The sequence below is a fragment of the Camellia sinensis genome, chromosome 1 (genome assembly GCF_055761805.1).
Source record: "Camellia sinensis isolate YWXY chromosome 1, ASM5576180v1, whole genome shotgun sequence".
In the NCBI taxonomy this organism is placed as follows: domain Eukaryota; kingdom Viridiplantae; phylum Streptophyta; class Magnoliopsida; order Ericales; family Theaceae; genus Camellia; species Camellia sinensis.
Window position 1 is genome coordinate 54743678 of NC_138961.1, and position 72089 is coordinate 54815766.

At 34.5% G+C, this 72089-nt stretch overlaps 3 protein-coding genes, 1 long non-coding RNA gene and 1 pseudogene across 7 annotated transcripts in view; 3 read left to right on the forward strand and 2 right to left on the reverse strand.

Moving 5' to 3' along the window:
- The first annotated feature begins 4503 nt into the window (after positions 1 to 4503).
- Positions 4504 to 14193, forward strand: LOC114321426 (tryptophan--tRNA ligase, cytoplasmic). Its single transcript, XM_028268591.2, has 12 exons — positions 4504 to 4870; positions 4945 to 5064; positions 6259 to 6444; positions 7007 to 7058; positions 7691 to 7756; positions 8931 to 9017; positions 9597 to 9689; positions 10548 to 10628; positions 11009 to 11080; positions 11665 to 11733; positions 11877 to 11987; positions 13706 to 14193. The coding sequence occupies exons 1-12, from the start codon at positions 4629 to 4631 to the stop codon at positions 13754 to 13756; spliced, it is 1230 nt and encodes a 409-aa protein (XP_028124392.2). The 5' UTR covers positions 4504 to 4628; the 3' UTR covers positions 13757 to 14193.
- A 174-nt stretch (positions 14194 to 14367) lies between these two features.
- LOC145794979 (uncharacterized) lies at positions 14368 to 16164 on the forward strand. Its single transcript, XR_014335012.1, has 2 exons — positions 14368 to 15444; positions 16034 to 16164. It is a non-coding gene; the product is annotated as an uncharacterized LOC145794979 (long non-coding RNA).
- A 660-nt stretch (positions 16165 to 16824) lies between these two features.
- On the reverse strand, positions 16825 to 26142 carry LOC114323396 (S-adenosyl-L-methionine-dependent methyltransferases superfamily protein). 4 transcript variants are annotated; one of them, XM_028270999.2, is made up of 9 exons: positions 25965 to 26142; positions 25440 to 25541; positions 23930 to 24056; positions 23768 to 23829; positions 22686 to 22844; positions 22407 to 22551; positions 18458 to 18529; positions 18189 to 18297; positions 16825 to 17195 (listed from the first exon to the last, which is right to left on the reverse strand). In XM_028270999.2, exons 2-9 carry the CDS (start codon positions 25531 to 25533, stop codon positions 17094 to 17096), a joined length of 870 nt encoding a protein of 289 aa, XP_028126800.2. In that variant the 5' UTR covers positions 25534 to 25541; positions 25965 to 26142; the 3' UTR covers positions 16825 to 17093. The 4 variants fall into 4 exon arrangements, with proteins under 4 accessions (XP_028126800.2, XP_028126801.2, XP_028126803.2 ...); XM_028271000.2 differs by having other exon boundaries at positions 25440 to 25560; positions 25965 to 26137; XM_028271002.2 differs by having other exon boundaries at positions 25902 to 26120.
- Positions 26143 to 48387: 22245 nt separating this feature from the next.
- LOC114321425 (vacuolar protein sorting-associated protein 53 A) overlaps positions 48388 to 72089 on the reverse strand; it is a 28052-nt gene continuing 4350 nt past the window's right edge. Inside the window, exons 4-25 of the mRNA XM_028268590.2 lie at positions 70509 to 70565; positions 70182 to 70332; positions 63789 to 63859; positions 62165 to 62289; positions 60927 to 61087; positions 60667 to 60808; positions 59874 to 59937; positions 57780 to 57965; positions 57628 to 57666; positions 56907 to 57011; positions 56756 to 56815; positions 56174 to 56251; positions 53091 to 53198; positions 52919 to 52984; positions 52014 to 52091; positions 51803 to 51936; positions 51624 to 51717; positions 51220 to 51297; positions 50213 to 50275; positions 49555 to 49623; positions 49378 to 49473; positions 48388 to 48974 (exon numbers count right to left, since the gene is read on the reverse strand). Coding sequence (XP_028124391.2) covers positions 48669 to 48974; positions 49378 to 49473; positions 49555 to 49623; positions 50213 to 50275; positions 51220 to 51297; positions 51624 to 51717; positions 51803 to 51936; positions 52014 to 52091; positions 52919 to 52984; positions 53091 to 53198; positions 56174 to 56251; positions 56756 to 56815; positions 56907 to 57011; positions 57628 to 57666; positions 57780 to 57965; positions 59874 to 59937; positions 60667 to 60808; positions 60927 to 61087; positions 62165 to 62289; positions 63789 to 63859; positions 70182 to 70332; positions 70509 to 70565 — 2331 coding nt within the window. The 3' untranslated portion in view covers positions 48388 to 48668. The remainder of the gene's footprint in view (positions 48975 to 49377; positions 49474 to 49554; positions 49624 to 50212; positions 50276 to 51219; positions 51298 to 51623; positions 51718 to 51802; positions 51937 to 52013; positions 52092 to 52918; positions 52985 to 53090; positions 53199 to 56173; positions 56252 to 56755; positions 56816 to 56906; positions 57012 to 57627; positions 57667 to 57779; positions 57966 to 59873; positions 59938 to 60666; positions 60809 to 60926; positions 61088 to 62164; positions 62290 to 63788; positions 63860 to 70181; positions 70333 to 70508; positions 70566 to 72089) is intronic.
- Positions 65013 to 65857, forward strand: LOC114300673 (protein RER1A pseudogene; annotated as a pseudogene).

Genomic DNA, 72089 nt, shown 5'->3' on the forward strand with positions numbered 1-72089 from the left:
AACGGTTGAGTTTTCAGAATGGAGTATGTGCGGGAGAAATGGAAGGATGGTATTTTGGTATTACTACACTGAATGGAAGCTAATGAAATAATCAAAAATGATTTGGGTTTTATGGTATAAAAGTCTTAAAAATAGGATTTCTGAATAAAGCTCTCTACATAAAATGCCTAAAATATCATTTTAATTAAGTGTAATGACTAAAATATTTATTTATTTTTATCAATTTTTAATCAACGGAAATAGACAAATAGTTTATATTAAAAACAAAAAAAAAAGATTTAAATTAATAAAATTCAATAGGGTAAATTACAAATACAACCTTCAAGGTTTGCTTAAAATACAGATTGCCCTTGTAATTTGAAAAATTATAAATACCCCCTTATCAAAAAATTTATTTAATAGAATTAACTAAAAAAATAAAATTCATAATTGCTCTCCTATATAATAATAAAATTACTTAAATTATTAATTGAAACATATTTCTAATATTAATCAAAATTATTAATTGACTTGATGATTTATTAATAAAATTGGCGATTTGTTAGAAATTTCAAGGGGTGAAATGTAATTTCCAGAACCACAGGGGACGATTCATATTTAAATCAAACCTCAGGAAGTGTATTTGTAATTTACCCATTAATAAAATATGTTTATATGAAATAATATAAATAGTTAGATTGTTGTATGTGAATTATGAACATAAAAAATATATATATTGAAACTTACAATTTAAGTTTTACAATTTTGTCACAATTTATGTATCAATTTTTAATTTGTCACAACTTCAATAATGTAACTTTCAACCCCCTTGCTAAAGTTGTAAATTTGGGCGAGTTGAACCCAAACAACTTGAGTCAAACCTGTAAATTTTTTAAGATTGTACTACATAAATTTTAATTCATTGAAAACCTATGTAAAATTCAAAATTTCGAATAAATTTGAATGGACTCGGATAGAGATACCAAATAAAATTATTTTTTGAATAATAAATATGATTAATTAAAATTTTAATATTAATGAACAAAAGCAAATACATCTTTTAGAAACGAATCATCGAATAAGTTGATATTAAAAATATATATATTATAATCGCATAAAATATTTAAATATAATAAAATTAAATTTCTACAAAATAAAAGTATCTGTGTAAAAAATAAATCAAAAAAAGAGTAAGGAGAAAATTTAGAATGATGTTCTCATTTGATCTGAAAATAATTATAGATGACTAATAAATTATCACATATAACCCTCATTTTTTTTAGATAAAAAAGATATTTCACAAACCATTACTTTTATTAGAAAAATAACATTTATTTCTATTTAGCAAAACTCACTTTTTAGCAATTTGAGTCAAAAAAAAATTATTTTTTTATTTTAGTTTGTTTAATTGACAGTTGAGATTAAAAAAAAATTAACACGATCCACTGTATTTCGCAAGTGCTAAAAAATTCTATATGAATAATAAGAAAATGTTTGAGACCCACAAAAAAACACCCACGATTGTATCCACAGTGATGTGGATAATATGTGTCAACTCTTGATTTGCTATACATTCAATGATATGGGACTCAACTCCTTTGTCACATCATTGTGTGTGAAAGTGTGGGTCTATAACATTGTTAGAACAATAAATTATCACATGTAACTCTCATTTTCTTTTTTTTATTATATAAAAAAATAAGTTTCACCAACTATCACTTTTAATTAGGAAAAAAAATGTTTATTTCTATTTGATTTTAAAAAAAGCCACTTCTTAACTATTTAAGCCAAATATATATATATATATATATATATATATTTTAATATGCTTAATTGACAATTGAGATAAAACAAAGAATCCATCATATTTGGCAACTGTTAAAAAAAATCATTCGTTTTCTTAATGTTTTTGTATTTTGTTAAAAAAAAATTGTATTAAAAAAATTATTGTTTGTATTTTGCTTAAGGTACAGATTGCCTCCTGTGATTTGAAAAATTACAAATATCTCCTTATTATAATTTTTTATTTAACGAAATTAACTACAAAAATAAAATTCATAATTACTCTTATGCACAATAAATTATTATTTGAAATATATTTCTAATATCATTAAAAACTGTTAATTGACTCAATAATTTATTAATAAAATGAGTGATTTATTATGAAATTTGAAATCTCAAGAGGTAGAATGTAATTTCCAAAATCGCATAAGGCAATTTGTATTTTAAGTAAAGTTCAGGGGTGTATTTGTAATTTATCCTAAAATTTAAAACAAAAAATAACAAAAAAATAATAATTTTTTTTAATAGTGATTAATAATTTGAACACGTGTATTTAATAACATATTATGTTCAGATCAATAATATTATGGGTAAACTTCACTTTACCCCCTATGGTTTGGGTCTGGTGCGGATTACCCCCTTGACGTTCGAATATCACCACATAATCCCTTGTGGTTAATGAGGTGATGGGCGCAGTTAGCTTTTCCATCTATTCTAACAAGCTGTGTAGTACACGCGAGTAATGTGCAATTGCGCATGGAAAAATGATTTTTCATCCGAATTAAATGACAAAAATGTCCTCATCTTCTTTACCAATTTCCAAAGCAGCCTTTCTTCTTTATTTTTCAAAACACAACACGTCTCTTTTTATTTCTTCAATCATATACATAAAGTCATATACGTATACATACATATATATATATATATATTTGTAATCTTCATATTTGAGCTGAAATGGAGAAAAATAAAAACCCCCAAAAACCCAAAACAAAAACCTAAATTAATTTAAACAACATTATTTCTATAAAAAATTAATGTATATATATGTATATATATAATCTGTAGCTATATATATGTATATATATGTTGGGAATATGGTACAAGAATAAAACTGTAGCTATATGTATATAATCTGTAGCTATATATATGTACATATATAATCTTCTTTGATTTCAATGAAGATCCAGATGAAGATAAAACTGACATTTCGTTTGAAAACCCATTCTCACAAATTCCAAGACTCCATTCTCTGAATGAACATCATTAAAAACCACAAATTAGAAAATAAATTTCTTTGCCAAATCCACCGGAAGCAGTATTTCTGGGCTCTCTCTCTCTGTCTACAGTATTTCCACACACTCTCTCTCTCTGTATATATATCTTCCATGATGGCGGCTGCAACCCATGGTGTGTGTGCCTGCAACCGGCATTTGAATTTGAATCAATAGGTAAGGTAGACTAGAGAGAGAAAGTAAGAAGAAAAAAAATTCTTAGATTTGCATTTTTTTTTTCTTGAGCTTATTCTTAAATTGGGTCACAAGTGTTCAATGTAAAACCTCTTAAAGACTCGCTCTGATTTATTGTATCAACCTTTTTGGTATGAATTGAATGAATATGTTCGTCATTGATTCTGATGTCCACCATTGATTCTTTTCTCTCTTGTGCTTCTCAAATGTACACCTGTTGAATGAGAAATGTTAAACAAAAGTTATATATACAAAGGCAAAATAATCTATTTACTTCTGATGTTAACGGTGTTAACTGTGTACATTACCCCATTAACCACATGGGGTTATGTGATGATATTCAAACGTCAGGGGGTAATCCGCACCCAACCCAAACCATAGGGGTAAAGTGAAGTTTGCCCTAATATTATGGATACATCATTATGACACATATGAATATTGATCTTATTTTAATTGTAGTAACATAATTTTAAAAAGAATTTAAATTTAAAATTTTATTTTATAATTTAATAAAAGATGTATAAATTAAAGAATGAATATTGATTTTATTCTGATAACATAATTTAAGGAAGAATCTAAGTTGAAAATTTTATTTTAAGAATATAAAATTAATTTATAAACCAATCATATTGTGACACATATTAACAAAAAATTGCAACTTTAGATTTTAATAAGATGATAACGTTTTTCAATTATAATAGTATATAGATTTTGTATGAGATTTTGAAACTCTCATAATATATCTTCTTAAAAGCATCCTTTTATAAAATATACAAATAATCTCAACGTTACTATTATTATTCATAAATATAAAAAATTATAAGTTAATTATGATAATTTAAAATTTTTATTCAAAACTTATAAATCATAGGATAGATCATTATAATTTTAAATTTATATTGTGCCAATTTTAAATTTAAATTAATAGATTGTTTTCTATATATTTAGTAACTCTTAAATTTAAATTTTGAAATGGATTAATATATATTTTTTATTTATTTTCTATTTAAAAGCCATAAATTAAGAGATATTAATATTTATTTATTTATTTGTTTTTACTTAAAAAAGAGTTAGACAATTGAAGATTTTTAAAAATTTTAAAAATAAAAAAAAATTATAAAATTTAGATTGAAAATTTGAAACTCCTATAAAATTTGTGAATTAAAAACTCCAATTTTTTTCTTACACAATATGCATAGATAGATTCAAGATTATTTTATTTTTATTTTTGTAATTTCTTCAAATAAAAAAATAAAAAATTTACAAACTTTACCAAATGAAACCTAAACGAGGTGAACTCGGAACTCAGTTTTTACAGTCCATCGTCATCCCTAGACTAGACTGTACTGAGCCAGAGCCTACCACACCCGAAGAGCGAGAGAGAGAGAGAGAGAGAGAGAGATGTCGGCGAAGGATGGAGGAGTAGAAGAAGAGCAACAGCAAGAGCAAGAGCAAGTGCAAGAAGAGCAGGTGGTGAATCCGTGGGAGGTATCGGCAAAACAAGGAGGTAAGATCGATTACGACAAGCTCATCGACCAATTTGGCTGTCAAAGGCTCGATAAATCCATAGTAGATCGTGTTCACCGCCTCACTTCTCGCCCTCCTCATATCTTCCTCCGCCGAGGCGTTTTCTTCGCTCACCGGTACTCTCTCTCTCTCTCTCTCTCTCTCTCTCTCTCTCTCTTGAATTGTTTTACATTTGTGTGTGTTTTGACAGGGATTTAAATGAGATTCTCGATGCCTATGAGAGAGGAGAGAAGTTCTATCTTTATACAGGCAGAGGAGCCTCTTCGGAAGCTTTGCATGTGGGCCATCTCGTGCCTTTCATGTTCACCAAGTATGCTCTGCTCTCCCCTCCATTTCTATAATACCTAATTGTCCTCTACTTCTGTGTATGTGAGAGATTTAACCTCAAGTTGCAACTTCTAGGGCTTGTATTTATGTTACTATTGCTAAAATAGAATGAACGAATGAATTTTGTGAATGGATACAACTCTGGCACGGCCATTCTCAATTACAATTACTCCCTAAAGCATCATAGATTGTATAAAATGCTCTGTTTTTATGTCGTTTGTTTGGCTTAGAAATTTGCTTGTTAGTTAGTTTTGTGCTTGCGGGTTATCACTTCAAGGGCTTCGGATTGCTTGCTAGCGTTGAGTTTGGTTGCCTTTGCAAACGTCACGATGTGTTTTGGCAGACTAGTTTGAGTGCTGAACTACTGCCACACTGGACCGTTGCTCATTCTGCAAAGCTGGCATGTGATGGTTGGTATGTTCTCTCTAGGTTGAGTTTGTTTGGGAGGTAAGGGGTGGAAATTGAAGCATAAAGAATCAAAAAATGAAACTTCTTGTGAGTTTGTTTAGCATCAAACTGATGGAAACTACAAGGAAAGTTAAAATTTGTAATCTTTTTTCTTGCAAAATTTTTATCCTAATCAAATGCTTGCAAGAAAATATATTTTTAATTATCACTTCACTTCCTTTCATTTTTACTTCCTTTTTTTTTTCTTTCTATTCAAACAGAGCCCTCGTGATTTTTGACAAATAAATGTTGTACTTGTATTTTATGTATATAGTATATATGGCATGCTTCATTCTATGTATTAAAGTGCTGCACTGCACTTTTCCAGAATACTTATTACCTTTAAAGTGCTAGTTACTATTGTGCATAATTTAATTTCTGAGTCTCTGTATGTTTGTCTGCTGTCTTTCTTGATCAAGTAGCGTTTTCAAGTGGCAATCTTTCAGGTATATCAGCTAGTGCTTAGGTCAACTTTTTCTTGCAGGAAATTTTCTACGGTAATGCCCATTAGTTTTGTCTTTAGTGTGATCAATTTGAGTGGTTTTGGAACCTGTTGGAAAATAGCCTTTGTAGTCTGTATTGACTGCCTCTAGTGGTCAGATTATGTTAGGAATTTGTACGCATTAGACATTAATTTATGATTAGTGTGGGTGGGTTTGCTGTTTTCTTCTTTTTTGAATCAATTCATTTTCATCTGGTTCATCTTACAAATAGCGTAACATTGCTGCAGATATTTGCAAGATGCTTTTAAGGTTCCTCTTGTTATACAGTTGACGGATGATGAGAAATGCATGTGGAAAAATTTATCAGTGGAGGAGAGCAAGAGACTTGCCCGTGAGAACGCTAAAGATATCATAGCTTGTGGCTTTGACATTTCAAAAACATTCATCTTCTCAGATTTCAATTATGTTGGTGGGTAAGTATTACACATTTGTTTCTTGACGATGCATGTTTAGTTAATTTTCAGTCTTTTAATATTAATTTTTATTTGTTACTTAGCCTAGAAAATTGTTTAAGAAAAATCTTCTTTATTTATCACTCATTTTGAAAAATGAAGATATTTTTTCAATTAAATTCAGACCAATTTTGAATTTTGTTTGTGAGATACAGTTTTATATGTTTTATATTTTTTAGATCTTTAAACATTTTTTGTGTTCTTTTGTCTCTTCTTTTCTTTTATTTTTTTTCTTTTTTAAGGGGTGGGGGGTGGGGTTGCTGTCATATTGTAATTATAATCCAATTCTAATGCTTGCTGGCATTAGTATTGAAAGTGGAGCCCCACATTTTAATTCCAATTCTGTGAACCAATCAGGCCCTAAGTGTATTTCTGCTTTAAATTTGATTTATTTTTTCTTTTTACAAAATGTGACTATCAAGTTAGTTTACCAACTTATGTGGGGTTCAGTCTTGCATGTTCTGAATTGCACTAGGCTTATTGCATTTCCCCTACTGCTCTCACACAGAAATTTTGTTTGCAGTACCTTTTATGAGAACATGGTGAGGATCAACAAATGTGTTACATATAATAAGGTGATATTTTGTAGTGAATTTTTGTTTCTTGAAATTATGATATGTCTTCATTGTTGCTGTTAGACCATCTCCAACGGTTCACCAAACCTGGCATCAAATTTGAAATTTGGTGAAAAAGGCACTTTTTGAAGCTCCAACGGTTTCACCAAACTGGTATCAAATTGAGAATTGAACAAAAAAAATCATTAAACTGAGAATAGGATACAGATTTCAGCAAATTACTGTTTGTAACCGTTGGAGGAGAGGAATCGGTCAAACAGCCGGTTGACCAACCGGCCGACCACTAAAAGGTTCAAACAGTTCAAATGGGTAGGTTCAAACAATTCAAAAAAAAAAATTTTTTTTGTGTTACCGGTCGACCGGCCGGTCACTAAAAGGTTCAAACAATTCAAATAGGTAGGTTCAAACAATTCAAAAAAAAATTTTGCCTTACCGGTCGACCAACCGGCTGTCCTTGGAGCAGATTTGATGAAAATCAACTATTGGAGCATTTTGTATCAGATTGAGAAAATGGTCATTTTTTTACTCAGATTTGGTGAAAAATTAGGTGAACCGTTGGAGATGCTCTTAGTAATCTTTTATTCATATCTGTTCTCAAACACCTGACAGAGTTGTGCTGGTATTGTCTGCAGGCTGTAGGTATTTTTGGTTTCACTGGTGAAGATCATATTGGAAAGATAAGTTTCCCTGCTGTACAGGTATTAACCTTTGTACAAACACATTTTTTTTTTTTTAATAAACACATGTTTGTACGCAGTCAAGGTTTGTACAAACACATGCTCTTTTTTTTTTGATAAATACAAATTTTTGCTAGCTAGATAAACCTTTGTTGCTAGCTAAGAAGAACCAACACAGCCCCTAGTGGGACATACATATGTCCAGCGCATATTGGACACAAACATGTGTTTGACCGTGTCCCCAATTATAAATATATATGGAGAGAGAGAGAGAGACCTGGTCTCTAGTTGCTGACAAGTCTTCTGGCACCAAATTTCCTCTACTCCCTCTGTCAGCCTGCTATCAACAAAGGCAACGTACCAACTGTTGCTTTGTTGCACTCCTTCCTCAAATACAATTATCTTTAGGAATGCTCTTTGTGCTTGTTGTTTTGGTGGGCTGTTGTCTCATTTGGACATGATCAACCAGATGTGAGTGAATCCCATTTGTATATATATGAAGGAAAAATTGAACAAACCAAAAAAAGAATGTAAAAGACGTGTCCCTGCTGTGTCTTGTCCGAATTCTTTTGAAAATTGCCATGTTAGTGTGTCAGTGATGTGTCATATCCGTGCTTCATAGGTTGGCAGCTTCAGTGTGAGATGTTCTTAATATTTACAAGGTTATGGTTTTGTCTTCCTATTGGATGATTTAATTGACCAATCCATATGGTCATGGCAAAGATTTTTTTTGGGTAAAAGTTCGGCAAAGATTCTTCTTGCTCTTCATTAGTATCTTATGATTATATCCCACCTTATGTTCTCTTTCCCCATTCTTAACATGAAGCAATGAAAAGGTAGTTTGAATTTTCTCTTGTTTTTTTGAATTAATGACGCCTATTCTTTTATGCACCTTTTTCTTTTGGAGTATCACTTTTTCTCTGCCTGGTATCTTTTGTCTCTTTGTAAAGTTATTGTGGGAGCAAAAATGAACATTGTTATAGTACTGCTAATCGTCATCATCATTGTCATTTCTTCTGTGTGTAACATTTGGATTTGACCGTGATAGAGTAGAAAGTGGTGGAAATGGTGCACACAACACATGTTCTTGGTTTATTTCTCTTTCTTTCTTCGTTTTTTTTTGTTTTAAATTTAATTATGTTTTCCCAGTATTATGGACGACTGTTTCAACATGTTAAACTTGCATTAACTGCAGGCTGCTCCATCCTTTCCCAGTTCATTTCCGCACCTCTTTTCTGGCAAACATAATCTCCGCTGCTTGATTCCATGTGCAATTGATCAGGTTGGTTCTTCTAGTTTTTATCATATTATTGGTTATTGCATGATACATCTAGTTTTTATATATGAGCATTATGACTTATAAGTTGATCAACTTAAGAGGCGGGATTATGTTTCTAAGATTGGTTTGACAATTGTATCCGAATTGAATTTGATAGCTAATAAATAATGAAGCATGCAATTTTGGTATGGTAGTCACGTATACGATTCAAATGTATTGTAGATGTTCAGAACTGTAAGTATTGAGATTTAAGTTAGTTCCTTTCTTTCTTTTTATTCTTATTTATTTATTTTTTACAGTTGCACCTGTAGTGTCCACATTGGCTTTGCTTCAAATTCATAATTATGATCACCTAAATATGGCATCTTTTCTTTCCACCCGCATCACATTTATTGATTCATCATATAACATGGGGAAGATTGCCTTCCAAGGGTATTTGGGTATTGTGCTCATATCATTTAAATATAGTGTCATTGTTATTCTTTCTTTACCATAATTCATTCTTTGGGCAAAAATATATCTCATCGATATACTTGGTTTTCTTTTTCTTATGTTGAATTTTTTATTCACAATTTTCCCCAGGATCCTTATTTCCGAATGACACGAGATGTTGCTCCTCGAATAGGGTTTCACAAACCTGCTTTGATTGAGTCATCATTCTTTCCTGCCCTCCAGGTTTGCTTTTAATGGGTTTGCAAACAATTGTTGCTTCTCAAAAAGTATAAATAATTGGTTGTATAATTGTATCTTTCTTCTTAGTATGGCCAATGTTTTAGTGATGTTAATAAGGAACTATATCTATTTCAATAATTGTTTTTTTTCTGGCTCTTGAGGGTGCTCTTTTTGAAGCAATTTAGGCCATAATATTGGACTTTTTCCTTTTTGCATCTTTTGCTTCCTGATTATATGTTTATGAAATTTATTGGGATTATGTGGCACTTATTTTTCTGCAATTACTAAATTCGTCTTCCAAAATTCGTAGTCTTTGTCATGACTGTTATGGATTTCTCATCGTCACAATCTTTATAGACTTCGAATTTGTACTCGTTGTAACCATAGTAGACTTCTCCATTGGTATGGGTATCAATGTTTTGTTTTTTTATTTTTACTTCTTATTTTATTTTATAAGTTGACACAATATTTGGAGGGACTATGGGTGGAGATTCATTACTTGGCTTCATTTTGGGTTTCAATATCTCTTTCTTTTAAGATTCCTTTTTTTCTCTGTACAAATTGGAGGGGCGATAGTAGTTTGTGATATCTTTTGTAGTTTGCTTTGTTTTTGGGGACCGCTTGTCCCCGTTGTTTCTTTCTTGTCGTTGTATACTTTGTTTTCATCTTTTTTATTTTCTTTGTTGCTGATAAAAAAATGAAAAAGAAAAAAGAGTTATGTCCCGTGTTGAAGGTTTCTGCTTCTGTAGTTGCTTCACACTGTTATTCAATATACTAATATTTTTTTTTAAAAGTTCAATTGATTGTATTCCTTGATGTTAATCCTAGCTCTTAACTTTTTCCTTATTATGGATATTGCAGGGAGAGACGGGGAAAATGTCTGCTAGTGATCCAAATTCTGCTATATATGTGACTGATTCTTCAAAGGACATTAAAAACAAGGTCTGTCTTGAAATCTTTTATGAGTGACTAATGGATTGACAACCATTGAAATGGAAATTAATTTTACCAACTTTTATTTTTTGTGAGATAGTTTATCCTAGAGTTTGTCTGAGGGTTGTAGCTTTGAATTGAGTCAACTAGACAAAACAATTCATGTTGCCTTAACCCCCGAGTGATTGGGAGTATGGATTATTAGGCATATCCATGAGTTCATCCTATACTGAAAATAAAGGTGCATACAACATGGTGGTTTTCTGTTTCTTGTTCTTTTTTCTTTTTTTGACACTGATAAAAAATGTGCCCATATTTTGAACTAGGTATGATAATTATAACTTAACAGTGTATTTTTATTTTTTATTTTATATTTTTTTTTGGTACAGATAAACAAATACGCATTCTCTGGTGGGCAAGATTCTATAGAGAATCAAAGAAAGTACGGAGCGAATCTTGAGGTACTAAAATTATTGTTGTTTGAATTTAACCAAGGGGTTGTAGCTTGTGTGGCTAGCCCTTTTGCCACCAAGTCTTTCCTAAGAGGAGGTCTTGGGTTCCACTCTTAAGAGTGGAATAAGGGCCAAGACTTATAATTGCTTGCAAGGAAAAGGTGGGAGTTCAATTCCTCCAAGGTGCTAATCTAACAACTAACTACTTACTTTCGCCGATCAAAAAAAAATAAAATAAAATAATTTGTTGCTTGAATTTGCAAATGTATATGATGAAGAATGATGTCCCCTTGAAATGGCACGGTATCTAGACATCTCATATTGGGATGTTCTATATTCTGGATGTGAGATATTTCTTGCTCATAGTTGTTAAAAGGTTGCCAGGCCCATAACAAGCTCAAAGCCTATGCTTCTGCTTATCTTTGCATTTTGATATTCAAGGAGCCAGAATTCATTTATTTATAGCATATACATCATATTATAAGGGGAGGTCTTTGCCAATTCACAGCTTGACGCCATTTAGGAAGCAGTTTTTTAATGGAAGCATACTCATCTTTCTCTCCTTTTGTAAGTTTTTTCTTTTACACATGCAGGTAGACATACCAATTAAATATCTTGGTTTTTTCCTAGAGGATGATGCTGAACTTGACTACATAAGAAAGGTCAATGGACTAAATTTTGTCATTGGTGAAAATATGTACTGTTTTGAATGTACTTCTTACGTGTTCCAAATCATTTTACGAAATACAAACTATGGCTGTTGCTATTTTGTCTTTCTAAAGAATGTCATGTTATGTTGTTTCAGGAATATGGTGCAGGACGTATGCTAACAGGTGAAGTGAAAATGCGACTTATTGAACTTTTAACGGAATTGGTGGAAAGACATCGTAGGGCTCGGGCTGCAGTCACTGATGAGGTAATTACTTTCATCCTTGATGGATTGTTGCTTTTAAGGGTGAACATTGCTAATGTAATAAATAGATAAGCTTCTAATTGCAAATTCTGTAAATGCATCTGGATTGTTAGAATTTTAAATTGTTAATTGCATTGTTCAACATATTTTTAATAATCTGATTATGCTATCAATTTGGCTTAGAAGCTATTGAGTAAAATACCCAGGGAAAATAAATATGTATTTAAGTTGGGGCCATATAACAATTTGATGTCAAACCATTTTAATTTTTATCACTTCATGCTTCTTTTTTTTTTTATGTATTGGAAGATACTGCATGACATAATTATCCCAATTTGTCCCTTCAATGTTGTTCAATTCCATTTCCCTTATACGTTGTGGTGATCCTTGAGGTTTGGTTCCTTTGTTTCGGGCTCCTCTACCTCATAGGTTGAAATGGGATAGTCTACACAATTTACTTTTAAAATGGGAGTCTGTTTCAACTGAAAATGGATGTTGACATTGAGCAGATCAACCGTGTGAATGGGTAGCAAGTTTAAGAAAATTTACTATAATTATGGTTTCTTTCTCTTCAATGAAAGAATATCTTCAATTAGAAAGTATTTAGAGAGGGAAATAGAAGTATTGAGAGAGCATAGATTGAAGTTTCACTAGAAACAAACTCATCTAGATGGAGATGGAGAGGAGTGAAAAAACAAAGCTTTGGATCCTATGCAGAAAACACAAACTTGGAAAACAAAAAATGAGCTGCCTAGAGAAACCAGCACTTCTGAATCCTTCTTGATAATCTCTCCCTTGAGAGAGAGAGAGAGGATATGGCTTTTTTATATTCTGTCCTTAGAAGATATGGCTTGCAAGCATCATATTGCATTTTAGTCAATTGAGGATGAAGATACGGCTGCTTCTTATTATTAGTTTTTATAATTTTACGACCCCATATAGTCCTCTTTGGATAAGATGAGTGTTACTGAGATAAGGATGTTAAGGCGGATGTGTAGCAAGATTAGAAAAGACAGAGTTAAGAATGAGTATATTCAAGAACGGATAAGAGTAGTAGTAATAGAAGATAAGTTGAGAGAGAATAGATTGAGATGGTTTGGTCATATATAATGGAGACCAACAGAGGCAGTAGTGAAGAGATATGATCCAGTGATGGTAGGTGGAAATGTTAGGAGAAGGAGTAGACCTAGATTGACGTTAGCTAGTGTAGTAAATAGAGATAAACTCCTTAATTTGACTAACGATGTGATCTTGGATAGAGTCGAATGGAGAAGAAGAATTCATGTAGCTAACCCTATTTGATGAGACTTAAGGCTTGGTTTGGTTTATAATTTTACGACCCCATATGGTCCTCTTTGGATGGAAATGAATGGTGGTTCTTTTTTTCTTTTTCTTTTTCTTTTTTTTCCCCAATTGACATATTCGTTATGGAGCTTTGCAATATGTAAATTTGTCCATGGGTTTTCGAAATTGAGTAATTTCGTGGTTCTTTTGACGTTGGAACATTGTTTAGTTTTATATTATGTGGGCTTGTGTTTGATTGGGGTAAAGTTGAGAGAGCATTCACCATGGTTATGCATTCTCTGGGGCTACACACTGGGGTTTACACATGGAAATGCATTCAGCAAGGACTTAAAACTAATTTTAATATTGTTTTGCCAGATGAGGACTGATAATTATAATGGATTATTTGTAATATTCTGTGTTTTTTTCTGTTTCAGATGGTGGATGCGTTCATGGCAGTCAGGCCCCTTCCTAACATGTTCGCCTAAACTGGGAAAAAAAAAGAAAGAAAAAGGAATATGTTTGAATTGTTCTGGAAGATGAACTCATAAGGACCTTTTTCCATTATAATTTAAATGCAATATTTAAAAAAAAAAAAAAATTTCTTATTTTCAGTGGCACTTTTGGGTCAAAAGGAATATATATATATATGCAATATTTTTTAAAAAAAGTTGAGTCATTAACAACTTTGAACAGGCCTTTTGTGATATCTTGGTTTACAAAACAAGCTATAGGGGACAATACACGTCATCCTCATTTTGCTATGAACCGACTCAAGTTTTGTAATTTTTGGCTGGTATTTTTAACTCTCTAAATATATATATATATATATGGTCAAATCTCAATATGTTCTTTGTTTTGTATGACACTCTTGCGCTATAGATATAAATTGTTCTAATGATAATTAAGACTTTTATTTTGGGCATCTTTATAAATATATTAGTTAATAACTAAACTGTAGTAACTTTTGTAGTAACTTTTGAGTCGCTCTTGCATGGTAAATTTTGAATGAAAAATGCTTGGAAGCACTAATTAGTGATCCCACTAATTAGGTGGCAGTGGGTCCCGTCATTAATGATGTGATGTTTTGGTCTTGGAGTTGTATTTTTTTTTTTTTTTTTTACTTTTTTAATGCATTAGTGCTATTAGTGGTGATGTTTTTAGTGGGATGAATCATTGTTGATTTTGAATATCTATAACCATTTGCAAGTCACAAATGTTAAGGTAGGTCGTAAACTTTAAATATTTCTTCTAAATATTTGTAAGTATTTGAAATTTATGGTTGGTGGTTGGTCTTGGGACACATTTGTAAATGTTTCTTTTAAAAATTATAGGCAACAAATTTGTAAATTTATCTATTAAATTTGTTAAATTATATCTGTCAAATTAATTTGCATATAAACATGTTTCTTTTGAGTGAATGGTGCTGTTTGGTGTAGCTTGTTGTAAGTTAAAAGTTGATAATCAAAAGGTAGAAACCAAAAGTATCTCTTTCTTAGCTTCTAAATAATCAGTTTTTCTCAGTTTATTTAAGCTATGTTTGTCTAAAAAGCTATTAGTAGAAATTGTACTAAATAATCTGACATAGATTTTTAGATTAAAATAAGTTATAATCACCTTCTATAATCCACACCATTACTTCTTCTAAAATATAAGATTTTAAATGGGTTAATGACACTATAAAAATAAAAATAAAAATAAAAATAAAAATCCCATTACCTCTTGTTTACACAGTAATTTTGTAAAATTATGATAGTGTATTTTGCACCTTATAATTTTATAACTTTTGCATTTTGCGGTATTGTCTTTCACCATGTATGTCAATAATTTTTAAATAATTAAGAGTGTAAAGTGTAATTTATACAAATTTATAGAATGCAAAGTAAAATATTTTACTGTAATTTTTTATATTTGCTAATTGGCCCCTAGGGTTTTATTCATTTTTTCCTCTCCTTCGGCTGCTTCGAACGCAAAGCAGCCTCTTTTTTTCGCTCGTTAGTCGGAGGCAAGTTTTGCTGCTCCCCTGATTTATACGTCTCTCTCTCTCTCCACTAGTTGTTGAAATGGCGGAGGCTATATAGCTCAAGGCAGTGGTGGTGGAGACAGTAACGATCAACCAAACCAGCCTCGTGGTGACGTGAAGCTTTTCAACTGATGGTCCTTCAATGATGTTTAGGTTCTCTCTCTCTCTCTCACTTTTGCGTTTCAGAGTTCATTATGTACAACATCTATCTTTGCTCTGATGATTAATCTATGATCTCTCTCTGATTTATTTGAAATTGAAAATCAGTTTTTAAAGTGAATAAGGAAGTTCAGTTGGTGAATGAGTTTTTAAAATTTTGAAATTAAAGTAAACCAGAAGGTATTATGAAATAACAAAAGCAAAGCAAATTTTTTTTTTTTAGATAGTAGAAAGCAAAGATTAGAAACTGTGAAACATTTTAAGTTAACAAAATAAGAGAGAAAAATAGATGAAACACCCTCAAATAGTTAGTTACATGTTATTGTTTTTATGGTTACATTATTACTATTTTTTTTTGAATTCTAAAATATAGAAGAGTTCATTATATCTTGGAATGGATTGTGATTTTGTATTCATCATATTCTAAAGATTAACCCTTCAGTTGTAGCTTAAATTGCTCATCTTGGACCATGTATTGAGAAAAAATCTAGCTTAATTCAATTTCTCGCATAATTTTTTTTTACAGACAGTAATGGATATTGATATTTGAACAATTTATGTATCCTCTGCTTTGCTTGTTTAGGCGTCCGATAGAAGAATGTAAATTGTAGTCTCGTTGTGAAGAGATTACCTTAGCCGCCTTTATTCATAAGGATACAAATAAGTGTTGGTGCCAAAAATGATTAATAGTAATAAGAGTTGTGTTATCTTCCTATCAATTCAATGTCTACTTCGAAAAAAAAAAGAAAAAAGAAAAAGTGCCGTCATTGCTATTCATTTTTAATAAAGTTAATAAATGAACACTTTTATTAATTGTTTCCGAATCTCCTTTACCCCATAGTTACTGGTGCGGTCTGGACATGGGAGCACAGGCAATGCCACAGGAATGCAAATGCCATCCTCGTCCTCCAAATCAACACATCTGCGAATGCCACACTTTCTGTGGCTTTCACTACCCACCTTCACCTTCAACCTTTCCCTTGACCAATGAAATGAAACCATAATTGATGTTCAAAGAAACAAATTTAGTAAATTAATTACAATGCCTCTCAACAAAAAAGATTGGCAATGATTCAAGCTTATTTGTAGTTTTTATCACCTGGATTTCTATTGTTTTTCTCTAATAACTTCAACATATACTGAGACGGTTGAACGAATTGACAAATTGTCCTAGAGATCGACAGCGAGCAAGCAATTCTCTCCTATATATATACATGGTAGAGGAAAAAAAACATAGGGAATCACAGAGAACAGCGAGAGATGTTGAGGAAAAAGACTTTTAGGAGTGACTTCTCTAATTTTTATATTTCTAAAAGGATAATTTCGTAATATTAATGACACAATGTCAATCATCCTACAAAATTGGCCAGTTGCTTTGGCCCAAACGGCATCACGCAAATTCTCTTTTTATTTTTCTTAATGCTGTACATGAGAATGTGTTTTTCAAATAACATATTTTATTATATATAAAGCAAAATCAAAAGAGAAAATGAATCAAACATTGGAACAAAACTACTTTTAAATAATAATAAAAAATCACCCATCAGAATGGATTGACAAAATTTTTTGAAGCTAATTACCGACTTCAGGTGTTAGGAACAAGAAGAAATTGACAAGACTGAAAGTACTTCATGATGATGCTTCTAAAACTTCAATCCAGAATGGATCGCCACTACTCCCCCAACAAGATTTTCATATTCAACTTTTTGAAATCCAGCATCTGCAATCATTGAAGCAAATTTCTCCTGCAATCATCAACGTAGAAATTATAAAATGGGTACATTTAGAATTAGACAAACAAATGGAAAATAAAAATCAATTGTTTCTGCCAATGATCAGTAGAACATGCCAGCCAGATTCTACAACCTGTGGTAGCAGGCTGTGCTTTTTATTAGCTCATTCATTGATATCTATCCAAATCTCCCAAGCAACACCAAATCCATGTTCCACCCAATAGTAGTTTTTCTTACCTTTTATTTTGTTAGATAGATGTTGTTTTAGGGTCACCCTCAATAGCCGTATCCTGTTTCCCCCTTTTCTCTCATTCTTCTCTCGTATTGTCTCACTCTTAACGTGATATCAAAGTTTTACCCTCCTTGTATTGTAGAAAAGGGTTTCTCGTTCTTACTCTTTGTTTTCTAGTCATCTTTTTCGTCATCGATATGTAAAAAAATATAGTACCATAATCAGTATGCTCAACTTGAAGAGAGGTAGTTACTGCTAATTTTTCCCAAAGTTTCTAGTTCATTTGATATGGTTTTTCAATTTTTTATTTTTCAAAAAAAAAAAATGATCTATTTATTTGAGATCTTCGATCAGGCTTTGTTTTTCACACCAGTGCTCAGAACATCTCTTGTGGGTGCCAAATGTTAATACCTCATTACAATTGAGGATCAAAATCTGGGTGCAACACTGACTAGGGCTTTTGGAGGATAACCCATACTTGTTTTTCAAGTTTGGATGAGTTTTTGGCTTCTCAAAGGTTCGGCTGGGAGTGTTTCTGATATATAGTACCCTTTTTTTTTCCTTCATGGATTTCTCAAGTTACAAGCCTATTTGTGTTGCTTTATGATCCAGTAAGCCATTTTTGGTTATTCTTGTCTGCTTTTGTGAGGCTTTTATGCCAGTGGTAGGCATGAGTATTATGACTATAAGATGAAGGGTTCAGCCCCAGCAATTCTCAATATCAATGATATAAAGATACAACAATATTATAAAGCGATTCTAAGAATCATAACCTGAGGGGGAAAGCGACGAATGCTCTCAACTAAGTATTGATAAGACTCCCGATCACCTGCAACTAGCTCTCCAAGGGCTGGAATGACTGAGAATGAGTAGTAATCATACCTGCAGAAAGATATGCAGCAGCCCACTATTATGGCTAAAGCAAACTTAAGAAGCTGGAAAATAAATAGAAAGAAAAAAAAAAATGCTCAATCACCTAAAATTTGAAAAACATATGTTCCATCATGAAGGAGCTTACAAGCTAAGTCTTGAAGATACTTACAACTGCTTAAATCCTGGAACTTCTACATGGCTCAGTTCAAGGCATAGGAATCTTCCTCCAGATTTAAGTACCCTAGCAAATGGACCAAAAGCAGTCAATTCAGCATGTTAACATACATTTTAGAGCAAAAAAATTCCAGAAGCGAAGATACAAATCATGGAATAAGCAAATTGACCTTATATATGTACGTATGAAGTACAACACTAATGTCCCCTGAGGTGTACCATTAGCATTGTTCCCAAATTTTATGTGGACCAAAATGCTATGCAAGGAATAGTACAATAAAAATGGGCATTTGGGACAATTCCAATCTTTTACCTTAGTTGTATTTTAGGTCTTCTCCTTTCCGCTTATAGAAAGCGACCAAGGGATGCCAGTAGTGGCCTTCTCTCTCTCTCTCTCTCTCTCTCTCTCTCTCTCTCTCACACACACACACACACACACCCCACTATGATGACCACCATCTAAGAAGCACGAACACTTCTAAAAAGGTGACGTATCCGTATCATGTCCGTGTCGGACACCGACACTCCTTGGACACTCTTAGGACACGTGTCCGACACTCTTCAAAACGTGTCCTATTTTATTAATTTTTTTAAAGATCCGGACAATCTTTGGACACTTGAAGGACACACGTGTCAATCATTTAAACACACATGCCTATCTATTAGACACATGTGAAACTAATTATAAGTTTGAACAAAACAATTTAAGATACAATAATAAAACAAAAATCATATAAATTTATAGGAATTAGTGTTGTATTGCATTTTTTTATTATCTTTGAATGACATATTCATATATATAACATATAATAAATATATAAAATTATATATTTCTTGTGTGTCCCCCATGTGTCGTGTCCTACATTGTTTGAAAATTAACGTGTCGGCGCGTCCGTATCGTATCCGTGTCGTGTCACGTGTCCATGTCCATGCTTTTTAGACCACCATTTATGCTGAAATCAACCTATCAGCACTCCTATCGGTGCTAACGGAACCATCTTTCACATGACAACCAAATATCCAAAATCAATTACACCCAGAACCCACTTCAATCATTTGCAAGTGTAATTGGCAATGAGCCAACACCATGTTCATCATGTCATAGAGACATGATTTGCGTATGGATCAATTGAATTTCAAGTAAACACACCACCGTCATATGGGTAGGCTTATTGACGTACATGGATTGCATAGTCCATGGTTTGAGGCTAATCCCTGGCTACGTTACACGGACTCGGGTGCGGGTATCGGGTACGGGTGTGTATCTAAGGGTCGGACACTTTAAAATTAAAAATTAAGGATACGTGGATACGGATCCAAATTAGGATACAGGTACGGGGATACGTTAAATAGTTATTTTTAAAATATATTTATTATATGAAGATGAGTTTAAAAAGTTTAAGGAATAACAAATTTTATTAAAAAAAATAACAGATAAATAATAAATAAAATCATAAATATTATTTGACATAAAATAAATTATATTATATATGATAAAATAAATTATTTTAATTTTAGACATAAAAGTTATGTTATTTATGATATATTATATTATATAATATTTTTTTGAATAAATAATATTATATAATATGTATGTGAATAATATTATATTAATATAGTTTATATTATATATAATTCAAATTATATTAAAAAGAAAAGTCGAAGACAGAATGATCAAAAAAAGAAGAGAGAGAGAGAGAGAGAGAGAGAGAGTGACGAAGAGACTTCGCAGATCAGGCGACAAAGAGAGTCCGAGATCGAGATAAAGGGAAAGATGACGGAACGCAGTACATCGACTTCGCAGATCGATCAACTTCATAGATCAAGCTTCGCAGATCGATCGATGCTTTGCAACCGATTGAAGTCGAAGGCCAGGTTCTCTCCTTGATCTCTCCTCTTTCGATTCTTCTGCCGTATCCGTTTCCAAGGAGCCGTATCCCGCACCCGTACCCGTGTCATGTCATGTCGTGTCGTGTCGACACGGATACCTTCGAAATTCCAAAGAGTTCGTGTAACATAGATCCCTGGGCACATGAGAACATGAGGTTCAGTGCCCCTGCACTTACCAAGATAACATCCCTAAGGTGGCCCCCAAAAGGAGGGATTTGTACCTCATAACTATTTTAACCATAGGTCTTAATTATGGTGAGCAATGAAACCAATGTAGCTTAGCTTCAATGATTGTAACAATTAGTATCATAAAATACTTCTTCAAATACCAAAAAATATGTGACTTGGTGCTTTCAGGCCAATTCTTGATAGTTTCCTAATTGATTCTTAGTGTATCTAATATTTTCCAAATGAGCACAGTGATTCTCCGGAAAATGAAATACATCTTACAAACAAACTCATGCACAAGCTGGCAAATTTGTGCAAGTTTTTTGTTTGGTCTGCTGAGAGCATGCACCAACATAATTTAAAGCCATCTTCTAATGCGCCTCCCATGGGATAAGCAATATGATTTTGTGCAAAACCACTACAAGAAGGAGATATTAGAACACAAGTCACCTGGATGTCTATCTTGTGTGACCATAAAATATATGTAGCCAACAAATTTATATAAATACACCCTCTACAGTTGCTTTGGGCCTAATAGTAATATCATTTTTAAATGTGTCTCTTTTGTGCTCTTGGTCCCACTCTTGCATTCACTCATACAATTTATTATTTATTTTTTGGGGTATGTTGGAGGTGCATGGGGGAGGGGGAATCTTTCCAATGGCAATACTTGAACCCTCCTCGACCCTAGTGAGTTGCAAAGGCTCTGGCCAACTAGATACAGTTTACTTATTTAAATGTAAATATGACACATATAACCCACATTCCAAGTATGGAAAAACATAACCAAAACATTCAACCAATGAAGCATGGACACGGCAAAATCGGCGCCGTGGCGGTGTCAGATACGGGGACACGCCGGGGACACGTACAGGTTTAATTTAATTATTTTTTTGTATGGGACACGCCGGGGGACACGCGCGTGTCCAGATCTGGACATGGCGAGGAGAGAGAGACAGAGGAGAGAGTGTGAAGGAAGAGAGTGAGAAGACAAACCTTCGACTCCAGTCGTCGTCGTCGTCGTCGAACATCCAGTTGACTCGATGTATCGATCAAACCTTCGTCGTCGTCGTCGTCGAACATCCAGTTGACTCGAAGCATCGATCGAACCTTCGACTCCAGTCGTCTTCGTCGTCGAACATCCAGTTGAGAAGACAAACCTTCGACTCGTCTTCTCTCTCTCTCTCTCTCTCTCGCATCTGTCTTGTGTCTCTGTCTCTCCCTCTCGCTCTGTCTCTCTCTCTTTGTTGGCTCTGTCCAGCTTTCTTTCTTATCTCTTATATTATATATATATATAAGTATATATAAGATAATATATGTAAAATCATATTAATATTAATAATATTAATAAAGTCATATTATTTTGTAAGTATAATATATACTTACTTATACATATTAATAAAAAAAAATAAATGTATATAAAATAAAATAAAATTAAAATTTATCAAAAACAAATTATTTAAAAAAGAAAATAAATAAATAAAATAATTAATGTATATTAAAATAAAAATATTTATTAAAAAAAAAATTTGCCGTGTCCCCTCCCGTGTCCATGTCCCCATTTTTTAGAAATTACCGTATCCCATGTCCGTGCTTCATAGCATTCAACTAATCAAATGATAAGAATTAGATCTAACTTTTTCTTCTCTTTCTTTCATCATGTTATAAAATGCCCTTTAAAAGAGCAGTCATTGTGGATCAGGGCCTCAATCATTCTGCACAAAGTATAAAGTTTGCCCCCTTTCAAATGTTATTATCTATGGAGAAATAGCCATTTTATTGATCCAGTATCCCAATTAAACCTTATGGTTAGATGCCTTATAACTCTATATTCACTATATGCTACTAATGCATAAAACAAACCAGTTCAAGAAGTTGGATCTTACCTGTAAGCTTCAGCAAGAACTTTTTCTATGTGTGTAACATTCCTAATCCCAAAAGCAATTGTGTAACCATCCATTGAATTATCTTCAAAACGTAGAGCTTCAGCATCTCCTTCCACCCATATGAGGGATCGGTGATTTCCAAGTCCTAAGGCATGTCAAAGACAATCTCATTCATGAACATAAATGGGATATATCATCCAGAAGAAATGGGACTGAATTTCAGTCCCACTAGAGTAATACAAGATCTGCTCAATTTCAGGTTCAGTTCACATATTTTACCTCTCTCTTGGGCCCGCTTTTTACCAACATTCAACATATTTGGGTTGATGTCACAGACACATATCTGAGTTTCTTCCCGTAGATTATCTTCAAGAGCATCTTGCAGCGCTCTATGGTCAACACTGTTTATAGTTTCTAGGATCCTGAAAGCAACATCCCCTGTAAAATTTGAGTATTTTAAACCCAAGCTCAAAAAGTGTAATATGGATAGCTTTAAATACCACAACGAAAATAGTTGTAATTTGGTGTCCAAAATTTAAGTTCGCATTTACTTGAGATGATAAAAAGTGATTGTATGCAAGCTTGGCAGCATACCCTAAATCCTCAGATAAAGGACAGTATCTCCTCCTCATTTTAAAAATATGATCACATAAAATTGCAGCTCTGAGTATCAATAACTTCAAAGTTGGATAAAGCCACATGGTTTGTTACGTTAAATATTTATATCATTATTAAATTTATATATGCACAAGGACATCAGTAGAACTACCACTGTTACTATTTTATATTAAGTCACATTTTGGACGAAGAGAGAACCTTAGAATTGAGTCCTCACTGAAACTTTTGGCTACGACGCATTCAAATGAAACGAAACCACAAGCCGTCAAATGGAATAGTTCATGAATTTATTGTTTCCCTCCTGCCCACTATAGATGTTTTCATACCAACTCTACAGTCTAAAATAACTTGCAAAACATTTTTTTTTTCCCTTTACCTCTATTTCATTTCATTGCCAAAAAATTATATATATATATATAAGAAATGAAAAATAGAATTTTTTTGTCCTTCTCTGTTGTACATTTCATGTCATTTTCATTTGGAAGTATGGAAGCCATACTACATTTAAAAAATAACCATGAAGCTAAGTTGAGTTGAATTTTAGTGTTCAAGACCCTCTAACTCCAAAAAATGAAAATCTAAAAATCAGAAATAAAAGTTTATCATTGTTTTGCCATGTTTTTAACCAACAAATAAAGCATTGTACATGCCTATGTCTCATTCATATCCCCCTGCTCCCTGTTCTAGTCTTTCTACCCCAATAACTACAAAAATGCATTGCATATGCTGCATGCAAAGATTACCTGTCCCACCAGCCACATCAAGATGCTTCATTCCAGGAAATGGATTTAATTTTGAAACCAATCTGAAAATGTTCAGCAATAACAAATGCATGGTAAGAAAGAAGAGAGGGTAATGTAATGCAAACATAAAAATTGTCAAGATGCATCACCACGAAGTCAGACCTATCCTTCCATAATCTATGTAATCCAGCACTCATCAAATCATTCATGATGTCATAGTTCGAAGCAACACTGCTGAAGACATTGCCAACCATTTGGCTTTTTTCTTCTTCTCGTACATCCTTAAACCCTGAAAATTTAACTTGGGATGTCATCTTATTACCTATCAACATTTTGACTGAAACAGAATGATGCAATGTAGCAACCGACACAAGAAAAAAATGATTTAACTCATTAGAACCAAAAAAATGATGATTTTTGTCCTTGCACAACCAACGTGCATCAACACCCCCATACTGGGAACTAACGTTCACTAACTTGCATCCATTTGATTTTCTTTGACCAGATTACTGAATACTACTCCACTAGAAAGCATGGACGCACCTATTTGGGTGCCACGCCTGTGTCCAAGTTAAAAAGCAAAGGGCAGAAAGTCAAATTCTTTGGGAAAGTTTAGCTGCTACTGGTGAAAACGTAAATTTGGAGCAAATAAATCTAACTATTTAAAATAGAACTATCTTAGATGTTCTAACAAACTACAAGAAATACATTTTTGTGAAATATTGCATAGACATATGGGGGTTTAAACCCATTTTTTCAATAGTGACAATTGTATTAATTTTTTTTATATATAAATAAAAGTTATCTATAGAGAATAATATATATATATATATATATTTTTTGAGGTGTTTAATTGACACCACTCAATCAAGAGTGGCGTCACCCTGGGATAAAATAAATGGATGCCAAAAACCAAAATAGAAAAGAGGTATGCATTTATACATGTTCATCTCTCCCTTCAGCTTCTTAATATGAGATTCTTAAATCTTTACGCCGTGTTTGGTTGGGAGAATTGGGAAGCGACTTGGAAAGAGAAAGGAAAAGGTAGGTGAAATGTGAATAAAATATATTTACATTTCATCTAGTTTCACACCACTTTTCCCTTTTCCTTTCCATTTCCAAATCTCCCAATCAAACACAGTGTTAGGATTTCTTATTTGCTTGTGAATACCAATATATTATAAATGTAAGACATTAAGGCCTTTATTACCACTTTTTTCTCACATATAAACACAGAAAATGAATTATTTGTTATTTGTTGAGGATATAATATAAATAATAAAGTTGCCCCTCTCTAATATCTTAAGCTTTTAGATGAGTTAGTAGTCAACAATCTAATATGATCTTGTGTTCAAACTTCACCACCTAACACGATAATTAAAATACTTGCACGTATCTGCCCCGCTAACGAAGGAGAATCCGGACACACATGAGGGGCATGTTGAGAATATATAATATAAATAATAAAGTAGCCCCTCTCTCTAACAACTTAATCTTTTAGATGAGTTTAATCTTTTAGATGAGTTGGTAGCAGTCAACAATCTAATATATTTAAATGACAAATTATTTCATATGTAAAAAATGGATAATTGTTGTCATATAGTGTCCGGTGTCGACAACTGTGCTTCTTATGTAAATTCCGAGAGCAAAAAACAGAGAAAGAGTTACATACCGAAGCTTGTCGCATGAGAATGTAACAGAGAAGCAGTAGTGAACATAGGCAACTGCTTGCTTCTCAAACTCCTGGTAATCAGTCTCAATGCCATGTTTGCTCCTGAGTACAATTAAAAGTTCTGTATAGGAGCCCAACACATTTCACAATGATATCCCCACATGAAATGAATATTAAGAATGCATTAAGCAAAACATTTTGGCTTCTCAAAAAATCAAACAGGTCTAAATTTTTCTAGAATTACAAAAACCCAATGTCAACAATATCCTATTTTCAAAAACTAGTTAGTTTCGCATGAATTGTATTACTTTTAGTTCAAAGTTTTACACTACACTAATATTTTTTCCAAAAATTACATGAATGATCTACGTGGGTGTTATTAACTGGAACAAAGGATATTAGTTGATAGATCTAATGAAGTTTTGAATATCGTAATGAATTGAAAGATCCATTATAACGTACAAGAAATTGCAATGGACCATTAACTTAGAAGATGAGAGGGGAGATCGGGAGCAGAGTGGGTACCACGGAGAACTTCGCCGGAAAACAAACTGTCGCCGGACCGGAGTGACAAGCGTGGGCTGTCGCTGAACAGAGATCAGAGACGACTGAAGAAATCCCGAATGAGAGAGAGAGAGCGCGCGCATTTGAGCCCTAATTGCTAAAAATATACGGGAGAAACTATTTTTTTTAAAAAAATAACAAGGGCTATTTCTCTAAATAAGTCAAATTATCAATTCAATTCTCAAATTAGGCTTAATTTTGAAAGATTTCTCAAAATAGACTAAAACATGGTTCAGAATCACGCTTTCACGTCTGTGCACCTGTCCCGCGTGAGAATTGAAAAGTCTTAAAAGCGTAGTTACAAAACGCGCTTTTAATTAAGAAAGCGCGGTTACAAAAGGTGCTTTTAATTAAAAAAAATTTCTTCTGAAATCGCTGTTCTGAACCACGCTTTTAACTTACATTTTTTTTTGTTCTGAAAGCACGGTTGTGAACCACGCTTTTAACCAAAAAAATTTTCTTCTGAAATCGTGGTTACAAACCACATTTTTAGCTTAAATTTTTTTTCTTCTGAAAACGTAATTATGAACCACGCTTTTTGGCAAAAAAAAATTTCTTCTGAAAGCGTATTTGTGAACCTCACTTTTTATAAGATTTTTTTCTTTAAGTGAAAGCGTAGTTTGTAACCACACTTTTAAAACTTATATAAAATCCCCCCAGCCCCGTGTTTTGCAATCACGCTTGTTACATTCACTCTCGCTGCCTACTCTCTCTCTCGCCCCCTGCTCTCTCTCTCTCGCTCTTACTACTCTCTCTCGCTCTTACTGCTCTCTCTCTGTCGCTGTGCTCGAGCTCCCTCTGCTTCAGTACTGTCGCTCTTTGTGCTCTCTCTCGTTGGTATGGCTTCTGTCTCTCTCTGTTGATCTACTTTAATGCGTTTTTTGTGTTTGTGAAAATGTGAATGTGGGTATAATGTTGGTAGAATAGGGTTCATAAATGTGAAAATGTTGTGAAATTAGAAATAATAAATTAGGGTTAGGATTTATAATTGTGAAATCAGAAATTACGATTACGGTTTGAGAAATTAGGGTTTTGAATTGTGAAATCTGTTGAATGTGAAATCAAATTTCTATTGAATGTGAAATCAGATTTCTGTTCAATGTGATATCTGTTGAATGTGAAATCTGTTGAATGTTGAATCTGTTTAGAAAAATTTAAATATTATGTTTGAAATGAGAAAATGAGGGTTATGGTTTTCTATTGAATGTGAAATCAGAAATTAGGGTTTTGGTTTTGAATTAGGGTTTTGAATTGATGAATGTGAAATCATTTTTCAATTAGGGTTAGGGTTTTAAATTGTGAAATCAGAAATGAGGGTTATGGTTTCAGAAATTAGGATTTAAGAAATTTATGATAAGTTAAATTTTTTTAATAATGTTATATGATTTTTTTTAGGAATAAATAATTTTTAGGAACAAATAATTATCTATAATAATAATAATTTTCTTGTATATTATTATCGTAACTAACTTTATAATTTCTTGGAAAAAAACATGACAAAACACAAGAAAATCTAATTTTGTCTATATAAAAATTATCTACAATTAAAATTTCAAAATTTTCTATCCCTTTCTTTCAAAATTTTCAAATTATTATTATTTTTTTCTTTCACTTTCACTTTCCACAAATTTTTCTTTTTAATCAAAACATATTTAAGGAATAATCATGCCATTCCCTTTTATTTTCATTCCAATAAATTAAGCACAGCCTAACAATATTTACGATATATTAAAAAAAATAAAAATAGCATCATATAATATATATTAGTGTCATACAAAATTGAATTACAAGGAACTATGTTTAAAGTTGTCATGGTTAGTCTAGTACTAATTATCCCGAGTCCATAGATCCAACTGATCATTATATCATTTTTTCTTTCTCTGTTATGGAAAGTATAAAGGGATGTTTGGCATAAAAGAAAAGCAAGTTCAGCCAAAAGAAAATGAGGAGAAAATTTAAGGGAAAGGGGGAGAAAATTTTCAGTTGTGAGAGGGTGGCCGTGTCCTTCGCCGCGAATAGTCTGAGTGAAACCCAAGATGGTCGTCGACGACGTTCTTCTGATTGTGAATTACAAATATATTTTATAGGGTTTTCAATTGTGAAATTAGAAATTAGGGCTATGGTTTCAGGAATTTGGGTTTTGAATTGTGAATCCTGTATATATTTATTGCATTGTGAACTGTGAATCCTATCTATTTTTTTACAAATTAGGTTTTTGAATTTTGAATTGTGAATCCTGTCTATATTTTTTGAATTGAAAATTTAATTTCTGATTGCTTCTTAGTCCTGTCGATATGGTTAAATCTTGTTATTCTTTCGCTTATCTCTTCAGCTTCATCATTAAGCCACTATAACTAGTACAAATAATTTTTTGAGTTGTTTTAGGAAATAAGTTAAAAGCTAATTTTCTATATTTTTTATTTTTTTTGGGGAAAAACATGTAAAAAAAAGACTGAAAATGCCTTTTTACCTCGCCAAAAAATTACCAAAACATTAGAAGTCAGAAAATTTGATATAAATAAATAACTTTTTACAAAAAAATTTGATATAAGCATTAGCGGTCAAAAAATTTGATCCACAAAAAATTTGATATAAACATTAAAAGTGATCCACAAAAAATTAGAAGTCAAAAAATGACTTTTTGCCTCTTTGCCAAAAGAGGTCTTTGAAGTCGTCCTGAAAAATGCTATTATCAAAACATTTGACATAAATAAAAAAAATTTGTTTAAAAATTATGTTTGAAAAAATTAAAATATTTGATTTATAAAATGACTCATTCTCGATAATTTTTACCCACTTGAATTATCCAATTGACTTATTCTCTATGCGCCTATATTATGTTTATTCAATTAAGTTTTAATTTTTTATGATAGTCGGATATCTGAATCACTTTCCGTATTTATGGACTAATCTTACAATCCACACCAAACGTCCCTTCCACGTAGATCCGACAAATCTCAATTAATACCTATAAACATGACACATACTGAGAGTTCAACCTGAGACCTGAAAGGAACATATCTAATTTTTAACACATAATGAGAGCTTATTAATATTAATGAAACTCAAGTTTGACTCGGTTCAGGTCGATAATTTTTTTGTTATGTTATTTATATTGCTTAAAATTATGAGAGCTCATTAATTTTTTATTTAGGTTATTTCTTACGTTATTTCCCTAAATTATTTCCTACGTTATTTCGTATGAGGTTATTTCCCTAAGGGAATAATCTCATAGGAAATAACCTATCAAATAACTTTGTCATTAAGGTCCCTAATGGCAGAAGTTTTAGCAAATAAAAGTAACTTCTCTTTAATTGTCCTTAAATCTCACTACTTGGACCACCAGTTTTAAAAAATTACGTGAACAATGTTTGAAATAAAAATTAAGAACAAGTCATACAAAATCAGTCGAGTTATTTCAACTCAATGAAAAAAATAATAATTTCATAGAAAAAGTTACACTATGATTTAAGATTTTTGTATGACTTGTCCAATTTTGTCCAATCGCACTAAATAAATACAATACTTGATATAAATTATACTATAAAATTATATGAACAGAAAAATAAAAGAAGAATCTTCATAATGTCTTCACATTCAAAATTATTGATATATCTGTCTAGTTTATCGAAATACTAAAAAAATAGATCAAGATTTATCAAAATATTCTCAAAATAAGTGTTTTTTAAATTGTTACCATTTACATGCGTACAATTAAATCATTGCCCAAATTAGGGGCTTTTCCCAAATTAAGGCAATATAGTAATTTATTTCCTAAAGTAGGCTTAGTTTGGACAGAATTCCTAAACTAAGCTAAAACGCGGATACAAACCACGCTTTCACCGTTTTTGTGGCCCTCTCGCGGACAATTTGTAAAATCTTAAAAGCGTGGTACAATCCACGCTTTTAATTAACAAAACGTGGTTACAAATCACGTTTTTAAGGAAATTTTATTTATACATAAATTTTTAAGTAATTATTTTTTTAAAGTAAATCTGATTAAAGAAATTTAATTTATACATAACCATGCTTTTGTTAAGTAATTCTTTTTATCTTCAGAAAACGTGGTTGCAAACCACGGTTTTACTGTTGACCCGTGGATAATAACCACTTTTAAGCAAAATGTAAAAATTTAACAAAAAATTCAAAACCAGCACTCATTCTTGTTTCTCACAGACACTCACACTCACTCTCTCTATCTCTCTCTGTGACACACACACCCACAACACTCACACTCACATCAAACATATATAATTTGTAATATATATAAATTTTATTTTGTAAAATTCAGACCAAAATTAAATATATATATATATATATAATAATAATAATAATTGATAATAGCAAATAATAATCAACTACATAAAATGATTATTTTTTTACTTTAATTCTTAAAATGTAATTTTTTTATTTAGGTAAATTACACTGACACCCTCTCAGGTTTATGTTTATGACAGTTATTCCCCCACCTTTGAAAAGAAAAATTCATTGGCAAAAAAAATAAAATTAATTGGAAAAATAAATTATTCCAAAAGAAAAATTAAATTAAAAAAAATTTATTTGTTCTAAATTTTATAAAATAAAATTTATATATATTAAAAATTATATGTTTGATGTGAGTGTGTGTTGTGGGTGTGTCTGTCAGAGAGAGACAGAGAGAGAGTGAGTGTGTGTGTGTGTGTGACAAAGAAGAGTGAGTGCTGCTTTTGATTTTTTGTTCAAAATGTGTTTTGAAAACACGTTTTTACATATTTTACTTACAAGTGTGGTCACGAATATGTATAAATCAAATTTCTTTATGTATAAATCAAGTTTACCAATATTTTATAATTTATATAAAGTCACAACTTACACTCATAATTTATGTAATGATTAGAAATTTAGGTAAATTAGAAATATTGTTATTTGATATAGGTTGTTACTTTGATGTAAAGTTAGGTTTACCTACACTCATAAGTTTACCTACCTCATAAGATTGTTGGATTTTCCTACACTCATAAGTTTACCTACACTCAAAGTAACAAGATTAACAACTTACACTCATAAGTTTATGTAAATTACTTAGATTTATAATTTATCAATTACCTAAATCAACTTACATCAATTACATTTATTTAATGATTACAAATGTTGTTACTTTATAATTTATAATCATTTTTATATAATTTATACAAAATTAATCCAAAATTAATAAAAGATTTTCAGACCTAAAACTTAGCTGAATTACATTTAATGTGCACAAGAGTATGATCTTAATCCTAATAAATAATGTAAAAAGCATAACACAAGAGCATGATGTTAATTTTGTATGTGTTGTAAGATTTGTTTATTAAAAAGCTAAAAAATCTAAAGCATTATCATTATTTTAACTCATATTTTAATTAAAAAATCAATAATGATTGTTGGATTACAATTGCTGATTACTTAAATAAAGTTTTTGCATCACAAGTAATTGTAATTGAATGAGTTAAAATTCATATAATTCTTTTACAAGTACAAGCAGATATAAGTATATTGTTGCTATTTTAATGTTTTTTGTCTTAATTGAAGCAAGTATATGGAGACTGTTCCAATTATTTTCTATTGGGGGGAAATATAATTCGGGATCCCGATGAAGGCGTCTCATATGATGCTGAGCCGAAAGGGATATATGCGGTGCAAATTGGCATCACGCTTAGCAATTTGGAGGAGATGTTTATGTCAAAGGTGGCAAGTTACGGGGAAAGTGTCCGATTGACTTTTAAATGTAGATATCCTTATCGCCAGTGGCAAGCACACAGCAAATACAAGATATTGCCGATCAATGACGATGAGGCGTTGCACACCGTATTAAGTATCGGTGCAAGTTTTCAAGCACCAAATTGTTTGGAAGTCTACATTGAGAAAGAGGTTATACACAATATCCCGAACATAACGCAGATGGATTCTCGTCCGTTCACTACATTGCTGACGAATGGGATTGACACAACAGCGTTTCAGTCTCCTATGTATGAATTAGATCAATGTTATCCACTGGGCTGCACACAACAGTCATTTGAGGGCCATGGTGTAGAATCAAGTTCACGTGGTGGATATGATTATGAATTTGACAATAACACAAGATGTGCCCACATGCAGCCATCATACCACTCCGGTTGAAGTTGCTGGTAATATGGCAGAAACAGTGAACAATGTGCAGTTTGCTGACAGTGACATGTACGGTCCTGATGTCGCCCTAAATGATGATGACAATGAAATGTGTGACGAAGAAAATTTATTGGGTGGATCAGATGATGATGATGATGAAGAAGATGACGCCGAGGCTCCCGTTGACCCTGAAAATGCCCCCATTCCACCTAGAGTTGAAATCCCTTTCTATGACAATATTCACATGGGTGGTGATTTTGACATCAGTACTCGTGATGTCGTTCCCCGTAACCGGATATGGAGCGCTGAAAATCCAGAGTTGGACAGAGGAATGGTTTTTGTTAATAAGAAGCAACTTGTACATGCTGTGAAATTGTACCATGCAACAAATAATCGAGAGTATAAGGTCGTAACCTCTAAGCGAGACGTTTGGGTGTCTGCTTGCAAGCACGACTGCAGTTGGTGGTTGCGTGCATCTCTTAGTAGGAAACATGGTCTTTTTGAAATAAAACAGTACAGGGGTCCTCATCATTGTTTATACCCACGAATGAACAAGGACCACACTAATATTAGCTCCAGTTACATTGCTTCTCATATTTTGGGACAAGTTGCGGTTAGTATAAAAAATAAATGTTTACATATATATACATATTTGTTTGTTTATAGTGTTCACACCCAGATAATCCAACTCATATGTGATTATCGTATGCAGAATGAACCTGATATGCCAATTAAGAATGTCATCGAAGATATCAAAAAGACCATGAACTATAGTATATCATACAAGAAGGCGTGGTATGCAAGGGTAAAGGCAATTAAAATGGTATTCGGTGATTGGGATGAATCATATAGGCAGTTGCCTAAATTCATGCATGCATTACAGACATCTAATCCTGGCACCATCCTCAAATGGAAGCATAGATATACCGGGCATACAACCATTATGCCCGTCTTTCACTTTGTTTTCTGGTCTTTCAAACCCGTCATCGATGGCTTTAGATATTGTAGGCCTGTTATAACTATAGATGGTACATTCTTATACGGTAAATACACTGGTGTGTTGCTTGTAGCAACGATTGTCACTGCCAATGACAAAATATTATCGCTTGCATTCGCTGTTGTCGACAGGGAGAGTTTGGAGTCTTGGTCATTCTTCATTCAAAATATCAAGGAACATATTGTCCTGGACCGACAGGGAATGACTTTGATATCTGATCGAGCTGAGAGTATTTTAGCTGCTGTGAGGCGGCATTGGCTGAATCCCTCGCTCCAATGTGTTGGATATCATCGGCACTGCCTTCGACATGTTTACAGTAACTTTAACACAAAGTTCAAAAATAAGGAGCTCAAACAACTTCTATGGAAAGCAGGGAGTGCTAATCAACGACGAAAGTGTAATGGTTACTTAGAACAGATATAGGCTATTAACCAAGAAGCCATCAATTGGGTCTACAAGATAAATCCTGAGGACTGGGCCCTTGCATATGACGGTGGATATCGCTGGGGGGTATTGACCAGTAATGATGCAGAGTGCTTCAACAGCGTCTTGAAAGGTGCAAAGAACTTACCTATCTCAGCTATGGTTGAATTCGCATTTCGACGACTCGTCAAATATTTTGACGAGATGGGAGCCCAAGCTGAAACAGATGTATGGAATGAGTTCTAATACCTTAGAGAGATGCAAAAAACTATCGAAGAGGGTATCGCAGGGGGAAATACTTTCCAGTTGATATAGTATGACATGTTAGTTTGTAATGTGAAAAAATTGTTATTATTATGTTGTTAAGTTAATTACACTAAAAACATGAACTTGATTAGTTTGTATCAATATTGTCTTATAAGCCCCACCGCGTATTTAAGGTGCAAACATCTTTTCGCCGTGGACGAGGTCACAATAGACAGGTTATGCGGATGAATCAACCCACGTGCAGTTGTGGGAAATATGAGATAAGACACTATCCATGTTCCCATATGTTCGCTGTAATGTCTGAATGCGGTGACAATCCATTTGAGTACGTTGATCCAGTATATAAGCTTCCTGTATACATGAGGGTTTGGGAAACTAAATTCAATCCAATACCATATCAAGATTATTGGGATGATCCGCAGTGGACCTTAATGCCTAATGTACTTCGTCTGCGAGAAGTAAAATGGGGTCGTACATCTATGGCTCGTATTCCGAATGAGATGGATATATCAGACAGGCGTTTGATAGCTCGTTGCAGTCAGTGCCAGCAAACAGGTCATGACAGGCGAACATGTCCGGCGCGACTTGGTCGATGAAGACTATGTAATACTTACATATTGTAATATATCATTTTGAAATTCTTTATTTGTAATAGATCATTTAATTATCTATTTTTAAATTCTTTATTTGTAAACGGGGTCGTACATTTAAAATGTGTACTTGATTCAAAATGTGTAATACAAAATTGAAAATGTGTATAATTTATTCAAACTTGTATAATTTTATTGAAAATGTGTACTAGTTTTTCACTGTGTACTTAATTCAAAACGTGTATTACAAGATTCTATACTTAATCACGTAGTTCTTCTACCATTTCAAAAATTCATATTTTTGAATAAATTTAATATCGAATACTGCAATCATTGTTCACATTTTATAATTTAAAATTTTAAAAAAATTAACCTATTATAAATTAAAATTTTAAAAATTGGAATGCTGCAGTCATTGTTCACAATTACAAATTTTATATGTAATTTACAAAATTTATAATTTATTCAAACTTTTAGCATTACAAAATCAATATTTAAATTTTGTCAAATATGCCATAAATGTAATCATTAATTTTGAATTGCTTATATCTAAGTGGCACATAAATTTGTCTTTACGCTGACAGTATATGGGAGCGTCCAGTATGTAATAACGTTTGTTGGACTTTACGCTTACAATTAAAATACATTGCATTTTGTTGTATATTTCGTAATAATGCTATTATTTAAACTGGTCATTCTGTTGTGCAGGATGAGGCACGCACCGTGTTGACATGCCGTCGGGCATGTATTACGTGCGGGATTCTATGGTGTGTATCGTATCGGGCACATTCGACTGGACCACGCACTCATCACTGCTCTCGTCGAGAGGTGGCGCACAGAGACTCATACATTTCATTTCCCGATCGGGGAGGCCACCGTCACATTGCAGGACGTATCCGTTCTATATGGTCTTCGGATTGATGGCCGAGTAGTTACTAGAGTTGACCCATCTTTCGCGACGGAGCAGTGGATAGCCCTATGTGCTGAGCTATTGGGAGTAGCACCTACACCAGCAGATTTACAGGTAGGTAGACTGAGGGTCAGGTGGCTGGCCAAGCTGGGGTAGCGCGGCTCTGGCATGCTTGTATAGGATGCTATGTTGAGCAGCTCAGGTGGGTACGAGGGAGATTGGAGGACCACTTGTGTTGCTACAGGTTAGTAAGAATTTTATTACATGTCAATTCATATTGTATGCCATATATCAGTATTGTAATTGTGTTCAAACTATTGCAGATTTGGGCATGGGAGAGATTGATTCGCATTGCCCCGTCTAGGCGGCAACTGGTTGGTCCTGGTGAGCTTCCTATGGGTGAGGGGGACATGCAGTTGCCCCCCGAACCGCGAGGTAGCCGGTGGAGGGTTGACATGGGCCACGAGGTCGTCTTGACCCATATAGTGGTAGTTTATAGAGACCAGCTAGACCGGATGATCGAGGGCGAGATATGAACTTTTTTGATTTCATTTTAGTTGTCTTCTTCATTGTATATGCTTTGAGTTCACGAACAAAATTTAATTTATTTGTCGTCATTGTAGTTTATCTGGCAGCCTTACGCTGGGGTCCTCGGTATGCTCCCCGACTACTGTCGACTGGGTCAGGAGATATGGATGGCGAGAGTGCCGCTTATTTGTTTTGACGTGGTTGAGTGGCATCTCCTCCATCGTGTCCTCCGACAGTTTGGTCGGGTCCAATCCATGCCGGATCGGTTCGACACTGAGTGGCAGTTGCACATCACTGATAGGTGTGGCTGAGCTGGCACTGACTGGCATCTATTTTATATGCCATATATACAGTTGTGGGATGCCCATCGGGACAATATTGTACAGGCTGACTACAGCGATGAGGTGATCCCCTCTTCCGACCCTTATATGTTGTGGTATCGGCGACATACACACATACTAGTCGGGAATCCGAGCCACGTGTCTAAGTCTGGATATCAGGGAGTTGGGCCTTATCTTGAGGCATTGGTGAGCATCATATTATGTGTCGGATAATTATTAAAATCATACTTGATTTACTTTCAGTCAACTGTAGCCTAATAATACGTCTGAATGTTTGTTCAGGTGGCTGGAGCTAGAAGGTCGTATTACTTGGCTGAGGACGCCCATTTCAGACGTGATGGACAGCATGCCTTGCAGGCGTTGCAGAGATCCGAGACTTATTGTGCCAGGCATTGCAAGTTGCCCATCAGGGAGATCATCTGCATTACGGCCACTACGGTGTACACAATTCAGCAGCTGCTCCAGATACATCAACGCCGTCCACGTCAGCGCCTTTCATTTCAGTGCTTACCACATCAGCTCCTTCGACATCAGTCACCCCACCACATACTACCCCATACATATCTGGCATACCTTATGTGCTTGACCCTGATTGGACACTGCCCCGATACATGCATGACGTTGTTACCCCACCTACCCAGTTACCACCACCAGACAGTTCGACCGCGACCATGAGTACACATGATTCAGTTCTCACTGACATCTCCCACGTTGACGATGAGGCCTATATTGAGCCCCCCCAGAGCGCGTGGGAGAGGCCGAGGTTTTGGTCGTGGCGGATGTTGCGGCCGAGGTCGGGGTGCAGGCAGAGGCAGAGGTCAAGGTCCAGCTGCAGATCGTGACACAGTTGCACCAGAAGATGGAGTTTCATAGCTGACAGCAGTATCCGATCTTCGGCCACAGACAGGATCAAGGGCAGCACATGCAGTAGAGGGGGGGTCATACTCACAGGCTCCACAAGATACACATTTACGATTGGGGGAGCCAGATATTCATAGAGTCTACCGCAAGAGACCGAGGAGGGAGGTCCACGGTCGGGATTGTAGGACTGGGGGCAAGTTAGGGCATTAGCGGGTGTGATATGAAGTGTATAGTGTATTTTATTTATAGTTTTTGTTATAATTTTTGTAAATCAAACTTGTACAGATGATGTAAATGTGTCATACTTATTTATTCCAAAAATATAATTTTATAATTTTTTATTTTTACTTGTTTTCCATAAAAATGAAAAGGAAAACAGAAAAAAAAAGGATAAGAATTGATAGGATTTTATTAACGAGGGAGATTGGAGGACCATTTGTGTTGTTACAGGTTAGTAAAAATTTTATACAAAAAAAATCTGGGAAAAAAATGTAAACATTGCATAATGGATAGTTGTGGGGAGAAATATGAATAAAAAGGAAACAAAATAAATATCTAAACAAACACATAATTTTGTTTTCCCTTTTCTTTCACTTTTCTGAATGATTGCATTCACTGTCTTTTTTTCATGTACAAACCAATGATAACCAAACAAAATGTAGACATATATATTTGTTGTTCATTTAGCTTAAACGTGTATTTCAACTATTTGTTATATGAACCTGTAGTTCATTAAGTATCATTATTATATTCCACATCAATAATGCATGAAATCATGAAAGTCTAGTTCAAGTAGCATTCTTCAAAGTATCAATACCGGACAGAAAGTAAAGGTAGAATTACAAGAACTATTCGAAAACAATTGAATCCCTTCATTGATAAGTCGTGGATAAGCATTACAAATTGCATGCATTACAAAAATGGTTTGGTCGTTCATCCAAACAATTTCATTCATTATCATCATCATTTGACATCTCAATATCAGATTCATACATAACATCCATGCTCCAGGTGAAGTACTGGTGTGCATCATCTATTAACCTATCTTCGGTACGCTCATTTGCGGTCTTCATTAGTCCGGACCTTTGCAAACGTTGGGTCATGCGATTAACCTCGTCGCGGATACGATGCAATGCCCTTTGCAACAACTGTAGAGTGTCAGTTGGCATACACGTGGCTAACCGGCGAGGAAATTTAAGATTAACTTCACGACATAGCTCAACGAGAACGTTTGCTCGAGTTTTGCGAAATTCCCACTCAACTCTCATGGTATTGACGGTGGCACGTGAGTAACGCAAATTTGAATTTAATGGGTATTCAAATTCATCTCCATCTGCAACCCAATAGCGACCCATTGCTGAATATAGATTAACCACCGTATATCTCATGATGATATCGCTCGAAATAGTTGTAAAACTTTTGTTGTGGTATGATGCGATATTTATACTATATATACACATGGTAGCTGTATGTATGAAATTATTGTAAACAACTATGCATCAGAGTTGTCATGTCAACTTTTATGACTTGAACAACTATGCATCAACTTGATAGGAGTTGTCACTTCGACTTTTACGAATTGCATAATTTATTGTTATTTCAAAACAAAAAGTAAAAACATAAAAAAAAAGAAGTAAAAACGTCTGAATTAGTCAAATTGCTTAAAATATTTTAAAAAATCAATAAAAACTTTGGAAAAAAAACACGAAAATTAAGAAAGTAGAATTTTCTGAAAAATATTTTATGAAAAATGAAAAGAACCAAGCTGATCAACCGACTAAAAGTCCGAATTAGTCAAATTTCTCTGCCTAAATTTTTTTTTAAAAAATAAATGTGAAATTACAATTTAAAAATCTTTAAAATATTTTTAAATTTTTTGAAATATTTTTTCACAAATTTGTGTTTACTTTTTAGGTGTATTGACATATTGATTAATTTACTGTTATTTTGTTATGACACCCCCTCAAAATTTTAATGAATTGCATAATTCACAAGGGCACAGTAGGTATGGTAGTAGGTATGGTACGATAATAACTTGTAGCTCGGCGCAGTGATACATCCAACATTTCTCAGTGATGCTCGCCAGTGACTTGAACAGACGTAATAATTTGGATGCTTTGTTTTTTCCTCAGATGCTATGTGACTTTGTGCAGTGATGCAGTGATGCATCTGACTTTGTGCAGTGATGCAGTGATGCATGTCACTTTATGCAGTGATGCAGTAATGCATGTGACTTTCTGACTTTGCCATGCTTATATAGTTTGTGACTTTTTTCCTCACATTACGTGATGCATGTGACTTTTGCAGCGCAAATAAATGCTTTCTTTTTTTCTCACATTTCAGAATTTATCTAAGTCACATCAATACGACCACATGGCAATAGTGTTGATAAACAATTATGTGATGGACTGAAGGAGTAAAGTGTAATTTACCGAATATAAAAAGAAGCAGAAAATGCAAAGAGGAGAAAATGGGATGACTGTGAAGTTTATTAAGTGAAAATAAGATAAAATATAGGCTGCAAAGTTCCAATCGTGTTTACATATCAGGTGACCATTTTATTATTTCGGTGAAAAAAACAACGATAGTTTTGCAGGTCGAAGTGAGTTGTACGGTTGTGTATTTCCTTGCACTCTGTTTCATAGTTGTTTATGAAGAATATTACTTTAAAACAAAGAAAATTTAAGCATTTAATTTCATTTATAATTTTTTGAAAACACCAATTTGTACTGAAATCGTCAATTCCAAGTGACTACTTACTGTATTAAAAAAGTAAGCATGAAAAAATAGTTTCATGTGGCGATGTGACAACTCACTACATGTTGTTTTATTTGACAACTCACTGCTCAAATATGAAGGGATTGCATTGTCATCCTCTGGCCTACAATTATGATTTTATCTGACAACCACGTCCGTGACTACATCACAGGTACACAAAGTCACGGGTACTCAGGATTGCATGAAATGAATAACATAAAATAATATCACGGGTATCACTTCTTCCATAGTGCCCCAGCATGCATTATCGTCACTAGATCATCTCTAGTTAACCCTCAGTATGATGACTATAAATAGCAACACCCCCAGTATGATGTTTGTTCAAGTCATAACAATAGTAATATATCTACAATTACTATTATTATTTGTTTGTTTATTTTATGAACAATGTCTTCAAGAGGTGCAGGAAGTTCACGCCGGCAAAGAAATCCGAAAGTGTGGCTGCTACCTCAATTTACTTATGACTACAAGAGCGAAAAGTACTCGAGTCCGAAGGATTATTATGCTGGTATCCGAGCAAAATGGGTGTTTAGGGTAACGGAGCAAGAAGGATTATTTAATGATCTACGTAACTTTGGGGCACCGGTACCTCATCGTCGTTCATTGACCATGGCTAGACGAAATGTGAGTGACTATGAAAAAGCAGTTAGCAGAATTAAGAAGGAGAACAACAGAATATTGATGCGGAGATGTCGACATTTCATGCTTCAGCTAGCCACCGAAATGGCAAAAGCAAGCAACAGAGATTTGAAAGTGATTGAGCGAAATAATGTCTTAAACAATGAAAAACATCTCTCTAACTACTACATGTCAGATGAGGAATGAGAAATCAAATACCTTTATCTTTCATATATGTTTGTATGTTGTCTCATATCTTCGTTACTGGAGTGTAAGACAATGTTGTTGTTCATCTAACGTACGGATGTATTTCAAGTATTTGTTTTATGAACCTGAAGTTTATGAAATAACTACATTTATAACTGCACATTTATTAGTTCATGACTTTCTTTATTGAATTGCAATGAGTTAATGAATGTTCTGGATTAATGAATGTATTAATGTATGTTGAATTATGTGAATACTTAAAACACATAAAACAGAACAGATAGCTCGGTGAAAAGCTTCCCTTAACTGGGGCTCGTGAAATAGGGATCCTGTACATAAAGAATTTCAATCTCCATCAGAAAAGAAGAAAGAGTCGCTTTACAATTCCTGGAAGTCCAGTCAAAATGATGACTCTGGTAAGGAATGAGGGGTTGACAGATAACTAAACTTGAGGGGCTGGACAAACAAGCTCAAAGCCAAGTGGTTGGTCCAGTTGGGGGACTAATAAAGTTCATACAAACGAACTACCGCCTTTAACAACACATAAAACAAAATAGGTAGTTCGTTGAAAAGCTTCCCTTAATTGGGGCTCATGAAATAGGGATCCTGTATGTAAAGAATTTCAATCTCCATCAAAAAAGAAGAAAGAGTCGCCTTTCAATTCCTAGAAGTCCAGTCAAAATGATGACTCTGGTAAGGAATGGGGGGTTGACAGATAACTAAACTTGGGAGGCTGGACAAACAAGCTCAAAGCCAAGTGGTTGGTCCAGTTGGGGGACTAATAAAGTTCATATAAATGAACTACCGCCTTCAACAACATAAAACAAAACAGGTAGCTCAGTGAAAAGCTTCCCTTAACTGGGGCTTATGAAATAGGGATCCTGTATGTAAAGAATTTCAATCTCGATCAGAAAAGAAGAAAGAGTCGCCTTCAAATTCCTGGAAGTCCAGTCAAAATGATGACTCTGGTAAGGAATGGGGGGATGACAGATAACTAAACTTGGGGGGCTGGACAAACAAGCTCAAAGCCAAGTGGTTGGTCCAGTTGGGGAACTAAATTTAAAACCCAATTGGTTTTACTTGATTTGCTTGTCAAAATCACTATTTGCAATTAATTATACACAAACAGATTGTTTTTTGCGCATTTTTCAAGAAATTGACGATTCTGTTAGTATAGAATAGCAATCAACGCAAGGCCAAAAATGTAAGAAACTTGACTTGTACCCAAATGACAACAAATAATTCAAATAGTCATACTTTTCAATGAAATACACGAACGTTTGGTCGTAACAACGAATGATGCATAGCTAAGTGAAACACAACATTGCCTACATAAGCTTCATTTTTTTATTACAGTCTCAATTCAGAAGGTCACATGGCAACAGTGAATTCACTGATTTACCTTACAGTGAGCATGCCATTATTTTGTCCGCATATGCAGATAGATTGTCAAGTCATGTGACTTGGTGCACATGCTTTGGTTTTCTCGATTTTTTGCTCGATTTTTTTATTACAGTGACAACTCATTTCTTATTAATATATGTGGGATTCTCAATTCAAAAAGTCACATGGTAACAGTGAATTCACTAATTTACCTTACAGTGAGCATGCCCTTATTTTCTCGGTATATGCAGATGGATTGTCAAGTCATGTGACTTGGTGCATAGGCTTTGGTTTTCTCAATTTTTTGCTCGATTTTTTTATTACAGTGACAACGCATTTCTTATTAATATATGTGGGATTCTCAATTCAGAAAGTCACATGGTAACAGTGAATTCACTGATATACCTTACAGTAAGCATGCCCTTATTTTCTCGGTATATGCAGATGGATTGTCAAGTCATGTGACTTGGTGTATAGGCTTTGGTTTTCTCGATTTTTTGCTCGATTTTTTTATTACAGTGACAACTCAACACCAATTTGATATATGTGGGATTCTCAATTCATAAAGTCACATGGCAACAGTGAATTCACTGATTTACCTTACAGTGAGCATGCCCTTATTTTCTCGGTATATACAGATGGATTGTCAAGTCATGTGATTTGGTGCATAGGCTTTGGTTTTCTTGATTTTTTGCTCGATTTTTTTATTACAGTGACAACTCATCTCTTATTGATATATGTGGGATTCTCAATTCATAAAGTCACATGGCAACAGTGAATTCACTGATTTACCTTACAGTGAGCATGCCTTTATTTTGTCGGTATATGCAGATAGATTGTTAAGTCATGTGACTTGGTGCACAAGCTTTGGTTTTATCGATTTTTTGCTCGATTTTTTTATTACAGTGATTCTCAATTCAGAAAGTCACATGTCAACAGTGAATCAACTTATTTACCTTACAGTGAGCATGCCCTTACTTTGTCGGTATATGCAGATGGATTGTCAAGTCATGTGACTTGGTACACAGTATTTGCTTTTCTCTATTTTTTCATTCTAGTGACAACTCATACCTTGTTCGTATATGTGGGATTGTCATGCAGGGGCATCTTTCTAAAGCTGTTCATAACCAACTATTTAAACGACTAAAAGTGAAGACACAATCTTACAACTCATTTCGCCCTACGAAATTATCATTCATTTGTTTTAAAAAATTAGCATGGCTACATGGTTCATAGGAGGGAGTGGGAATCGCAAAGGTGGTAGGAACTTGCAAACGGGTGACAGTTCACGACGAGGATAGGGAAGGGGAAGTGGCGATGCTGAAGATGAAACACCATTTACTTTGTTAGATGCCTCTTGTGCTTATCATGATTGGTTTGGGAAGCGACATTTTATCATGCCCAAGTACTATCGAGATCCATGTGGTTTGGTAGAGGATCCACCAGATAATCAAACAGGATATGGTTTAGCAAACGCTAGACTTCTGAAGTGGCCCGCACTATTTATAGAGCGAGTGCAAATGGAAAGATTATGTCGGAAAAATCGACTGAAGGTGCCAAAAGCACGTTCTGTTGAGATCCAAAAGGAAGATCCCGATAATGTTGATCGACTATGTGAAAGACTACAACGTGAGATTTCTCAAATGCGCCGTAGGTTAGCCCGCGATATGCAGCTATACATAGTTAAGAAGGATGCCCAGAAGAACAGAATAGAACCAAATGTTACGGCTATCAAGGGTATCATGGAGGATCCTGAGCTTGTCTCTAACGCTGAGCTTTCGGATTATTCAGACTCTGAGCCACCTACTGATTTAAGCACGAATTAGGTGTTAATGTCTACACTTCGGCAATATTAGGTCATGCATTAATATGTAATGTCTGTGTTAGACTAAGTGTTTCCGTAATAAGTTTGTCAAATTGTCTGGCTAATATTTGTCTGTCTAACTGTTATGTTTATATATGTATTGTGTGTTCAGTTCATGGTGTCCAGAATGTATTGTTGTCGGAGACTTATGTCTGTACTACCTATATATTTTTGTGGGAGACTTATGTGTTTTTTCCTCAAGGTTTTCTGAATTACATTATCACCTTCTAACCCAAAACAAAGACAACAGAAAAAAAAATTATTTAAATGAAAATAGCTTTAGTAAAGCCAAAATAAATTTTTGAATAACACCTTCTAACCCAAAACAAAGACAAGAGAAAAAAATAAAAAATAAAAAATAAAAAATAAAAAATAAAAAACTTTACATAAAAACGGCTTTAGTAAAGCGAAAAGAAATTTCTGAATTACATTATCACCTTCTAACCCAAAACAAAGATAACAGAAAATATATATGTATATATTTAAATGAAAACGGCTTTATTAAAGCCCAAACAAATTACTGAATAACACCTTCTAACCCAAAACAAAGAGAAAATAAAATAATTTTTTTTTTACATCAAAACGGCTTTACTAAAGCTCAAAAAATTTATGAATTACATTATCACCTTCTAACCCAAAACAAACACAAGAAAAAACAAAATAAATTTACTTTAGTAAAGCCAAAAAAAATTCTGAATTACACCTTCTAACCCAAAATAAAGACAAAAGAAAAGAAAAGAAAATTAACATGAGAACAGTTTTAGTAAAACAATTTTAACCCAAAAAATTATTCTGAAATACATTATCACCAAAACAATGACAACAGAAACAAAAAAAAAAAAAATTTCTTCTTCAGAGTTCAGTTAAACTGAAACTAAATAATTGGTGTAGTTTATGTAAACAGCGTGGGGTTCACAACACGCTTTCACAACAAATTTTTTTTTGCCAAAAAGCGTGGTTCATAATCACGTTTTCAGAAGAAAAAAAATTTAAGTTAAAAGCGTGGTCCAGAAAAGCGATTTCAGAAGAAATTTTTTTTAATTAAAAGCACTTTTTGTAACCGCGCTTTATTAATTAAAAGCGCGTTTTGTAACCACGTTTTTAAGACTTCCCAATTTTCACGTGGGATAGGTACACAGATGTTGAAAGCATGGTTGTGAACTATATTTTAGCCTATTTTGGGAATTCTTTCAAAACTAGATTTAGTTTGGGAATTGAATTGATAATTTGGCTTTTTTAGGGAAATGGCCCAATTAAAAGCCCTTTGAGTTATTTTTATTAATTTTTTGATTTTTTATAAAAAAAATATATATAAAAAAGAGAGAATGATGTCATAATTTATAGTGAGTTTTTTTTACTAAAACTAAAGGTTGTTAAACGAGGCCTAGTCTTACAACAAAATAAATAGTGTCTTACATAAAAAAAAAAAAAAAAAAAAAACAAACAAACAAACAAATAAACAAACAAAACAAAACAAAACAAATAATATCCCACTAAAAAAATCAAAATAAATAATGATTTTTTTAAAAAATTTAATTCAAATTAATTTTTTAATCTAAATTATTTGTCTATTTTTATTATAAAAAATTAATGAAAAAAATTGATATTTTAGTCATTATTTTCAATGTAGATGTACAAAAAGTATTTAAAATATATTTTTTATTAAACATAGTGACTAAAATATTATTTTTTGTCAGTTTTATTTAACAAAAATAGATAAATAGTTTAAATGTAAAAACAAATCAAAAAATTAGAGTTTAAATTTAAAAAATTAAAAACTCAAAATTTATTTTGTTATAATATTCAAATTTTTTGTTTTGTAATTTTTCTAGATATATAATGTAACGACAGGGCAAATAGACATGCAAACCTAAAAAGGCGCAACTTAAGGAGAAAACCTGTGATTTCAAGGAAGAAAGTGCAATGACAGTATCACGAGCTTATGTGGGAGAGAATGTCACATCCTACCAAGTTATGTAACCAAAATTGCCTATCAAGAGGAGGGATGAAGGAATGAAGGCTAGTGAAAAATTCCGAAAGTTCTTAGAAGACTTGAGATAATGTTGGAAGGTTGTACATGATTCTAGAATGTACTTCTAGAATAGGATCTAGAATATTCTTGTAAGGTAGTAGAGGCCTTCTACACACCCTAATTAATAAAGGCTTTATAATGTTCCTAGAGATGCTAGGTTACCTTATTAAAGGCTCATTTGCATCGCATCCATCAAAAGTGTAAGAGTTTTGTCTTTAGTGAATACACAAGCATTTTCTTAACTCTCTTGTGTGTATTAGGTCTCTCTTGTGCACTAAAGGGTTATTAAAGACTGATCTAGCTTCACTTGTCTAGCTTGTGAGTGTCTAAGTGTCTCACTTGTCTAGCTTGTACCGATAGCTTGGAAATAACTAAGTCTGTGACAATGCACTTGCTATATTGGAATCACGAGCCAATCCACCGGTACTTGCCACAACGGTACCTCCTCCTACTCCCGCCCAACTTGCTTGAGAGGAACCAAAAAGTGGAATGCAAGCAATGTGAAAAACAAAGTGATAGAAAAAATCAGTCGATGAAAAACGGACTCACTATCATATATCTTCCCGGTTACTATGAGCACACCACCTAAGCTTGTTGAGGCTATGTCGTAGAGAAAAGCTCAAGTTTCATGAAGAGCCATAATTGAAAAAGAGAGAATGATGAAGATTGCTATGGTAATCGTCAGCCGACGCTGAATCTTCTCCAAGTTCATTAAGCCAAGGTTAAGTGTGGTCGAAAACAACATCAGCCGGGCCTTGAGAAGTCCCATAGCTCCAACCAACAATCAATGCATTTGATTATTCCATAGAAGTCCCAAAATGACAAGTGCACAACGATGTTAACCCAACACCAAACCAAATGGCCGTTGCAACCTCAAACTTATCTTCTTCTTTTTTCTGCCCTACTATGGAAAACAAGGAAATTGCTGCAGCAGTCAGAATCACCATGCCAAAGGTTGAAACACGAAAGAACATGAGAATCAATCACAAATTCATGTTCGAGTGATTGGTTTTTGACGAGAAGGTTTTGAGGTGTGGGTGGTGTGTGGGGTAATGCCTTCTTTTAGTTATTTATTTATTTATTTTTCTTTTGATAAATAAAATGGAGCCAAATATGTACAAACTATAAAAACACATAACCAATAACATTATCCAAAAAGTCTGAGAAAACAAATAAATCTAGGGTAGGGTTGCCTCCAAAATCCAAAAAAATTATGGCCGAGCACGATCGTGAACCTATCTCTCTCGATCAATATGAGTCTCTTTGAGTCTTTCTATTTTTCTTTCTCATTTTTTTGTTTTTTTTGTTTTTTTTTTTGTTTTTGGGTACATTAATCAAAACTACGTGGTTTTCACACTAGCACTTACCCTAGAGAAATTCACTCTAGATGATCTAAACACAGTCCATTAGGGCCAGGTGACGTGAACACAGTCCATTAGGGGTATTTACATGAGACTCCCTAAGTTATAATTGTGTAGCATTTTGACCCCTTGAATTAAAAGAACGTAACAATTAATTTCTCAAACTATTGATATTGTAAAATCCCTTAACGTTAATGGAGCACATTCAACTACTAAAATATGTGTATCATTTTACCCTCTTGAATTGTCATGAAGCATCATTTTACTTATGAACTATAAAAGCATATAATTAGGCTATTTCATCATCAAATTGTTATACACTTTCAAATATTGTTAACAAAAACAATGAAATGATTAATTTGACCAAAAAATTTTTCTTCTACTTCCCACATACTCATCCATTATGCTGAAATGTGTAAATGACTATTATTAATAGAGTAGTGCTAGGAACACAGATGTGTTTAACATGATGTTTTGTCTCACATGTCTTCCATCTTATGGAACACATCTGTATTCCTAGAATTATTGTTATTAATATGATGGAAGTGATAATAATTTTCTTCTAACTACTTTTTTCATAATATACTGGTGGAAATCCTAAAATGGTGAAAATTATAAGCCGTGTTGCATTGCAGCTATTCAATTAATGAACTAAAGTAAATGTTAATAAGTATTTCTTATGCATTGTTTAATGTTAAAATTAATGTAAAAATGTTTCGGAAATGATAAAAAAGTTCATTGTATGCATTAGGATCTATAACAACGTTGTGATTTAAACTTCTAAAGATTTGCAATGTCAAAAGACCAAATATATATATATAATCACAAAATGTAAATACCGGCAGATTGGGGCACACTAAACGGATTTTCAAAACATTCAGGACTAGCTAGCAAATTTTTAAAAGAAGTCAGTGAATTTGTGAGCTTGCAATTTTATGGCACGGTGAATAATTACCAACGGCACATTGTGCACTAAAAGCAAAAAGAGAGTGCAAGCTTTGTTATGCCGAAACCTCAATGAGTTCATGAAATTCTATCCTTGGCTCAACCAAGCCCCTCAATTAATACAAGCTAGTTATATGTAACGAACATACATTATGGAGCAATTAACTTGCGACAGAGGGATGTCATTCCTATGTTGAATTTGTAATTTACAGATAAGATATCCCTCTCCTTGCATATATGCATGCATATAGATAGATACAATGTCAAATGTATACGTGAAGTTGGAAAATCTTTGCTCTTTCCCTTATTTTTCCTCCCCTCCTTTGAATTACTCAAAAAGCTCGGCAAAATGTTCAGACAATTTACACGTTATTTGACACAAAAATTGTTACTTGCTATATGAATTAAATCGGTAAAATATACAGAAGCATTCCTCATGTATTAAAGAGCTTCCTGAAAGGCCCATCCTTGCGGTCTTTTGCAGCTTCAGTTAGGGCAAGGAATCTCTTGAACCCGGTTGTAGCTGCACCTCTCCCAAGGGCGGCTGCTCTCGTTAGCACATCTTCTCGCGAAGCAATAACTCCAACTGAGCCTGGAGTTGACATGGTAGAAGCCATAGGAGCAGTGGGTACAGACGGGACAACAACTGATTGGGCAACCATATGTGGTGGTTGATTAATCCCGGACCCATGTTTGTTAAAATCATCCAGAATACTTTGCTGGTCAGCTTTCTTCATGCCCTGCCCAAATCATTTCGTTTTCAAATCAATACAGGCACAAGAGCACAAGTTGTAGGACTTCAATTCAAACATGGGTCCATTTGGAGAGTGATGGATTTGAAATGTATAGATTTGACATCAATTATACAAGTAGAATAACTCAAATTTAGATTTGATAGTTTTACCTATGAATTTCGAGGTTAACATTGTTATCAAGTCAGTCTTACTCTCACAACATGCAAGTCTAAGACAAGACTCATAAGAACAACTCCATTGAATCACGTCACTAAGCTGTGACTGTGACTTCAGGAAAGTTGTAGGGACATGTTAGCCTTGAACATGATTAAGACCTCTGATAGGTGTTAGAGGGGGTAAAGAGAAAGAAAAAAAAAAAGAGTAGCAAGGTAGTGATTTTGACTACGACCTTAAGCTCCAGAATCCGCTGAAACTCCAAAGTTGTTCCTTCAGGTAGCAGTGCCCGATATGTATCAGCCACAGAGTCAACAGGGGATAGAATAACCTGTAGAACGAAGACAACTAGACATGTATGATAACTGCAACTTTCCAGAAGCAAAAATCCAAAACTAATTTCATTACTCACCTTTAAGAGAGCTTCAGCTTTACTCATCTCACGGCTTACAAATTTTGAGTAGCTAGCAGCACCTGACGTCTGTTCAGGCAAATAAGAAAAGTGGTAAACATTGCTGCAGACATATGCATACATAACCAGAAAGTGTGGACAAGCAGTTCCCCTTAGAAACCAAAACAATCAAAGGAATCACATGAGAAAGCATGTTTTCACTGCCAAAGAAGAGAAAAAAAAATGTATAAAACAACCCTAAAAGCCTTGGAAGGATTTTTTTGAAACCTTTTACAACTAAAAAAAAAAAAAATACAAACAAACAAAAAGAAACTAAATTCAAATAAAGAACCATTCAGCAGAGTCAATGGTGAATCGACCAGCTCGGTTGAATCCATCTATTCACCTATAGATTCATTGGTTCACCCACCAATTCAGTCCTTTTAATCGCCCAACAAATTTGAATCAGTTAGGGCTTGCTGTATGACTTGAATCACAAATTGCAGGATTTTGACAACTATGAACCAAATATAGTAGAGGAAAATGTACATGGTGCCAATGCCAGATGTGTAGAATTCTGTGTCTACTCATGATGTTGACAGTGATAAATCCAGAGAACGGCCAAGAAAAACTACACTATATGAACATTAATTATACATTTACAGATGTGTTCTCTCACCTGTCTTCCAAGGGAGGGAATATCTAGAAGAATTGTCTTTATAGCTTGAGTGTCCAACAACATCTGCAATAATATCATGCAATGAATTTACATAAAAAAAAAATGTAACATAATCAACAAAAATTATTTCCTTGAAGGGCTTATACAACTAAAGTCATATAATTTACATTAAGATGTATAATGAATGATCATTTGACCAAAACAATCCTTTAACTGCTATGTGGAAGGTGTGAGGTAGAAACAAATAATCTTAAACTTTTAGGCATAATACATCTATATTACAATTTTGAGTATAATTCATTTCTACATCACAATATTTTAATAGAAAATTCCACCTGATTGAAAAATGAAGTTTTCATAATGTATTTAGCTAAATTTCAAAAGAATGCCATATTAAAAGTATAAAAGAAATTCAGATTCATTCACTAGTTGACAAAGTATTTTTCAGAATTCAGATACACAGGTGTAAAGAAATTGTCTTCTTCTAAACCATAGGCAAGTTGCATGAAATTCCTCCAAATATTCATTTAAAGCAACACATAAAAAACAATGCAGTCTCTCTCTATTCTTAACAAACAAATTCAAATGAATAAAATACTAGTGTAACAATCAATAAATATTAAATAACTATTTTTTGTTTCAATTAAGCAACTCATAAAAAACAATAGTGTCTCTCTTTATTCTTGACAAACAAATTTAAATGAATAAAATATTAGTGTAACAATCAATAAATATTAAATAACTATTTTTTGTCACTGCATGAGCCACATATTTTAGAAATCAGTCCTGCCATTTCCATTAGTGCCTTACAGGCTGAAGCATGGTTGGCAGAAACCCCATGGAATTTCAAGGGTGTGCCTTGGGACGTATCCCTCTGGCTTTCTATTGATCCAAGCATTCATGCCTTAACCCATATGCCTTTCAGAGTACAGTACATACACTAGTGATTATTAGTGGATGACAAACACAATATATTGGAACAAAAGAAACTTGAAGACAATCATTACTTGTTGGGCTCCTGTTTCTGATATGTGCTTGCACTTGAAAATATTGGCATAGAAGCGTGGACCAAGAGATGATGCAAGCTGCATAAAAAAATAAGATATGAGCAAATTGACCTAGTGAATAACTTCAAAAAATGATTTACTACGAAACTATGTATGATTGCTAAGGAACTATAACACAGAACTTTGGATGTGATTTTGTTAGCAGATGAAAATGAAATTAATTAATGAAACAGTGAAGGATGATACAATAAAGAAAGTTATGTTGCCAAAATGGAACATAAAAGAAAATGAAATAAACAAGTACACATGCATATTCCCAAACATTTGAAAACCTTAAAGCACTATTCGTCAACCTTACAAGGCAAATATCTATATTGAAAGCCATAATGTAATTTTACGATCACCTTATCTAAGAAGAACTGGAAGTAGATAGGAGAAAGAAGACTTCCAAGGACAGGAATACTACTAGTAAGGATCATATTTATGCTGTTGATATACCTGTAAAAAAATGCACAGAATTTTGTGGTAAGATGCCCCAGGCACTAATACTTAAGGTTCAAAACATTTAAATATTGCATCTTACTCTGATTGATCGCCAACACTTTCAAGTGTACCCCATGGAATCCGTGTCATTACAACCATTTCAGCGTCGAATTTCGTCTCCAGACCATGCACTAATGTTACCAATGCTTTTGTGATTACAGCTGAAAATTCATCCTGCACAGACACATGGTTCCGATTAAACAAACAGCAATATTACTATGAAGAAATTTTGCAATGGAATAGTTATTCACCTGCACTTCAGACATATCCACTCCATCCGCTAATTGAGGATTGATTATACTGGACACGTTTTCAGCCAATTCACCAGACTGTCAAAATTCAAAAGAAATAAAAACAAAAAATAGAATTACAAAAGCGCCATTGATCCACAGTTGTTTCACTTGCCATAACCTGATTTAGAGCTAATGATATACAATATCGTTACAAAGTATAATTCCAAGACCCTAACAGGTTTGAAAAGCCCAGCCCACACTTCTCCTTAAAACCTACGTATTAAGGAGAGGGAAACTAGAACTTTATAATCAGCACACAATTCCAGGCGATGTGAGACACATTCCAACACACCCTCCTAGATCACAACATATAGGAGCCGGACAAACGGTACATCAATCACAGGCCTAACCAAGCTCTGATACCAAATTGAAAAGCCCAACCCACACTTCTCCTTAAAACCAGGTATTAAGGAGAGGGAAATTGAAACCTTATAATTAGCATAGATGGGGCAACTCTAGGCGATATGGGACACATTCCAACAAAACACATGTTCATATTATAAAATACGGGTACAGGTTCTCTCAAATTGGGATTACAACTGGACTGAACATAATAGCAATCAAAGGTCCAGATTGAAGCACACTCCAAACCCATCTCAATATGACATCAATTTCACATAATGGAGACAACAGCTCCCTCTCTCACACACACATACCGAAAACTGTCCCTTTTAAACCATTCAAAAATGATTTTTCTTGGCCCTCATATTGTTTCAAAAGATGCCAATTTAGGATCTCTTATCCACTCTACTTAAATGTGAAAAGCACTATTAGTTGTGAGACAACACAATTAGCTCATACAACCTAAAATGTCATGAATTAAAAACTGAGAAAAGTTAATACAATTCTGATATCTAACTGACCGTTTTATGGCAATATTCTGCTGTATTAATGATATAACAGATCACTCTTTCATCCCTATCAGATGTCTGCATGAAATAGTCAGATTGATAGCAACAGTAAAATTAGTATTTTCTAAAATAATAAGCAATTGCTCACATCAGTCATTACAAAACTAAACAAGTCCATTGATACCTTTATTTGTCCATCCATGCCAGTGGCAGCTGCAACAATTCCAGTGCCTCCTTTAGGCAATCTTGCGAAAAGCTTTGTAGCATACGCTTTAAGAATTCTTTGAAATACCTAAAAGGGTGAATGAGCACAAAATCATAATCTGTACAGACAACCTATATATTGCATATGTTGGTGCATGAAATATTGTGGGTGTCCAAACTCTATCAGCATTAAGGTCATTTCAAAGCCACATTCAAAAATTAATAATAATAATAATAATAATAATAATAATAATAATAATAAAGAAATATTTCTAATGGGATGGAAGCATTTATTCCCAAAACAATTTGATTATATTATCTACAACTTGAGAATGAGGCAAGTCCTCAAGTATAAGATTTTGGCTACCAAATTTATGCCAATATTTCAAATTTCTTGAATTCTGGTGATTTAGGTGAAGTCTTTATGTGATAAAGTATCTTCAAATTCCTGGATTTCAAATTGAATTATTACAATGTCATAAAATCTCAAAACAATCCTTGGTATAATAAAGATTATGATGTACCTTTTGAAATTTTGTGACACCTGTGCTTGTCTATGGTTGTGCTTCTTATAGAGGTCTAGTGTCTAAAAAATTGAGATAAAGGCATAAAAGGGAGAAAGAGACATGAGTTAGAGGTAAATGGTGGTGGTGGTGGTGGTGGCAGTTAGGGTTCTTCATATAAATAAATATACATGTATAGAGGGGGAAAGCTGTAGAGAGTTAATAGAGCAGACTGAGAGGAGGCAGCCAATCACAGATAGGATAGTACACACTCCCTTGTTTTGATTTATATATATATATATATATATATACAAGGCTGTATATACATATTGAGAGTTTTATGTGTATGATTGTATCATGTATTAGCGGGTGAACAAAGAAAAAGGAGGGTTCAGGTGTGTCATAGGACAAGTTGTGTGACGTGGGTGTCGCCATAGATTCTCAGAGAGGATGAGGGATGTGCTGGTTGGATGGCATGGCGTGAGAATTGGGTAAGGATTGTCGTGAGAGGAGAAAGAAGAGAGAGAGTGGGTTAATTAGAGTTGTGCATGGCTGGCTCTGGTGCAATGGTTGTGTTATGAGTAGACGTGTGTGCATGATGAAGGGGCATGAGGGTGCATGCGAAGGATGCATAATGTCCCTAGAGCTACCACCCATGGGGTGGCTGTTCTAGCTGTGAAGAGGGATGATTGTGCAATAGTAGGTGGGAGTGAGGTTGTTATGGGCAGCAATAGTTTGTGTAGTGTGGTCACTGGGTGGCTGTGTTGTGCATGGGTGTAGTGTGGGTGTAATGTCGGTGTGTGCAGGTGGTGGTGAGTCATGTGAGTTGTCATGGATTCCTTGCTGCGTGGTGATGATCTAGTGGTGCAAAGAGGTGTAAGTGTAGATGTAGGTGTAGGTTGTGCGGGGGGTTTGCGGGGGGGGGGGGGGGGGGGGGGGGGGGTGGGGGGGGGGGGGGTGTTGCATGTTGTAAGAAGTTGGTTTGGGTTGCATGTGTCTCATATGTATATATTTCTCAACAGTTGTAAAGAATACACCGAGGGTTGGCAGGGTGACCTTCAATTGAATCATCTTAAAAGAAAAGGCTTGGATGCCATCTGAATATGAATCCAAGTTTCTAAGTTCAATGTTGGATCCAATTGCCCAAGAATGCCCCCAAACATTATAAAATGGTTATCTTATCGATACAGTACATTGTTATCATGAACAATCATGATGATATCACTTGTTCTTTATTGTTTTCTTACCTTGAGATGAATATTGATTTCCCTATTTTGGAAACAAGTTGAAGATTGAGATTACTTTTTTTTTAGCCATGATACCAAATTTTAACTGAGAATTTATTTGTTACCACTAGTTTTGTAAACCAAACTGTATATCGTTTATATTTTCTGAATAATAGCTATTTTACAATTACACCTTGTTTTAGAACTACAGCGTATTATACATGTTTTCCATTCACTGGCTTGTGAGCTCATTTCATTCTTTATTAATTTTAGGTAAGCAGCGAAAGCATTAGATGGGGCTTTATGTCATCTGTAGGGACCTATGTTATGTGACCTCTTAGAATTCATCCATTGCATATAGTTGAGATGTTATTTTCACATGCTGAGACACTATGCATTGTTTTATGATTATTGACCTTCGTGTTCCATAGGCTAACGCTTCGTCATCCACAGTCAGTCATTGTCCCCAGGTTTGGGGTGTGACAGAAAACATACTAAATGTTCCCATTCCAGCCTTCATTATTCTCTTTAATCATATTTCTTATTGCATAAAAAGATATTAAAATAAAAATTCAGAAGACATTACAAGTCTTTAGGCCTTTTCAATACTTCTAAACAGATTTCCAAGAAAACCACATTATTAGACAATCAAAAGGATCTACTACGGGCTATAATTTGATGCCAATGAAATGATGGGCAACACATCCGGCAAACCAGATTAAATGATTGCTAATGTTCAACTTCACAACAGCGAATATGAAAAAAGAAATAAAGAGATCATACTATTTTTCTCATGCGCATCAAAAACATATGAAAATAAACTTCACGGTTACAAACCGAGGACTTGTTATGACAAACCCCAATTTTCTAGGTCTAAAATAACACACGTCTTGCTTTAACAACCAATTGACCTAACATGACCAACTTCTAGAACATATTTAATTATCAGCTGAAGCTCTTCACACCAAAAAGACACATTACTTTCCTATAGAAGAATAAACTATTAATTCTGACAATAAGCTGGACAAGTCAACTAGCAATCTAAGGAAATTGGTTTGTAGGAAAGGTAAAAGTTAAGAATAAAATTTAGATAATCTTTTACTCTCTTTTAAAACAATCCATGAAACATTATAGCAAATAATGTGCCAATACTTGGGAATGACAGCATTTCCTACTATTAGGCTTAGAAAGTCGGACTTACATTTGCTCGAGCACGGATAAAAACTACCAAGTGTAGAACAACAATGCCAATCAATTATTCCACATTTATGTTAATCAAAATCAATGCAAACTAGTAATCATACCAACAACGACAACTTAAATGACGTTTTTACCTTGAATAAATTCAATAATGTCTGGCTCTTTGTCAATGCACTGCATCGCTTCAAGCTTCTCCGGATAATCAGAAAGACCTTTACAAAACAACAAAGAATCAAGATAGTGCAATAGAAATATGAAATTAAAAAACAAGCAATCCGAATGCAGAGTGGGTGACCAAATGAATTTAGAAAGTTTAATTAGTATTATCTTGGCTCCTTTCCTCGTGACTATTACTACATTAACTTGTAAGTGGTTTAGCTACTATTATCCCTACACCATTTCTATGTCTATGTTTTTAGGTATAGTAAATTACATACCCAGTATTGTTTTGTTCCTGTAAGCATGCTACACTAACTGTCCACCATCAATGAAACTATCACAAATTTATTTTTGGAAAAGGGGGTATATTACTACCATTGTCTGAAACTGCCATAAATTTGTGATGTTGGGTCCACAATTAAATACAAACCACAACCAACTCTAAAGAAACCCAAAAGATATGCATACATACACATAGTGCTGGATTGAACAACTATAATCATCTTCCTAGGACCCAGTCCTCTAAAAACTTCCTAAGAAAATCTCTGGTGGTTTACCTGCATGCTACTGGACAAAATATTTGTCTGATTTCCCTCATCAATATCCCATGTTTCCTCCTGTTATAGAAATAAATATATATTATTACATCATGAAATATAAGCACATGGAAACAATAAAATGCTTTCATGAAGCATAATACAGTCAAACCTGAACAAGTTTCTCCAGATTCTCCATAAGAGTCCTCTCTTCCAGTTCTACATATACCGTCAAGTGAGGTTCAAAGCAAGATGAAATAATTCCATGAAAATTGAACTGCCACATCAATAATGCAGACAGATAAGTCTCAGCGGCGAGATTATTAGCTGAAAGTCTTAAAGCAGACCAAAACTAAAATTCTATGTAAAAAGACTCAACACTAACAAAGACTCAACACTAACTCACAAGTGAAAAACATAACAATGAAAACTGTAGCAAACATGTCTAAGGTTAGGCTCACCAGACATACCTCACATCATTATTGATGTCCCTAGACATGAAGAAAAATGTTAACTATTAACTACAACTTGAAGAAAAAAAATTCCATACATATTGGAGTGGTATCATCAGTTCATTAAAAAGCAGAAATAATGAAGATTAATGATGTTTTTAGCTAAAGTGGTATAAGCGACCAAAGTAGCCTTAAGTGATGTAGATTTGGGATGAGAAACACCACCATGTTTCTGTAAGTAAATCTTTTTAGTATCACCACTCAAAAGAGATGCAGCAGATCATACAGACGAGACAAATGAAGATGGTGAATATTCAATATTCAAGCATTTATGCTTAATGGGGCGTACTTCGAGATTTACATATGATCTACCAGCAAAGAATTGTTAATACCACCAACAAATATTTTATAAGAAGAATCCCCATGAAGATATGCACATACCCCAGCTCCTGGCACCAAATCTTTTTGTCTATCTTTCTCCTAATAACAAAAAAATAAAAAGACAGGATAAGCAGCCGAATAGAAAATAAAATTGGCAACTAATTTTTTTTGTCAACATTTTTAACTAAATCAAGTAATCAATTAATACATACTTCAGTCTCACTTCCTTGATGTGCAGCAAGCTTTTTCTCATACTTCTTCCGAATATCTGATACAGTTTGACTGTTGTTGCCCCCTCTACCTGTTTCTTCATTGTCATTTCCTGTTTCTCTGCTATGAGTGCTATCGCCAAATTTCTCTGCTAACTCTTCCTCAAATTCTAGAGTTCGTTGCAGTGCCTACACATATTTACGAAAAATAGAAAACATCAGGAGAGAGTTCCTCACAGAAATGAAAATAATCAAGAAATAGAATGCAAGCATTTTACTAATGATAAACTCTCCACATATAAATATATATATTTATTATAAGTAAATGTAATCGATTATAAACAAATGCCAGAAGGTGCAGCCGTTTATACACTAAGGCCATGTTTGATTTCACAAGACTAATAGTGAGGTATTAATAATCCTATCAAATTAATGTGGTATTCATAATCCCACCCCTACCCCATTACTAATAATCCTACAAATTTGTTGGATTAATTATCCATTGGATTAATAATCCTAAAATAAAATGTCAAAACAAACATGGGATAATTGGGCCCACGGATTAATAATCCTAATCCCATGCTCTAATCCTTCCAATCAAACATGCACTAAGTATACAAAAGGCTAACCAAAAGCACCTACATATTATGAAATGTACAAATCCTCCAAAAAAATATACCAAAAAGTGAGTTAATCTAGATAACTAGAATCTTTCCCCTTTGAGCCAAAGTGAGTCAATCTTAGAGGAAAATGTGGTCATTTCATCCAGTCATCCAGGTCATCTGGGTTGAGAAAGCGCTTTGCCAGCATGATCTACAACTTTTGGAGCACCTTTATTATCAATATTCTCCAGAGGAGAAATTTTTTCACTTGGGGTGAAATGATGGGGTACAAAGAGGAATTGGATGAAGCAATAGGGTTTAATAATTAATTTTAATAATATTTTCTCTTTTGGGATTTGTTTTATTTTTGGTAACTGTAATTCGGGTTTCTTAGGACACATATATGGCTGTGTGATAGGTTTGGAGAGTTAGACTGAATGAATTAGGGTTGTCCACGGGTCAAACGATTCAAGTTTACAAGAGAAACCTGGACTCGAACTGACTCTTTCGGGTTGGAGATTTCACTAATCGTCATCAACTGACATCCTGTTCGAAGCCGACTGTCTCTCTCATTTGGTCAACCAGCGGGTTGCAGACAGTTTCGAATGGTTGGTTATCCTTTTCCCCTTTTACCTAAAAACCTATCATATAAGTATATATATACACACATACGTACATCTGGGATAGAGAAGAGTACAAATAGAAGAGAGATTTATTTGTGAAAGCTTCCATAGTTATATCACTGTGAACTCCATCTCACAACGGCTGCCACTGCGCCCTCTACCATCTTGCAGTGATGGCCACTGCTCCTTGCAACAACCTCGTTCTTTGCTTGAGCCCAGTCACCATGGATGCAATTTAGAGATCTTTGTGCATGAGAGAGTGAAAGATTTTGAGATGTGTGGGACGAAGATAGTTCAGAAGATCTTTATGGTTTTGCAGTTTACAGATTATGGTGAGGTGCTTTAGGGTTTCTAAGAGCGAGAAAGGGAGATGGTTAGTCAGTGATGAATGAGGCTGAGTGAGGACAGGGGTGAGGGAACCCATGCGTGAGAAGACGAAGGTCTCTGGTTTGGTTGAGAGTTGTTTTGGGATTGTGATCCCCAATTTATTTCTTCTTCTTGTTCTTATGCTGCTACATCAACACCCCACCACCTGGTTCAGCTTTTCAAATGCCCAAGAATAAGGATAGGCAGATGAAGGGGCCAAGGGAACATCAAGGAAAGAGTTTCAGCATGAAATATGCCTTTAGTATTTTATGTCAAGAAACAAACATGCAATGCTTATTTCCTTTTGCAAAAAATTTCAAAGTGGGATCAAATATACTAATGCTGTCAATCAAACACTAGATTTAGAAGGCAAACCAATACTTCTAAGTTAAGGCTCAATTGATGATACGACTAGAACAAATTATAACCTTAGTTTAATGAGAATAAGAAAAACTGACTAGTGTGCCTAGCAATTGGGAAAAAAATGTGACGAAAGTATATCTTACCAACAACAATGTCCCAACATCAGGCTTTTCTTTTAAATTATTAAGAATCTCGACAATTTGTGTCCTGGAAAAAAGAAACAAAGAAAAGTCACTACTTGCAATGTTATTCTAGAGAAAATATATTGCTTATTTGTGCCGTATAATCAAATGAGGTTAAGTTGGGGGGGGGGGGGGGGGGAAATATATATATTAACATCCTAACATGTAAATTATGCGGAGGAAATCTTTGTAACATTTACTCTGAACTATTATTAGATTTCATATTTTTTCTTTTTTTATTAGTAAATGCATTAAAAGCATCAAGGGGATGCCTCCCATGTACAACTTGCAAAACACCATCTTAGGGTCTCACACGACCCTACAAGTGTAACAAAAAAATAACAAAATGACAAAAATCAAACCACCCGCTATGTATTTACAAAAATGTACAAATCCCCCAAAAAATCTACAAAAGAATGCAAAGAAAAGGGAAGACCTTAATCCAAAATAACAAGGATGCCAACACCGTTCCTTTCCAGAAAATGTAAATAGAACTGAAGGATTGCGTAGATCAGGTTCTAACAAAAAAGGAAACAGAACAGCCTTATGTGCTCTTTTGCCAGCAATAGCAACAGCAGTAACATATTATTTAATATACTAAAGGTTTTTGTGGATTTGCAGCATCAAAAACCTCATGTACATTTGGATAGTACCTCTGTTTTAAAATTGATTACTGTATCATGATCACATTATGAGTTCTTCCATAACACAAAGATGAATATTCAAACAAACAAAAGAGTAGTAGATGGCAGACCTTGTCAACTTGCAGAACTGGATACACAGCAAATAAGGAACATGCCATGAAGGAGGAAATATTTTCCAGATTTCTTCATTTGTTCTTAACCGACGCTTAATCCAACCATATCTCCTTTCAGTTTTATCCAACTTTGCTAGTTCTAATGAAATAGTTAACATAAAAACTTTCAAGATGATGGTCATCAAAAGAAATATATATATATATATATGCGAGTGGTAAATGAACTAAATGAAAACAAAGTATAGAATTGGACAAACCAACTCCTTCAAAGATCTGTTGATATGAAGTAAGCTCCCTGCTGCAAAAATTTTGAACCAACTCTTCCCTTACAGATGGCTCCAAGGCATCAACAACTAAGCAAGCATCTGCTAACTGCTGCAGTAGATTACTTTCTTCAGACTCTTTCCCCGTACCTAAGCTGGTATAGATAGATAAATAGAAAAGGATAGAACTAAGGAGGCGTATTCAATAAACAATAAGTCAATTAGGCAGATATTCCTCCATTTCATATCCATGAAATTCAATTAAGAGAAGGATCAGAAAACATAAGCAAGGATAAGTTTCCTTTCAAAATCAGTGAAGAAACCAGGGTTTAGAAATTACAGAAAATAAAAGAAAAAATGTTTTCATAACACTAAGGCCTCGTTTGGGAACCCTAAAAAATTAGCCAAAAAGCCAACAACCCATACAAAAAAGTCAAAGATTCTCTTTTCTCTCTACTTTTTGCACATCTTTTCGTAAAAAGCCAAAAAGTCATCCCAAACATACTAGTTTTTTTTAGCTCATATTTTAGCCAACTAGCCAAAAAATTACTAAATTAGCCTGTTCCCAAACGAGGCCTAAGCTTTATTCCTTCCTTTACAGGCCAAAACCAAAGAGACTTATTTTTTAATTGCATAACTCTGAATCCTAAAATCCTCTTGCCACCAATTTTGTTCCAAGACTTTTGCACCCTTCTTATAGTGACATCCTTCACAGAGCTAAACATCATAACAGGAATCATAAAACAAGTTAATTGTAGCAAGTTAATTCTTCAGATGAAGTCACATCACGTAGATGTGCATAAAACAGAATCAATGTGATAATTCAAAACATAAATTCAAGATTAAAATTAAATAACATATCATTAGCAATATCATAGAGTACCTAATTAACTGCTTTAGAAAAACAGAGTGTATAGAACTTCACAGTTAAGCAGGCATTTTTTATTCAAACTTCAGAAATGGGTTTATAAAACAAGTTTCCTGAAAGCATTGAAAAAAATTTAGAACAAGTTTTAGATCATTTTACTATTTTGATTGGAAAACAGAGAACAAAGAACAAAAAGCATCATTTTAATGTTAATAGAAATAAGAAAACATTCCCTCATCAACTAATTTAATGAAAATAATTTCCTAAAACAAGGAACCAAACAGATATTCAACCTTCTTTCCGTTTTGTAACTCCAAGAATATAAAAATGTTCTCAGGTATTGTGCCAAACAGGTTTAACATACCTTGAAAAATCAGAGAAAACATGAGACTTCAGAATTTGTTTTATGTTCTTAAATTTCTCCCTGAGCTCAGTGACCTTGGGAATATCTTTATAGGCTTCAAAATGACTACATAACTGGTTTACAGCCTGAAATCCATTATCATTCTTAATAAGTGAACAGGATGTACCTTCAAATGATGAATGACAGAATATAACGCAAGATACACCTAAATGATAGGTGAACTAAAAAATAGTTAGGTAATGGAAATTAACCACTCATTTTAAATCCAATGTGCTCAGTGCAAATGTGGAAAATTTTCAATTGTCAATCAGGTCTAAGCATCATGTAGAATATGCCACACCACAAATAAATCATGAATTTGTTTTATTCTCTCTTTTTCGTTCTTACCTTCTCTCTTTCCCGTATCCTCACCAGGATTCATTCCCTTTTTTCATCCCTCTCCATGTCAATTTGAAGTTGAGATTTTTCCAGCTAACCTAGCCGATTGATTTCCCTTCCCTTAGGCATGGGTTTTTCTCATATCTTCACCAGGATTGCCCTTTTTTCAGATCAGTTTCTACTTGTACAAGTCATGTAAAGTTTATATAGGATTTAGCTTTTTGTACAAGTTTCACCTCCACTAAAGTGTTTTTCTTAAAAGCAATTTCCTTACAAAAAAATATATTTATGTTTCATAATATCAAAATATTAAGAAACCATTTTTCACATCTTATATATTGGAAAAGAACTATGAATGGGAATTGTCATAAAATCAATTTTTTTTTAAAAAATTATTCCCAGACAAATTAAAAGTTTTAGATTTTACGATTTCTATAACTAAAAAGCCCAAAGGAAATGAGCATTGTTTTGAGCTTAATCATTGATGCCCAAGTCATTTCTTTCAAACTTGTGCCAAGATCCATATGTTTTCATGTGTAAAGGATAAACAAGTGTGTCCCTTAAGAGTCTGGTTATGGAAACATTAAAAAGTAACAGGACACGTTTGGACACATGTCAAACTCCTGTCAGGATGTGTTTGACAAGTGTCAATATCCTACATGAACATGGCACTCTCTTATAAAGTGTGTACATTTCTTAGGTTAATGACCAAAAGTAGCTAAATAATTATAAAAAATAATAATAAAGAAATAAATAAAAATTGGGTTCAATGACTTGACTAGACATTACTAAGGTGTCATTGTGTCCATGTCAAACATGTGTTGGACACTGACACTCGTTGGACTCTGTTGGACTCTCTTGACACATGTTCAACACTCGTCCAAACGTGTCCTATTATTTTTAAGCTTTTGTACAACTAGACACGATGGTAACACTTGGGGAACACAAGTGTCCATCGTTTAAACATACATAAAATAACTTTGGATGCACATGGCCATTTTCCAGTGAAAATTGTTATGTCTGATATCAATTGGACCAAATTGAAAAGTAGAAAAATTAAAGGGCAAACGCATCACACAATCTATAGGGACCAAATTGACAAAAAAACACACAAACTATGTAGCATTAAAAAGTAACGCAAAATTCATAGCACACAAACTATAAACAAAAAAATGTAAGCGACAGTTCAGTAGAAAATCCTTAACCTATTGTGGCGAAAATATGAACAATACACTCGAGATGGTACCTCTAGTTGTGCAGCTGCCTCCTTATATTGCCGTTTTGAAGCCATCAGTTGAAGTTGTTCCACAGCAGAAACTGCCATAATACAAATCAAGGATGCAGTAAAACTTTACAAACAGAGATATGTGAACTGGTCATTTCAGATATGTTCAAGGAACCAAGCTGATTGTAGATCATTACAATGTCATAATATATTTCAATAACAGTTCAGGCATGCACAAATTTCCAATCCCAAAATGGAGGTTGTAACCTAGGGGAGGAGAAGTCTTGCATGTCACAAGACTTGAACCCTTGACCTTCTAATGAGGTGCAAGGGTTCTGGCCAACTGGGCCCCAATTTGAACCAATTGAGCCAATTCGTTCAAACTGCTAATCAACCGTTTTAAAAATAATAACAATAAAAATTTTACAAGTCACAGGTATCCCCTTCCAATTTCTTTTTCTCAATATCAATCTTTCCAGTCAAGGCAAAACTTCCTTTGCTGCCTCTAATGATACAATTGTGAAATACTACTGTAAGTGTGTGGTAGGTAAAGTTGAGTGTGTTAGGTGAGAGTTGAGTGTGGCAGGTAGATGTAAGTGTGTTAGGTGAGAGTTGAGTGTGGTAGGTGAATATGTTTTTCTCTTCTATATATAGGAGAGTCATTGTATACACAACAATATATCAATCAATAATACATATATTTTTACATGGTATCAGAGCGAGGTTAAGAGTTTAGTATTTTTTTCGCGTCACCGGCCGGCGGCAACCTCGCCTTGGCCGCCCGCCGGACCTCAACCTAGTCCGCCGGACCTCTACACATACCTTGATCACTCTATAAAACCCCTCCGTCTCCGACTGGTGGCGCACCGTCTCCTTCTACACTGCCCAGACCGGCTCTAATATCTCCCGCTCCGTTCCCTCTAATGATACAATTGTGAAATACTACTGTAAGTGTGTGGTAGGTAAAGTTGAGTGTGTTAGGTGAGAGTTGAGTGTGGCAGGTAGATGTAAGTGTGTTAGGTGAGAGTTGAGTGTGGTAGGTGAATATGTTTTTCTCTTCTATATATAGGAGAGTCATTGTATACACAACAATATATCAATCAATAATACATATATTTTTACATGGTATCAGAGCGAGGTTAAGAGTTTAGTATTTTTTTCGCGTCACCGGCCGGCGGCAACCTCGCCTTGGCCGCCCGCCGGACCTCAACCTAGTCCGCCGGACCTCTACACATACCTTGATCACTCTATAAAACCCCTCCGTCTCCGACTGGTGGCGCACCGTCTCCTTCTACACTGCCCAGACCGGCTCTAATATCTCCCGCTCCGTTCCAACAAGAATCAGGAAGAGAGACAAAATAAATAAATAAAATATGAATCTCGGTGGCGGTTCCGGCGATGATCCGTCGTCGTCGTCGGTGTCGCAGTGGAGCTACGCCGTGTCACGGTGGTACCAACACCTCCTGGACAAGTCGACGCCTCTCGTCTACCACCGTTGGATCGGCTTCGTCTTGGTGGCGTTGATCTACTCTATCCGCGTCTTCCTCCTTCAAGGCTACTACATAATCACCTATGGCCACGGCATCTACATCCTCCAGCTCTTCATCTTCTTCCTTTCCCCTCAGGTCGATCCCGCATCTCTCCGATGGCCCCTCCCCACTCGCGGATCTGACGAGTTTCGTCCCTTCGTTCGCCGCCTTCCTGAGTTCAAGTTCTGGTATTCTGTAACAAAAGCCTTCTGCTTTGCCTTCGTGCTCACATTCTTCAGTGCATTTGATGTGCCTGTATTTTGGCCAATTCTATTGTTCTATTGGGTGGTGCTGTTTGTTTCAACAAAGAAGAGGCAGATAATGCACATGGTCAAATACAAATATGTCCCCTTCTCCTTTGGCAAGCAGCGGTACGTTGGAAAGAAAGTAGCTTCAACTGATGATACTGACAATGTTGCAGCATAAGGCTTCAGAGAATGGGCCTGCAATTATTTTCATTGACGCGGTGATGCTGTTCAGGTGGGGCCCTCCATTAAAGATGAATACACGGGCTGAGAAACAAACTCAGGGACAAAGTTTTCACTTTTTTTGCATACAGCCACAGCATTCCACAAAACCAATTTTTTATTCATTTTATCATCATCTTCATCATCATGTACACCTCATGTACCCCACTCTCTCTCTCTCCCTTTCCAACCCACCAGCGCACATGATTTCTTCATTAATATATTATTTTTATTATTATTATTATTAAAAAAAAATAAATAAATAAATAAATAAAAAAATTAAACAACCAAATCCATTCACAACTATATCAAAATCACATGGGCTCTTTATCTCTCTCCACTTTATCACATGGATTGTCCCCTCTCTCTCTCTCCTTCATTTGATTTCAAAATTTATTATTTTTATTTATTTTCTCCAATTCATTTTTAATATTTTTTAAATACCCAACTTTCTTTATTTTCTATCTATATATCTATCTCTTTTTATTATACTATATTACCCAAACACAATTCTCTCGTTCTGATTTCCCATATATTCTCATTATTTCTTTCTCTGGTTTGCAAAAAAAAAAATAATAATAATAATAAGAATAAGAATGAAAAAAAAAAAAAAAAATTTAAAAATAAAGTGAAAGAAAAAAAAAAAAAAAAAAGAAAGAAAAACAAATAGGAAGAAGATGAACTGCACACCCAACTCATTTTATTTATGTCGGGGCTCACCCCGATCACCATTTTCCACCACACAACAACAAAAAAAAAAAAAAAAAAAAAAACAAAACCAACACAAATCGGAACAGTGGTATTTTTCTTCTCTACTCTGCCGCCGGTCTCTTCTTCTTGCCTCCGTCCTGGGCGGCCCTTGCCGGTGCTGTCTCCGTGTTTCCTAGACCACCAAGCACGTTGCCTCCTCCCTGCTCCTCCACTACAGCATATGGTGGACCTCCAAATCGGAACATCACGGTGGCCTTCCGCTTCAGCTCCTTGTTTTCTGCCTTTAGCACACTTATCTCTGCTTGCGCATCCTTATACATGCGTTGGAGCAGAGCCAGCTGGGAGTTTAACTGTTGCACCTCATTTGTCCTGCTCTGCAGCCGGTGCGACAAGTTTGTGACCGCAGTCATGGTTTCCACACATGACTTCAGAGTATACTGATTGGCCTCAATATCAGTTTGCACCGCCATTTTTTGCTCCACCGACCGCATCGGAAAGTTCAACAGAGCAAACACAGAGGTGTTTGGTTGAGGTTCACTGGCCACCGCACCAGTTCTCTCTCTTGTTGACTCATTGAGGTCGGGAAAGAGAGTGAGCAGCCCACGGGAAGACGAAGCCATTTTCTGGGCAACAGAGTGTTACAGCGTATTACAGAGTTTCTCTCTCAGCAAAGGAAGAATTTTTCAGAGGTTTGTCTCAGTTTTTCTGTCTCAGCCTCTGCCTCAGCCTCAGCCTCCGTCTTGGTTAAATAGCCGAGGCAGCCACGCGTATCGCGCGCCACTTGACGCCAGACGACAAACGGGCGCGCCAGCCAAGGCACTCACGTGCCTCGCCATCATGTCCGGCACACCTTTTTATGGAATGGGCACGCCTTTTGATGGCACGCCTTTTGACAGATTGGGCACACCTTTTGAGGGTGCGACTTTTTAGGGGTCCGACAAGACTCTGTAAACTGTCCCGACATTGATTCCGGTTAGCTCCTTCATGGGTCCGACAAGACTCTGTAAACTGTCCCGACATTGATTCCGGTTAGTTTCTACAAGGGTCCGACAAGACTCTGTAAACTGTCCCGACATTTATTCCGGTTAGTTTCTACAAGGGTCCAGCAAGACTCTGTAAACTGTCACAACAACTGTCACAGCATTGTCTGCTACAACGGTCCGACATGACCCCATAAACTGTCTTCTACATCGGTCCGACATGACCCCATAAACTGTCCCGACATTGCTCCCAGTCAACTTCTACATCGGTCCGGCATGACCTCGTAAACTGTCCAGACATTATCTTCTCCAACGGTCTGACACGACCATACCGTGTCTCCTATCCTGTTTTATTTTATTTATCAGTTTACTTTCCTGTTTTGTTACTCTCTCCAAACTCAAGTTGGTTAGTATCTATCCTCCTTGAGTTTGAGGGGGGCTGTAAGTGTGTGGCAGGTAAAGTTGAGTGTGTTAGGTGAGAGTTGAGTGTGGTAGGTAGATGTAAGTGTGTTAGGTGAGAGTTGAGTGTGGTAGGTGAATATGTTTTTCTCTTCTATATATAGGAGAGTCATTGTATACACAACAATATATCAATCAATAATACATTGTTAGGTGAGAGTTGAGTGTGGTAGGTGAATATGTTTTTCTCTTCTATATATAGGAGAGTCATTGTATACACAACAATATATCAATCAATAATACATATATTTTTACAACTACATCCACAATTTGAAGGATCTTTATTAACATAGAAAAAAATGATGCAGGATGCATTTTATGTAGCCTGAGACTGAGTCATGCATTTTCAAAGGACCAAGTATGGTTATCTAGTCAGTGCTTGGATCACTATCCAGCCACATATTGAGCACATAATTTAGGTGTATAGCAATATCATAGATTATCAGATGAAAAAACACAATATATTATCAAAATATGTTAATAAAAATTCTTTGTTGCCAACCAAAAAATATATTGACATATAGCAATGCCAATTTTCCAATCTATACCCTACACATTTCTTTTTTCGTATAGAAATGAATTCTAGATGCAGAGCATAGAAAAACAATAAAGGAATGGCATTTCACCTAGAGCACAACTTGGGTAATTGCGTAATCATGTTTCAGTTCAACCATTTTAAGTCTTAAATTTGTGATTTTCATGAGCAACATCCTGCTAGACAATTGTCTTTATATTTTATTAGGTTTTTAATAGTTAAGGCTATTTCATTAATTTTTGAATTGGCAGATATGGGTCGTAGTTTTCATCCATGTGTTTTAATATTGCTAAGTTATGTTTCTAGGTATTATATGTGGGTTTTATTAGGTCAATGTTAACATCAATTAGTTAAAATTTCAGTTGATGCAAAGATGGCTCTTTGTACATCAGGGGCAAAAAAGGAATACAAAAAGGAAAAATTCACGCATCCCCAACACTCGAGCGTTGGTTGTGCAACTCTCAAGACTTCTAGAGCTCAAGCCCCCTGTCGAGCGTTACTCAAGCGCAACTTGCAGTAATTTGTGCGCTCAAGTGCCTATAGGGCAGGCCTCGTAGGAAAACCAAAGCTCTTGCCAAGCACCTGTTGAGCGAACCTAGCAAGAGTTTCAAAGCTCAAGAACCTATCGAGTGAACCTTCCAAGAGTGTCAGAACTCAAGTGCTTGACGAGCCCTGGTTAGGTAGGAACCAAAAACTTTTAAAAACTCAAATTTTTTTCCCTTGAAAACCCAAATTTCAAAGTCATATGATGGGTGGTGCCTAAATATAAGTGTGGAGTGTTGTGCAAGGGCTCATATAAACATATACCTGAGGGTAACAAAACCACGAACTTGCATCAACATCCTAGAAGGTTGATCACATTTTGAACTCCACCATACTCTTTCAATTACGAAGATACGAAGTCCAAATCCCCAGATTACAAATTCCAAAAGTTTTGTTCAACAGAAATAGCCAACCTAACTAAACCTATCCTAACAATAGCAATTCCAGAAGCTAGCCTACATCAAACAATGGGAGAGAGAGGGGAAGGGGCAATTAACACAACTATCAAGTTTGTGGCGTACAACACAAAAGTATGACAAACGTAATTTAATACTTAAGCCAAGATAATCTTGTTTTGTCATGGAACCACTAATTTGTTAGTTTCCAGCTGTTGAAACAAAACTTCTCAGATAAACTAATGCTCACCACGCATTATTATAAATAATGATTAAGACATGAACTTGTGTTATAGTTAAAAATAAAGAACGAAGAAAATGACAATATTGATCACCTACAACACGATAACCTGTCCATCAATTAAGCAAACACTTTGCCGCATATGACAAGTTGTCAATCCAAAGAATCTCAAGGGGGTGGGAAACATGAAATAAAATTAATGTAAAATTCAACATTGCATGGAATCAGTTATGTCTTTTTATTTGATCCTATATACCAACGACAGAACACCTCCCTTTAAACCAGTTTCGAATTTTGAATCTGACAAGCTTGATTACAGTGAAAGTGCGGGAAACCACTGAAACTGACATTGTGTATATATATGTAATTTTTTATTTTTTATTTTTTGCTTATAACTGAAAATGTAAATATGTAAAATTATTCAACTCCTTGTGTTCATCGTTCTTGAAACGGAGTTGATAAAAGTCAAGGGTTCAACGTCGGATACAAAGAGAGAGAGAGAGAGAGAGAGAGAGAGAGAGAGAGAGAGAGAGAATACAGGAAAAAAAACCAACCTAGCATGGTAAGACGATGGAGAGCAGTGATTGTTGTTGTTATATGTTTTTTCGCAAAATCTAACTTCTTAATGTCACGGCATATTTTCTGAACCATTGTTTCACTTTGCTCAGCTTTGCTTTTTATTTCACGGATCTTATACATGAGTTCCTGCTTAACAAGAAAATAAATTAATTAATAGAACCCATACACATGTAAGAGATGCCATCAGTAGCATATAGAAGCTAAAACTACAATGATAGACTTTTCAAGATAAAGTTTTGGCGTTGCAAAAAAGGTAATGTTTCACAAAAAATGAAATGCCAAATTAATTCTGATAAACAAACCTCCACAGCACACGTAGCTGCAGCAAGATCCTCCTTGGCTTTCGTTCCTGAATTACTCTGGAATTACAATGGTTTACAGTCAAAGAACTTGTATCAAAAATAAATAAATTAATTAATTAAAAATAATGAAAAACAGAAAATAAATGCATGAAATGTGAAGTGGAATAGCAAGAGATCTTTGTTTTCATACTCTCCTATGTCTCAATGTACAAGATGAGACATAAACTATTACCACCTTCAGAACAAAACCAATCAAAATCATGCAAGCAGAGTGCACACAAATATAGATTATTAATGCCATTTCGTGTTGCGATGTTGAAGATTTTTTTCACTCAAAATCAATCCAATATGAGGATGACAATAGTAAAGCATGACTTAATTTATTTTTTGCATCTTCTCAGACCATTACCATCCATCCAACAATATTTGGCAAACTAGGGATGGTTGACAATGCTTTTACATTTTATCATCTGATAAATCTACAATTACCAGCAACAGCTTATAGGTGCATTAGCATTTGGAAGAGCCCATGGACAATTGATCAATATGATTGCCAGGATGAACCCAAATGTGATTCAATCATTTCACCGCCATGCATTATCTAACCATCCTCAAAATTTGTTCCATACTTGGATGACGGAAAGGGTTAACACCTTAGCTAGCTTTTGGATTTAGTAGATTCTGTGGAAATTTGAAGACACATAAAGCATAGTTTTTCCATACATCCAGTGTAAGAATTTACACACCTTTGGCGCCCTTTTTAATAAATTTATGACTCATCGGAAAAAACATATATACATGCATTTGATTCTATTTTCCTGCAACCTCTTCAATTTCCAAAAAAAAAATAATATCCTCTTTAAGTCTGAAACAACCACCAAATGGAATAAAATGTGACAAGGAACTTATAAAGGAGAGAGTGGTCTAAGTGTGTCTCTTATTAAGAAGAGAGTGGATTTACATTCAAAATTTGAAGTAGTTCCTACCTAACAAATATTATGGGGCCAAAAGACGAAAATAAAATGGTTAAAGGAGGGTGACAATAACCCCCAAGTTGTTTCATTGGGTTGTAAATGAGAAAAATAAAAAGTTCATAAAAAGATTGAAGATAGGGTTTGGAAGGGTTGTGGATAGAGAAGATCAATCAGTTAATGAGATTTTTTTTCCCTTTTATTCACCTTTGTATTCTTCTGTTGGGATTGATAGGCCAGGGATAAATGAATTAGAGTGGTTTCCAATTTTTGCAAATAGATCAACATAAGAAGAGGAAGTCAGAGTGTTTGAACGCGTGAGGAATAAGTCTATATAGCCAAAGTGGCAGGGTTATTGTGGTACCAATGCTTCCCTTATTTGTTTGATTCCTAAGAAGTATAGTTCCTTGTAGATTGGTGATTTTAAACCGATTAGTTTAGTTACATCTTTTTACAAGATTTTGGAGATAGATGGAGGAAGCGGATTTGTGGTTGTTTGCAGGGTTTTAACCATAAGCCGTTATGTATCGTATTAGATGATATGTAATGGGATTTTGGACTTCCAGTACTGTTATTCACCCATATATTGGTCAATATTGTCCGATATCGA

Coding starts and splice junctions, on each gene's coding strand:
- LOC114321426 (XM_028268591.2), top strand. CDS start 4,629: ATGTCGGCGAAGGATGGAGGAGTAGAAGAAGAGCAACAGCAAGAGCAA. Junction 10,629..11,008: donor CAAAGGACATTAAAAACAAG/GTCTGTCTTGAA, acceptor TTTTTGGTACAG/ATAAACAAATACGCATTCTC. Junction 11,081..11,664: donor AGTACGGAGCGAATCTTGAG/GTACTAAAATTA, acceptor TTACACATGCAG/GTAGACATACCAATTAAATA.
- LOC114323396 (XM_028270999.2), bottom strand. CDS start 25,533: ATGGCATTGAGACTGATTACCAGGAGTTTGAGAAGCAAGCAGTTGCCT. Junction 23,830..23,929: donor CATAGATTATGGAAGGATAG/GTCTGACTTCGT, acceptor GAACATTTTCAG/ATTGGTTTCAAAATTAAATC. Junction 17,196..18,188: donor TTCGTCGCTTTCCCCCTCAG/GTTATGATTCTT, acceptor TGATGATTGCAG/GAGAAATTTGCTTCAATGAT.